General features: G+C 50.1%; 2 protein-coding genes across 2 annotated transcripts; one reads left to right on the top strand and one right to left on the bottom strand.

Annotated features, from left to right (window-relative positions):
- The first annotated feature begins 16,593 nt into the window (after nt 1-16,593).
- On the top strand, nt 16,594-44,814 carry PAIP2B (poly(A) binding protein interacting protein 2B). The gene is made up of 4 exons (XM_088128850.1): nt 16,594-16,711; nt 35,855-36,018; nt 40,680-40,865; nt 42,626-44,814. The coding sequence occupies exons 2-4, from the start codon at nt 35,866-35,868 to the stop codon at nt 42,680-42,682; spliced, it is 396 nt and encodes a 131-aa protein (XP_087984976.1). The 5' UTR covers nt 16,594-16,711; nt 35,855-35,865; the 3' UTR covers nt 42,683-44,814.
- Nucleotides 44,815-45,062: 248 nt separating this feature from the next.
- NAGK (N-acetylglucosamine kinase) lies at nt 45,063-60,484 on the bottom strand. The gene is made up of 10 exons (XM_007426888.4): nt 60,382-60,484; nt 56,179-56,263; nt 55,420-55,518; nt 54,613-54,754; nt 52,155-52,265; nt 51,053-51,165; nt 48,867-48,954; nt 46,905-47,002; nt 46,074-46,152; nt 45,063-45,772 (listed from the first exon to the last, which is right to left on the bottom strand). Exons 1-10 carry the CDS (start codon nt 60,408-60,410, stop codon nt 45,582-45,584), a joined length of 1,035 nt encoding a protein of 344 aa, XP_007426950.1. The 5' UTR covers nt 60,411-60,484; the 3' UTR covers nt 45,063-45,581.
- Between the last annotated feature and the right edge of the window lie 376 nt (nt 60,485-60,860).

The raw sequence follows: 60,860 nt of genomic DNA, 5'->3' as shown, positions 1-60,860 counted from the left end.
GCCCGAGCGTCTGGGCCCGGCCGGGAGCGCGGCTTCCCCCGCGCGCCGCGTTGTTCCGAGCCGCCGCCCGCAGCCGGGGCGATGGGCGTGATGGGCGCGGTGGCCCGGGCGGCCCCGCGGCGGGGGTCTCGGCCGGGCCCGCCGCGCCCAGAAGGCCCATCCGCGGGCCGCCCGGCCGTCCTAAGGGGCTGCGCCCGCGGAGCCCTGAGTCGGCGGCCGGGGGGACGGGCGGCCTGTTTCGCCCTGCGGGGGACCCTCCTCCAGGCCCGTTGCGGGGCGTTTCCAGGAGGCTCGCGGGGGATGCAGCAACGAGGCCGGGGCCCGGATCCTTTGGCCTCGTGGCGCAGAAGCCGAGGCCTTCGGAGGGAACGAAGATGGCTGGAAGAGCGAAGGCGACCCGAGGGCCGAGGGGGGCCCCAGCGGCGCCTGCGGGACTGGGCTCGAGCGCCGCAGAGAGCCAGAAACAGCCGAGCAACGACGGGATTATCGGGGCGTCCGTTCCGCTTCCGTCCTGGACGTGTGCGGAGCCCGGCCCGGTCCCTCTCCCGGCTGTTTCTCCCGAGACCCGGTTTCCGGTTTGGATGGGCTGGCCGTTGCCCCCCTGCGTACACCTCGCGAAATCGGAACGTTGATCCCTAAGGCCGAAACCCATCTGTGTCCACTTTCCTTGTATGCGCTTCCCCGTGCAAGAAATAGCCTTGTAAACGGACGCGTTTTGTCTCCTGGGTGGCAGAAGGTGCTGCCGGGCCCTCCTTCGCAGACCGTGGGGATGCTCTGGACGTGGCTCCGGCAAAGCACCGGACCCCGCGACATGGTGGTTTACAAGCCACTTAAGCGTGGGAAAGATGGCTTGACTACTAAGGGGGTGCATTAAACAGGTACGATTAAGAGGCTCCAAAGTCCTCCTCGAGCACATTAATCAGGGGTTTCTTATGAAATCAGAGAGGTATCGAGTCTTGGGCCCCCTGCACCAATACTTGCATTAATGACTTGGATGAAGAGGTAGAGGGAATGCTTTTTAAATTTGGACATGACACAGAATTTGGGGGAGGGGGGTTACATAATGCCTTAGAAGGCAGAAATAAAATCCCAAGTTGTCTTGATAGTTTAGAGAAATGGGCTGAATGAAAATTCAGAGAGAAACTGCAAATTCTTATCTTAGGAAACAACAGTCAAAAAAACATACCAGAGAGGGGTTATGTGACAATATCAGCCCTTTGAGGTAGGCCAGGTCAGGAAGCAGAGGCCACAAAGGCTACTGGACATCTACCTTTTGTTGTGAGGTACAACAACAGGATCTGGAGAACCGTGCCCCCACTTACACGAAACAGACTCAAGGTGGGGTTATTTTGAGTTTTTTCCTCCCCCCTCCCCTTTCTCAGGGCTGAGCGGACGTCCACTGAACTGCTGTCCCTCTCCTTCTCCGAGGGTATCTCCGTCGTCCTCTAGAGACAAAGACCTTGGAGCAGTGACTGATTGCCAGCTGAATACAGGCAGTGTGATGGGGCTGCCAACTAGTAAATGCTGTTTCCAGTTCCATCCGCAGATGTAGAATTTCTGAATTGTAGGAGTCGATTCTATTGGGTCAGATGTCCCTTCACGTCCGGGCTTCCGGTGTGAGTCATGGCTGTCTAAAGACGTCTCCGCGAATGAGCGGAGATGACAACTACGGTCCTTCGAAGGAGAGATCGGGAGATTGCCCACACATGCTCTGAATGGCAGCTCCTCGTGAGGAGGCCGTAAAACAGCAGTCTCCCGCGGGTTTGAGCGCCAGGAGCCGAGGGAGACGGTGTCTTTGCTCTCAGCGGCGGCAGAGCCTTTCATAAGGACACTGAGCCAGCCAAACTCACTTTCTAATCACATTTGGAAATGTTTGATTTATGGATATTAGAGACCTTCAAAACAGCGAGCATAATTTGACACCTGGTGAGATTTACCTTCTTTGCATTTAAGAAATTTTAAACAGAAACTTAAGAATTTAAAATAATATACAATTGGCAAAAAGAAAAAAAAAAGATTTTGATTTAAGAAAGTTTTAAACGGATTGGGAGACCAGAGAGATTTGGAACATTGGTTATTTTTGCTGTAAGATTTGAAAAACAAATATATAATGAAATAATATACCCATGGGAAACAACTGAAATGGAACTAAACCCATATTAGAAGCTGAAGCTTGACGAAGATTACAAGTGGACACTAGAGGGAACTAAAGGACCAGGCAGGAAAGAGTTAAAACGGCTAAGCCGCCTATAACTTTTTCTTATCTTAAAGAGTTTTTTGAAACATGGACTGAAATAAAAACTAATATCTCAGAAGAGAAACAGATTTCAATGGCTAAACTTTTAGAAGATGGTGAGAACGTTTTTAAAAAACGACTCTTACCTGACACAAACATGTCAGAATTTGAAGGCATGGAAGACGACAAAAATGAGATTACCAAAATGGGAACACAAAAGACCAATCAAGAAAAGGATCTGGACGTGGAACAGCCATGACAAGAAATCCTGGACGATAACTCTTTATGGGATTTACAAAGGAGGCCGGTGAAAGCTTTGAAGACTCCTTCTGAACGCCAAAGACTGATGAAAGATCAGATCCTGCGATGCCATAGGAAGGATTTAAAGGTCAAGATTGTGCAGAGCAAGAAGAAGGAATGTAAAGTTGGACTATCTGACTGGGGTAAACTATTTGTTTGATATATCGGGTAACTCCTAATGGACTTTTTGCTGAACCAGGACTGAAAAGATGACAATTTGTGGATTACGCATAGATAAAAGTTAGGGTATGGGAAGAAGAGGGTTTTTAAAAAAAAATTGTAATTTTAAAAGAGGGTGAAAAATTACTGTAATAACTTATGCTTGGTGTGATGAAGATTGGAAGCCATTTTATTATTGTCTTTGTTTCCTTCTTTCATTTCATTTTCTTTTTTTTCTTCTACTTTTTTTTCTGTTTTTCTTTTCCCTGCACCTTCTGAACTTTTCCTTTCCTTTTCTTTTTCCTTCTAGTTTAGTTTGTATTAGTTTTTACTATGTTTATTATTCAATAAAATTATTAGCAACTAAACAAAAAGGACGCCCCTTCGAGTCCGGAGCCCCGGCGTGTAAAGTTCCAGAAACAGAACGAGGGAGCGGATAACCGGGGCACGAGAAAGCAAGCCCTGTGCGGCTCAGCCTTCGGAAGGCTGACGCTCAGACTCTCTGCGGCTGAATCCCTACAGAGCGCTTGCAAAAAAAGCCTGGGATTTGTAAACAGCGGATGAGTCAGGACAGGGGGAGAAGGCGCCTGGGGAGCCCGCGAGAACGTCTGCCGGACGCTCTGGCAGGCAGAATGGAAAGTCTTAAACACTCCAGAAGAGAAGGGCGAAGCCCTCTGCAGTCGCATCTCTGAGGACAGATTTTGCAGCGGCTCTGTCGCCTTTCTCCCCAGTTTACTCACGGCAGCCTAAACTGCTGCTTTTTGACTCCTGGCGGAGGTGAACGCTGTTCCAAGCAGATGGAAGAGACCCAGCGGCCTAGGGGATGAACTGCATGGAAGATAAACCCCTGCATCGCCAAATAAAGATGACATTCTTCCCTGATGCAAATCCTACCTGTGCTAAGGAAACTTTTAGCTCCCTCGCTACACTCCTGTGCCAAAATTAGTCACTGTCTTCTGTTCCTCGTTGATACCCGCTCTCATCTGACTTCTGGCTAAGATTGACAAACTGTAGTTTGCACATGGATCACGTTCTGAAGAAGCAGGATTTTTCTGCAGAGTTGATTTACAAATTGCTTCTATCTTTCTTGTCATTAAAAATGATATATAAATGCTGTTAATAAATACCTGTGAATATGATAGTGCAAACAAGGCTCTCAGCTACCTTCTGTGTACTTCTGACAAGTTCAGAATTATGGTTTCTGGGGTTTAGCAGTTGCCATCTTGATTCTTCTGACCCCCACAGGGACACCTGAGAGTTGTATTTTAATCTAAATAGTATTTTATAACAATGCTCCATATGTATATGCTGCAAATTCCATTGAAACGTGTTAAAATAAGGATATTCTGCCCAATTTTATTTGTACAGCTTACAGTTATTCACCCTTTATATCCTCTGATCAAAAATCTAAACAGTCTACACAGGGAAAATGATCACAAATGGTAGCCAATTGTTAAGGATGAGGACGAGAGGGAGAAAGGGCTTTTTCAGTAGTTGTGCCTTCCCACATGGAACAACAGGCCGTCCGAAATCTCTGTGACCTTCTTGGGCTTCTGAAAAGCCGTAAAAATCTAGTCCTTTGGGGAGGTTCTGGGGTAGATGGAGGGACCTGCTTTCCGCTGGTAGTTTGGTGGGGAACATGTCTTCCCCTCCTGCGGGCCATGTAATGTTCCAGTGTTTTCTTTTGTCTCTAGGTGTTATTGGATTAAAGCATCACAAAGTTGTGAGAATAATTCATTATCAAGACGGAATGGTTAGAAAATCATTAAAAATGTGGAAGGGGAAGAGGAACATCAGCCCGGAGCAATGAAGTCTTTAAGGCAGGGTTTCTCAACCTCGGCAGCTTGAAGATGGGTGGACTTCAACTCCCAGGCTGGCTGGGGAATTCTGGGAGTTGAAGTCCACCCATCTTCAAGTCACCAAGGTTGAGAAACCCTGCTTTAAGGGCAGCCTGGATACACAGGACTGCTATTCAGCAGTGAAGGCACCCAGCCTACACTTTCCAGCTACCACCATGCACCCTTGCCTCGAGTGAAATCTAACAAAATATGTGATTCCTTTGTTCACCTGTGGAAGCATCAAGGTGCAGGTGCCATTGCAGGAAGGCACTGACTTTTCCGTCTCAGATGTTCCGCATCTCTCCCTTCTGGATGACATCCCTGTTTTGCAGGGCGGAGATGTTCCATCTGTGGCTTCTTATTGCTCTCCATCTAGGGCCCTTCCGCCTTCCATGGTGGCTGGCTGCACGTGACAGTCAGCTTGTCCCCCCCCCAGCCCAAATCCCTTTCGCCAACCCTCCCACCCCAGGCAAGCCTAGTCACCAGCATCAGACATACCAGAACATTAAGAGACTTCCTATTTGCCCCTTTTAGGCCCTCCAGATATCAGGCAGTTCAAACAGTGACTGAGGAAGGTCATACACATGTATGTTTTAATTTAAGTTGCTGGTTTTCCTCGTGTGCAGATCGGAGAGGGGCTCCAAAAGGCCCCTCAAGAGGTGCCAGTTGCCCTCACCTGCCCTACAGGAAGCAATCTACAGTGGGGGGGAGAGAAGAATCCACGCTCATAAACAGCTCTCCTTTCAGTTCAAAGAAAAAAACAATCTTCAGTTGACCTTCACACTTCACATGACATCAGGAATGAAACCTTGTAACTTGGGCTTCACAAAGTGAAACCCTGGGAGTCTCCAGACCAATACTTTGGTATCCAACATGTTATCGAATTGCCATCCATCTAATAGTACAGGTAGTCCTTGTTTAGTGACTGCCTCATTTAGTGACCATTCGCAGTTACAACAGTGATGAAAAAGTAACTTTGTGACCAATCCTTGCATTTACGACCTTTAGAGGTCGCTAAAGCAAAGAAAAGCTGAAGGAAGATCATAAGCACAGTCACAGTTTCCCTTAGTGACCGCTTTGCTTAATAACCAAGTTGCTGGTCCCAATTGTGGTCACTAAACGAGGACTCCCTGTACTCAGTTCCTTGGGAACTGCTCCTTTTTAATGAGCAATGGCTGTTTCCTTAGCAGCCACCGCTGACCATTCTTGCAGAAACCTGTTCCGTAAATTGAACGGGCAAGGGGCCAGCAGAACCGGCCAGTGCTAGGCTCAGAACTGCAGCCATCTGGAAGCTGGAGCAAAGGGCCACGTGCATCGAACGCAGCTTGGTGTTTTCTGACCAAGGAAGGGAGTCATTCTCTGTTCCTTCTGGGCACGCTCTCCTTCTGCTCCCCGCTCAGTGTTTGCAGCGATGGCAGCAAGCAGGATGCCGATGAACCTGTGACGGCTGTAACGGCAGGCCTGCTTTCAGGTGATCTTTGTTTGTTTACCTACCAACCTAGAAGCAGGAGCATTCATGCCAACAATTTTACCTCCCATATACTGCAAGGAAAACCCCGTTTTAATTTAAAACCCTGTTAGATCAGACAGAAGACCTAACTACTCCAGAAAGATAGTGATCTAGTGATCTGTGGAACACGCGAAAGCAACTTCCCCTTGTTATGACATCGACAAAATATAGCAATAAGTTATTCAAGCCGAGGCCAAACAGACATTGCTGTGATACGCAGTTCAGTGAGATGACCTTGGCCTCACCTGCCTCCCGCTTGCAATCTTCTGAATGCACAAAAACCTGTGCGCATCTGGGGGATGTTAGGCTGGAGGAGAGTGTGCTAAGTGCATCCCTGTAAGGTGATCCTACAGACAGACGGTCAGCTGACAATTCTGAACAGAAATCACTGGACACTTCCCACCCGCCCTGCTGGTTTTTTAAAAAAGTGCATGTGTCCTTGTCGCTGTAAGTTTTGTGAGATATCAGCCCGGGGAGATGTTGTCACCCAAATACTGGATAAAACTTTTCCTTTTTTAGCGATTATCTTTCACTCGATGTTGTGAATGATGGAAAATCCACTGTTTCTAGACATCCTGCCCCCCAAAACTAGGGTATAGCTATGGTGACCGTTCAAGGACCAGAAGCCACTGGCTACAATCACTGAAGCCCTTGTCACCTCACGAATGGACTACTGTAATGCACTCTATGTGGGACTGCCCTTGAAGACCACCCGGAAACTGCCACTAGTACAAAACGCAGCCCCTGCGTATTCACCAGGACAACCTGTTATTGTCGTATGACACCAATACTGTAGGAGCCGCAATGGTGGCCAGATTATTTCCAGGTAGAATTCAAGGTGCTGGTGGTCACGTTTGAAGTCCTACCTGGGCTGGGACCTCATGATCTTCAAGACCGCCTGCTTTAAGTCGCCTCTGCCTGGCCAAGGGGTGCTTGTGGGAGACGGTTGCTGAGGGTCCCCACCCAATGCCAGGTGCGAGGGGGGAGTCAGAGGCAGCCATTTGCTGCAGGGGCTCCCCTCCCATCCGATGGAAGAACCACATCTTCATTCCTCGTATCCAAGAAGCTTTTTAAAATGGGCCTTTCAAACGTGCCTTTGCAGACTGAGTCCAGGAGGAGAGCTGAGATAAACCTAGCTGCCTGGTGTTACGCTTTTATGAGATGATAATGATGATCATTTGAATTGAGGTTGATGGTATTGGTTGTCATGGATATGCCTAATGATTTTGTCATTGTTGATCTATTGTAGTGTATTACATACATAGTATGTTATGCTGCTTAGGGTTGTACAATTGAAGCAGCACAGAAGCAGTTGTAATAAATCAGTGTTTCTCAACCTTGGCCGCTTTAAGATGGGTGGACTTCAACTCCCAGAATTCCCCAGCCAGCCTTGCTGGCTAGGGATTTCTGGGAGTTGAAGTCCACCCATCTTAAAGCGGCCAAGGTTGAGAAACACTGTGATAAATAAATAGAAACGTGTGCTCTCTGGGGAGGATCCTATGTCAAGGGCAGGATCTTGTAGCGTCATCTCCCTCCTGGACCATCGCTGAGGACATGGCCTCCCGTTCCTACCCACTCTAGTTCTCTGTTGACCGCTGTCTCCTTTCCCCCAGCGTTCTCCTTCCAGTAAGAAACTGACCCCGTTGGCTATAACTCCAGATATAGCCGCCCCTTCATTCAATTCAGGGGGGGCTGCATCGGGGTTCGCTCTGCAGGCTTTGCACCTGATTCCGAGAAGTCAAGACGGGCTTCCACCTCCTTTCAGGGTTTCCCACAGCCCAAGCCCTTTCGAGCAACCCTTGCTTAGCCAAGCTGCCACAAGAATGAAGCCCCCAAATTGGCAACAAGGGAATGCAGAACGTTGTGCGTGCAGCATTAGGGCTTTTTTTTTTTCTGTAGACAAGAAACTTCTTTCTGATCAGCTATTGATGTTTGTACTTCAGCTACAGCAGGAAGGGAAATATCCAGCTTAAATTCCTGAGCACAGCATCAGGAGCTGTTGAGACAAAGGGACCAACTCTTGCCATTTGTCAGTTCCGGTCAGAGACCAACTTCCTTTCAGTTGAGCGCTGAGGATCCACAATTGCGATCCTCAAAGGCCCAGAATTACAGGATGCCTGGCTCGCTTTTCATCTGCATCAGGGAAAAGACAAAAGGCCTCCAGCAAGAAATGCACCTCTTGTCACCTAGTAACTCAGTTCTTCTTTACGGAATATGCCAGGAGCAAAACCGAAAGCCTGTTGCACCAAAGAGGAATTCACACAGAGCTGAACGTTTGGTTATAGCTAATGCCAAGGATACAAACTGGTCATCTAACACACCATCATGTTTCTTTGTTTTGGCTTGGAGCGGTATTTCTCAACCTTGGCAACTTGAAGATGGGTGGACTTCAACTCCCAGAATTCCCCAGCCAGCGTGGCTGTTGGGGAGTTCTGGGAGTTGAAGTCCACCCATCTTCAAGATGCCAAGGTTGAGAAACTCTGGCTTAGAGCGAGGGCTCAAATCTGGCTCTTATGGCTTAGCCTGTATTTCAGAAGCCTAAATACAGTAGCCTGACATCAAAACTAACTTGGAAGGTTACATGCCAGCAGTTCCCGTCTACAAATGCGGGTTGGACCCAAACTGAAGCAAACGGAGTGACCCTTCCTTTCGTCTCCACACCGTTTTCATTTGACCGTGGACCCCACCGCTTCCTACATTTCACACATAGATGCATTCCCACGTACAGAAGCCAGACGCGTCACGTCACCCCCTTTCACCCAGCGAAAGGGTAGCCTCCTCCAGCCCAGCGCCTCAGTGGCATCGCGAGCCCACGCGGCCACCGGGGTTGCCCTACAGACCAGGCATTTTTGGGCCCTGGAAGGTCAGGCAACGGGTGTTCGGGAGTTTCCATCCCAACCCAGCCTCGAAACCCAGATGGTTAGCCAAATGGAAGGGCAGCAAGACACACAGGGCGGACCCCGTCCTCCAGGGTAGACCCTTGGCAACTACTTACCGCTTGAGTGGATCGCAAGGCAGCTGGGCCTGGGCACCTTTTGCATGCGTTGATCCCTTGCCCGTTTGCATTTTCCCATCGGGGAGGCCAGCGGAGACCCGGCAGAGTTTCTTCTCCAGCTTTTGTGGGGAGGGTAATCGCTCACAGGGTTCCCATCCAAGTGGTTCTGTCCGCTGGTGGGAGAGGGAAACCCCCAAGAGAGGGGCTAGCTCGAGGATGAGGACCCTCCTTCTATGGTGCGGATGATGTTGGGGGGCAGAAATGCAAAAGGCCTCACTTGAAAAGGGCATGAGGAGGCCTCCCTTTCCCCCCCCATCTGGTTCAATTTCAGTCTCCCACCACCTTTGCCCACCTCTCGCTCTCTCCCAGCCTTGTGGTTATCCTGGGGGCTGGAACGGCTTCCCACACGCTTTTCCCGGGGGGGGGAGGGAGGGGGCAGAAGAGAAAATGACACCTCCGTGTTGTGGTCATGGGACTCCCACGCCCGGTGGCGGTGTCTCCTTAGCTTTCCCTGGGAGGCATGCTGCCAATGTCCAACAGCCGGTCATCCAAGTCCAGCTGGCTGGCTCAGAGGCGGCCAGGGATGGCTCAGGATCAGGTTTGTTTTCAAAGCCTATTCAGACAACAAGGTGCGCCCTTGACCCGGACGAGAGCTGCATTTAGATTTGCGCTTCCTGGCAACTTCATGAAACGTCTTCTCAACGCTCAAGGCACAACGGCAAAACAAATTTAGCAAGGCTGACTTTTCTATTTCAGGGGTGTCTGCAAGGTGGAGGTCAAAAAGGTCAAAATGGCAGCCACAACCACGTGATCAACACCATGCCTGCCTTCGTGACTTTTTTGACCCCTGCTGTTCACTGCAAAGCGCTCTAGCAACTTCATTCCAGCTAGAGCGCTTTGCAGGAATTTGACTCCACTGGCTTGATTTCCTGGTTTTCAAAGATCCGTCATCATCCTTAGTCCAAATCAAATCAAAATTTATTGCCGTCCTAGATCAGGCTACACCTTTAGAGCATTTATTTAGGCGCTAACAGAGAGAGGAAGCATACTTAAACCTTCCCTCAATGACACAGCGCTGATTTCACGCTCTCTCCTTTCAGCACAGGGAGGATGAACAACACAAGACATATGATAGCTCGTCCCAACGTTGGACACGGGCCAAAGGGGCGGCCGTGCGTCACTGGCCATTTGCTGCTGCACTTGGGTCCTGCCGCCTGGTGGCTCCCGGAGCACCTTGGCAGCCCTCAGTCCCCACCCGGCTGCCTCACAGCCCAGCTGGGCTAAGGGTGCCTGGCCCGTGTCTCCACCGACGCTCCCGTGACAAGATCTCTTCAGAGGAAGGGGGGAATCTCCCCGGGGAGAGGAATACAGACATTCCTGCTGGAATCCTGGGGGCTGAACGGGGGCTTCACAGGCCTCAGACGAAAAGAGGCAGCTTAGGGGGCAGGCAGTTCTCCCCATGGACCGGGAGGAGGGAGGGAGGAAGGGATCCTCCGGAGGGAGCAGAGGGTCCGGCAAGGAAGCCTCAGCAGACCTCAGCCGGGCCAGGATGACCCACAAGCAGGGCCATTTCCACAAGCAGTCCGCCTGCGCCTAGCGCCTGGCCCCAAGAGGGTGCTCCGGGAACCAGCTCGGGAAGCTCGAGTCCGGAGCTGGGTGGGACCGGACCCCTCCTCCGCCCCGTTCTCCCCTGGCATGATTTTCCGGGCGACGCCCTGGACTTCCTTGGGACCTGATCATGGACAAACGTCCCGGCTGGTGGCTCTTGCTCCTCCACTGCCAGATCCAACCCAGTTTGCAATTCCCAGAAGCCGGTCAGGACAAAGACTCAGACCGAGGCTGAGACCGCCAGCTCTGAAGACAGGGAGGCCCGGAGGCTCTGATCGTGGGTGGGGGGCTGCTCTTTGCCCCCCACGCCCCTGCCTCGAGGCATGCCCCGCTGCAATTCTCCACCCCCGAGTCTGCCGTCCTCCCTGAGCTACATAAAGGTCCCCTGCTCCTCTTCCGCCTGGCCGGCTGAGCAAACGAAGCCCAAGCTTTGAGACGGGTGGCCATCCTGGGCTTCTAGCCGGGGCCGATTCTGTCTCTGCCTAGGGAGTGGCTTTTCCTCACGTCCTCCTCTTAATCCTCCTCTTAAGTTAAGATCCCTCTTAAAGACAGGGATCGAAAACGGCTGAAAGGCCGAGGCGGAGCAGGGCGGCCCCTTCCCCCTTCCCTTGGGAGGGCCTGTCGATTCCTGCTCCGCCACCAAGGGCGAGGGCCCCTTTCGCACCGCCTCGGTCGGTCCGTGACCTCGAGGCCCCAAAGGGCTGGACAGAGCGAGGGGTTCAAGTCACCCGAAGGCCGTTCTGCGCTGCACAGGCAGGAGAAGAGTCTTCCCAGCCAGGGCAGTTTGACGGGGGGCCCGTTCCCACCCGTCGGGGACGCTCAGAGTCGGAGGGCCGCATCGGGAGTGGCCGAGCAACGGCCCTTCCGTCGCTTTTCCTGTCGGGAGGTCTCGGGGCACCGCGGGGTGCAGCCCCATGGAGGCCCAGCCCGCGCTACTAAGAACACGCGAAGAAATTCCAGCCGTTTCTCCCGCCGATCAGATTTTATGTATGTATGTATGTATGTATTGCATTTAAATATGTACGTACAGTATGTAGGTATCAATTTATACACGCATCGCGTTTATATATACAGCCGCCCATCTCACGGACGTGACTCTGAGCAGGAGTCACGCCTCTGGCTCGATGCCCAGCAGACCGTCCTGCGTCCTGGGTCTGTCGCTCCAATGTTGCGCGCTGCCCGGAGTCGCTTGGTGCGAGAGGGGCGGCCATGCACGTTCACCAAATAAGTCCGTAAATCATCCGCCGGGGTCTGCCGGGGCTCCGTGTTTCGATGCCTCCTTTCCGCCCGCGTCCCGACGCTGTCCCTTCGCGGGACGACGCCCAGGCGAGGCGAGGCGAGGCGAGGCGAGGCGAGGCGGGCGTCACCGGGGACGGCGGGGCCAGCGGAGCGCACGGCGGGCGGCGGGGTGGGCCGGACGGGCACCGGGGACCCAGGCTCAGGTCCACCGCCGTGGTGGTGACGAGGACCGAATGCGGTAAGAGCCCCCCCCCCCGTACTGTACGGAGCTCCCGAGGACACGATACGGATAAGATCGCAGGCTGGAAGGGGCCGCGGAGGTCACCCAGCCCAACCCCAGGCCATCGCGGGCAAGGCCCCCAGACTCGGTCCTGCCGACGGGGCTGCGGAAGAGGCGCCCGCCGCGTCCACACGACGCGCGGGGCCAGCGGCGTGGCCCCGCCCCTTCACTGACCCAGGCGCCCCAGTAAATTCACCCGGGTTCACCCGACAAGCGGGGGCGGGGGCGGTAGGAGAATTCCCGACCCACGCGCGTCAGGTCAAGGCGTCGCTCTTGCGCATTCACACGACACGCGTGCCCGGTGTTGGCGGATCCAGCGCTTCCCCGGTTCCTCCAATTCCCGGGAATCACAAATACGCCGAGTCACAACCCAGCCAGCCGCATTTCAACCCTCTGAATAAATAAAGGAGGAAGCTGCTTCTGCAAACGGGGATCCACGTCCACGTCGAACCCCGCCCTGACTGCCGCGCCGAGGGGCGTCGGAGCGCTCCACGCATGCGCCAGGTGTTGGAAGCGGATCGCGCAGGCGCAGAAGGGTCTTGGGGCAAAATCCGCGTACAGTACCGTACCGCGTCTCCCTGTCTTCCACAAAGCGCTTGCGCAAAGCCTGGAAAACGATTGGAAAGGCCGGGAAGACGGGCGGGTATCAATGGCCAATGGGGTGTATTCTTGGGCGCCAATTGCGCATGTCCCGCCGCCCCGGCCGAGCTTCGCGCGCATGCGCCATTTGCACAGCGGTAGTGTATTTGCCTGCGAGACGGCTGGTATCTGCGATGGCTAAATGGAGTCCAGGAGCAGTCTACCGTTAGCAATCCCACTGGCCAGTTGCCAGGGTGCGGGCGTCTCCCAGCGCGGCCGAGGATCCTGGAGGACGGAGGGGCTGCGAGCATCCTGGGAGTCTCGCAGTCTCCGCGCAGGTTGCTCCAGGGGCTGCCAGGAGCCGCAGGAGGCGGCTTCGGGGAGGCGTCGCCCTTGGGCCGGCCTGCGTCCAGCGCGGTCGCCGGGCGGGGATGATAACTGGCCGCGTCGTGCATCAGTGCAGCCTGCGCTCCCCGGTCTTCTGGTCGTTACAGCTTTTAAACTGTCCCCAGTGGGTCCCAGGGGCTGCCTTCCGTGATTGTGGGCCCGGGTGCGCCGCCCAGAGTCCCGTGCAGGTGAGGCGGGCGGCTGTATAAGCGCAGCCAGTCCTAAGATAAAATAAACCAGGGCGCCTCAACCTAGGCAACTTTAAGGTGGGTGGACTTCAACTCCCAGAATTCCCCAGCCAGCCATGCTGGCTGGGGAATTCTGGGAGTTGAAGTCCACCCACCTTAAAGTTGCCGAGGTTGAGGAGCCCTGAAATAAACGGCCTCCGCCTCTGCAGCTCAGCTCCACCTCAGACAAAAGGAGGACCAGGCGGCTCTTGAAAGGGGGGCTGCTGGTCCGCGCAGGCGGATGGGGAGGGCTATGTCCGGCTGCCCCGGCTTCAGTTGCAGCGAACGCGGATACTCCGGACCCCTCTCCCGTGGCCCTCAGCCGTGTTCCCACAGCCTCCCCATCCTTGCTTTTCCACCCGGGGTCGGACGACGTGCTGCGCTCCCTTCAGCGGACAGACTCGCGCAGGCCCAGGACAGAAGGACACGTCGGTTAAAGGGATGCATCATCCTCCGAGTGCCCTCTCTTCCTGCCCCTTCAACGCGCCCTCTTCAGAACCCTTCTTCCTCCGGCTGCCTCTTCCCCCACACCCTCGCTCCACCACCGTTCCTTTGGCGCAACCAGCGTCTCCATTATGTTCTCAGGGTGACTCCCGCCCCTACGCCTGCTGCTGAACGCTCAGTTTGGTGAAACGCAGCAGAAAGAAACTTGCTTGCCCAACAAACAAGCAGCAAAGACTGCTTTGGGGCAGCAGCTTGCCAAGAAAAACACCCCAAATCATTTTTGCCAGCAGATATCAGCTGAGAGCACCGTTTGGTTGCGCCTTTTCTGACTTAGGCTGTACAGCTGCAGCAATGGTGGCGCGGGGATCAAGCAGCCTTAGGCTCCCATCTGACTGATCCATGCTCGGATGCCTGTATACCTGCTTCATCAGATGCATGGTCAGCTGCAGCGCACGAAACCTGCTGCCTTTTAATAAACTTTGTTGGAAAAGGTACTACTGGACTCCTGATTTTTTGTTACCACAGACTAACATATCTCTCTTCCTACAGTACCATGAAATTAGGTATTCAAATGGTGTTAATATAACGCACCTTTTTCCCCTTCAAAATCAGGCAGGCAGGCTGGCCAGAATGGCCAATTAAAAAAATAAGAGTAAACATTTTAAAAAATTAATTTGCTGCTCACACTAAAAGGTTTGCGCTCTTGAAGAATAGGGGTGTAGCTGATGAACCTAACTTTGCAGTGGGTCTACTGGGAGGAAGGAAAGCGAAGAGAGAACCACTGCGACATTCCTTGTAAGAAGCGGGTGTAGCAGCACAAATCAGTCAGAGAGGAGCCTCAGGCTGCCTGTTCATAAGGCCGCACTTGATCATCATAGCCATATACGGGACTGAACACGTTCGCCTTCTTGGGTCAAAAATCAGAGAAGTTAACATCTTTTCCAACTCACAAATTTTATAAAAAGCAGAAGCTTTTGTGAGCTACAGGCAGAGAGTGGCTACCAGCTTTGTTCTGGTTTTTGGTGCTGCGGCTCGTGAAAGCTGCCTTTTAACAAACTTTGTGAGTTGGAAAAGGGGTTCCCAGACTCCTGACTTTTTGCTACCGGGGATTCACACGGCTCTTCTCCTGCAATGCATTCGTAGGACAAGCCTGGCCAGTTGACCAAGGGACTAGCACTAATTCTTTTCCTCCTGGAAGCACGTCCCTTTGCTTGCAGTGATGGAGACAGAGGCCATTCTGGGTGCCTACAAGGAACGGCGTCAAAAGGCTCCTTTCATCTGACACATCCACATTTTGGGAACGGTCTGGAAGCAGGTCGCCATTCCTGCCTTCCGAGGGCGAGTCCTTCCAGAGGCTTCTGCGCCTGGCCATCGCGTGGACGGGTGAGGGTGGCGAACAATGAAAGAGGGAGAGGAAGGCGGGCACCGAAGCGAACGAGGGAGAGCATCTCTTTGCTCCGAGGCATTTCAGCACTATTCCAGGGCGCTTTCTGGCATGGATTTTGTCCTTTGGGCCAAAGACATACTTTTTGACTGGAGCGTGAGACGCCTTTGCCTCTCCCTTGTTCAAGGGTGAGGCTAAACCTCAGGAGGAACTTTTGAGTGGGACAGCTGTCAGCTGGACTAGTCAGGGTTTCTCAAGCTTGGCCGCTTTTAAGACGTGTGGACTTCAACTCCCAGAATTCCCCAGCCAGCCATGCTGGCTGGGGAATTCTGGGAGTTGAAGTCCACACGGCCAAGCTTGAGAAACACTGGGCTAGATGTCCCCAACGGCATCTTTTATCTCTAGGATTCTACATCCATGGAGTTTTTTCCACAGCAGCGCAGAGGTGCTTTGCCCCAGTCTTTTTCCAGGGTGCTTTTTATTTTTTTTAAATTAACTAAATACAAAGCAGAAAGACAAAGAATACGTAACACTATAAAAGACGAAGAAAAAACATACAAGATGTGCATTTACAGATATACACACATCAATAAATTGAAGCCATGACTGATCACACTCATCCGGAACTGATCCTTGTTCATCAGTTCTGCCAACCACTGAATGGTTGGAGCCGACGGCTTGGGAGCAGTGAGCCTCTCCACTCTGAGTCCGTTTCTAAATGCTTTTGTAATACTTTTATATAATGTTGTACTGTAACTTTTCCTGGCTGGGTTTCCTGGTGGTCTCCCATCCGGCAGCGAGCCCTTTTGCCCCCGGGCTGGAACGCCTGGAAGCCTTGCCGCTCCACCGCGGAGCGGCGATCCGGCCGAGCCATCTCGCCAAGGGGGCGGCGGCAAGGCCTTTCGGCCAGGACAAAGGGCCGAGATGCGACGGACTCTCGTTTCTCCCCCTTCGCGTTCTTGGTTTAGTCCGCGAGCTTCCTTCGCGGATTGGCGCAGGCCTTTGTGGAAGCGGCAGCTCCTTCCTCCAATCAGCACCCGGATGGCGGCGGAGGGGCCTGCCGAGGGCCAATGGTTCTCCCGCGCAGGACTGCCACGTGGGAGACGCGGCCCCTCCGCGCTGTTTTGAAGCGGGAGGGGGCGAGTGCAGGGCCTCGACCAATCAGCGCTGAGAGGAGAGGCCCTCTGGCTTCGTCACGCGCGGCTGAGGCGCGAGCCCAACCGAGCGAGGAAAGGCGTCGGACGGGGCTCCCGGCCAATGGGGTGAGGGCGGCCCGCCAGGGAGCGGGGGCGGGCCTCGTCGGGGAGCGACCAACGGGTGGCGGGCCAGCAGGCGGCGGCGTGGCGGGCGCTTCGCCGCGAGCCAATGGGCAGGGTGGGAGGGGCGTGGCGCGGCGGGAGGCGGGGCCGGGTGAGTGGCAGGCGCGCGGGCCGGGGCTGAGGGAGCGCGAGCGAGTCGGGCTGAGGCGGCCCAGCGGGCAGGCGGGCATCGCGCAGCGGCGGCGGCCCCGCGGGGCCCACAGCAGGTACGGCGGGTTCAGGGCCTTCGGCGCGGCCGGCCTTGGTCGCGTCCGCCCGAGGCGGGGAGTGGGGGGAGGGGCTCGGGACACGCGTGTTCTCTCCCGGGGCCGTCGTGGGGACTGGCAGCTGCGGGTCGACGGCGGCAGACGGCCCTCTTCCCGCCTGGCCCCTGGGGACCCTCCTCCCGCCCGGGTCTGGAGGCGCCTCGGCCGTCCCGGGCCCGCTGCCTCGGCTCTTCGCCTGGCCCAGCGTCGAGCGAGGAGCCAGCGCTGGAAGGACGCGGCGGCCAGTCGTGCCCAGCCCACTGCCTGGACCAGAAGCTGCGCTTTTTCTTTGCTCTGGGTCAGTGTTTCTCAACCTCGGCGACTTTTAAGGCGTGTGGACTCCAACTCCCAGAATTCCCCAGCCAGCCGTGCTGGCTGGGGAATTCTGGGAGTTGGAGTCCACACGTCTTAAAAGTCGCCGAGGTTGAGAAACACTGCTTGGGTACTGGAGCACCTTTCTTTTCAGCCCTTGCAAAGCTAGAAGGCGAACCTCGCCGTTGCCTCTGTCAAAGTCTCATTCCGGAGTGCTGCGGAGAGCGGTGGGACCACCTTTTAATCTGAACCTGCGGAATGTGAGAGTGTATCCCGCGTCGCTTCGCCAGTTTTAAGAAGGGGGCACGTAATGAATGTCGAAGTATACTCATTTCCAAACTTCGGCGGTGCCATTCTTGGTTCGATTGGGGGAAAAAGGGATATAGCAAGAAAACGTGTATCTTTCAGTTTTGTCCAACCTTAATTAATGAACAGTGCGCTGCTGTTTTTTGGCGGGGAGGAGCAGGACTGGCATGAGTTGACTTCGACCTGTCTTGGTTTTTGCTTGGAGAATGGCTGTTCTGTAGCATTTGGGGCAATGGGGAGATTTTCTGCTAAGAACGGTTTGTGGGACACTCCTGAACTGTGTTACTCTCTGGCTTGTACCTGAAGGAAGAGGTTGGGCCTCTTTTGCAAACCACCCCATAAGACTGGTTCTACAAACCAAGGGTTCCAATGACTTTAAATAGTGAGGACTAGATCATGTAGGTTAGGGGTGGCGAAAGATTAGGTCTTTTAGTCATCCTCAGCTGGTTGCGTTTGCTGTTCTTTCAGGGAAGGACTTCTCCCGCTTCTTGCTCTTCCCGAGTCGGATGTATCAGTTCTTTTCCTTGAACCTGAGATGAATGGATTGGATAGGTTTTTCACAGATCATGCGTCCCTTTGAAGCCAATGTTAAATGTGAGTGGTTGGTGCGTCCTACAGGAAACTGTGGAAGAGAACTGTGTGTGCGGGCCTTTAACCTGCTGGATTTTAGCAGGAAACCCTGATCCAGAGAATGAGCTGAGGTGAAGTGGCATGTGCTGAGGAAAAGCGCTACATCTGGTGTGATGCCTGGTGCTAATTTGGATGCATCTTTTGGGAGGGGACCCTCATGTCCAATTAGGAATGGGTGCTGAAGGTCCTTTGAATGCCTGCCAAACCAGAAAAACTTGTATTTCGTTGAACTTGTGCAGGAGGGGCCCCTGAGCAAAGTTAGTGTGTTGGACAGGTTTGCAAATCAGAACAGCATGGGAGTGCCAGCTATTCCTGAGCTTATCCTGAAAAAAAGGTTTGGAGAAAGTGTAGTGAATTCTGGCTTTTGAAAGGTGAAGAAACATTGCACATCGTTAAAATATGCTGTGCACATTAGGCTAACTGATACTTATTGTTTTTCAGCCTCCTTTTGGCATCTGGTGAGAGATCTTGTGCAAATAATTTTGTTGGATCACAGATTAATTCAATCTAGTTAATTCTTTGTGCTCTTGTTCATATCAGGTTTATGCAAGAGGACTTCCCAGTAGGTATGAAAAACCTTGCTCTAATTATTTTCAAGTTTTATTAGGTGAACCATAGAGAGCACCGTTATGCATCCTTTTGTTCAGTTTTCTGTCAATTCAGCAAAAGCTGTTCTCTCTTAGTGATAAGGAATGCCATTCTAATAAGAAAAAATGTTCTGGGTTTTTTTCTTGAAGAAATAAATGCCTTGTTAGGAGGGAGATGGATTATAATAAAACAGCCATCCACAGTTTGATACTCTCCAGAGGAGATGGACCAGACATCTCATCCCTTTTAGCTGTCCTGGCTATTAGTAAGGCACCAGATTAGGGAAAGAGTTTAACAAAGAACTTGTGGCAATATAATATGACTGTTATTTTAAGGTACAACCCTTTTGTACTCCAAGAAATATGCTTGGCTTATTGTTTGGAATCAGGTTCCATTGGAAGCTGTGTTTCGGATCATAGCCTGAGTGGGTAATCTTCTGCATAGTGGCCTGGGAGCTGGTTGTCTTGTGTGTGGTTTTGCTTCAATTTGCATATGTATAAAACTGAACTGGAAGCCTGTGAGCTCAACAAAGGTTGCGTGTGCTGGATCTGTGTCTGAAAAACTGCTTGTGATTTTGCTGAATCAGTGGGGTCTTAATGCAGCATTTGAAAGAGGAGAGGAAAGTAGAATGAGTAAGAGAAAAGGAGGTTGTTAGAAGCAGAGAGCACAATTTCACAGAAGCCTCTAAACAAGCATCACAAGCCACAGCATGCTTTGGCCTTCAGTGCATTGCACCTCCCTTCTCTCCTTGTCTGCTGAATGAGCAGAACCACAGGGAATTTGTATGTCTGAACCCTATACTGTAGTGTGCCTGAAGTAAGACAGCTTCATGACTGATTTGAGGTTTGGCTTGTTTCAAACTAACCATAGTTAAAATTAGGGGGCTTAGAGAAAACAAGCTAGAATTATTTTTTTAAATGGAAGTTCAAGTTTCTAAGCTCTTCGTAGTCATACTAGAAAGAAGAGGGGGTAGGTGGAACCATTCAATCATGGTTTATTTTGACATTTAAACTAGCCCTGGTGACAAGGCAGCCTTAAAAACCAAATAAATAAATAGCCCATTAAGATGTCCATTGAAAAGGGAGATAAATGGGGTGGGACTGTGTAAGAAATGCTCTCAAGGAGTGTGATGAAGTGGGGAAAATTAAAGCTTATTAATCTACCCAGAATAAAAGTGTCAGAGGAGATCTGCAGTTAACTATCAAGTCAAACCTGTGAGAACAGGCCAAGGACATGGAAAGACTGTTGTCCTGGCAGACTCCCATCCCAAACAGGAAGGCTTTATAATACATCCGGTGAGGAAAGCAAGTGGCCAGCTTGGAGGCATTCCAGAACTTGGGAATCTGTTGTCCTGAGGCTTTGGTGTCTCACTTCAAGTTATGGAGTTATGGAGGTTCCAGCTTGAGCTTCAGCATATTTTAATGGAGCAAGAAGTTAATGGAGCCAGAAAAGGTTTAAAGGGATGGTGAGCAGAATGGAGAGAGCTTCCCATTATAACTTTGTCTCCTGCAGCCATTCTCCTTTCATTTTTATATAATCTTTAACTTCCAGATTTTGGCCATAGGTAGAAGCTGAATCATTTTTGTTAGTTTCAGGAGGCATTGAATGGTGACAGCAGTAGAGAACCTGGCTTATAGCTTTGGGTAGCACAGCTCACACTTTTAAGATGTCTGCCCCTTGCCTCTTCTTCTTTCAATCCTGTTGTTGTGTACAACTAAGAAAGGAGTGTTGCAAAACCAGAGCAGCAGCACGTGCATGGGCCAAACTGACCCTTGTGGAGAATGCAGCCTGTCCCAAGGCCAGTATGGAACTGGCTCAGGTTACGTGCCACAGCTTCTCATGAGTAGCATAGAGAGGCTGCTGACTCCCTATGTAGTTTTGCAAATCATTGACTAAGTCCCTAACAGACGACTTGCTCCTCCCAATCTCTGGAGAATACTGAGTTTCCTGAAGTTGTGTTCCAGTTGTTTCTCTTTTTACAAGGTGCTTGAGTTCCTGCAATTCACACCCTTCTCTGAGCATGCTTCCCAAGCTCTGGTGAATCTGACATTATTCAAACACTTAACAGTGCAGCTTGGTGAGCAGATTGGAGGGTAAACAGTGGTGTGTTTAGTTCAACCTTCCTCTACCTGGCATCCTGTGGCTGCACTGCAACCTGACTTCAGCCACATGAGCTAATCTTCCCCAAAGCTGTTTTTAATATTCTGCTTGATGCTTGCAAAAGGCCTTGTGACCTTTGGCAAAGGGAGTTTCTGTTCACACACATTGTTTCCAGAAAAATGTCTTTTTTGGTCTAGCAGCTATAAAATTAGATATTCGAATGTTGCAGGAAAATTCTGGTGGCATACTGTAGAAAATGTGTTTTGTTGCAGTAGAAAGTGTAAGGCATACTGATGATGCTATTGATGATAGTATGAATGACTGATGATAAGTAGGTGATGGCTTCATGTGGGGAGACTTCAAATTCAATACAGCTAAAGCATTGAAAGCTCTTTTACTTTTCTGCTCTGGTTTGGGTGCTAGTGCCTTAGTCTAATAAAATGGGCTGTATACACATGGTATATTTTATTATTAATACTTTTAAAGCCACGGCAGTTCTTATGAGCATTCATAATTATTTACATGAGGCAGATGTAAAATTTGCATAATGAATGTGTTGAGAAATGTGGTGACAGGGAAAACAGGTAAGGGTGTGAGCCTGGCCTGCCTGTCAGTTGACGATAGTAACACTCCCATGACTGACAAGTCTAGGCCATGTTCCCTCTAATGGTGTCGCGACTCTGTGTAGCTGAGCCTGTTCCATGGCTTTGCATGTCCGCAAGACATATTCCCCACCTGCAAAACATGCAATAGGATGCCTGGATATTGTTATGGTAAGCAGCTGCTTCTCTCCTTGATTGAAGTCAGTGAATTCCGTCTCCTAGGCTGAGGAAAGTGATGGAGGCAGCACCTGGCTCTGTTATTCCTGGCATGGGATTACCGTTGGCAGATACCATTCTCTGCATGCATTATGTAGTGTGTCTTTGAATTCTATATATTTTAGAGTCACTCTGTATTTTATAGAGTCACACTATATTTCTCCCTCCCCAAGTCCTGCCGTGCTGCCTCATCGTGGCAGGGGATATCTGTGTTCCTGGGAGGGACGAACAAAGAACGTCATGCGTGTATGCCAAGACGATACACTCCCAGCAGGGTCATCCAAGGCGTGAAGGTCATCCCAGCTTCCCAGCTAAAGCAAGCAGGCACCTCTCTTGGGCAGCAGCGATAGAGGAAGATGCCGGAGGCAGAGGATCACTTTAGTGACAATGGCAAAGGCATCCATTCATACTGTGCAGGAGAAGGCCATGGAAACCACAGGGATAGAAAGTGATTAGAAAATCTGTCTATGTGGTAGCTAGGGGTCGAAAACGACTTGGCACATAATCAATTGGTCTATATTTCTCCAAGCTTTTACTGAGAAACAGCTCCATCATTTTTATGCAGAAAAGTTCATTGTTGTTTTACTCCCACTTCAGGCACCAGTGTCCTGTATTAGTGCCATGAGAAAGATCACAGAACTCCTCTCCAGCGATTGCTGGCAGGGTTGGCTCGCTGTTCCTCAAGTTGAATATTGTGCCCTGAACAGAAGGAGGATACATGACTTGCATTCCGTGACCCTTGGGACTGACTTCATCCACTTCCTTGGGGTATCAGTACATAGTTCTCCCTGCTTGAGATGCGCTGAAAGAAGGGTCTCACGAGAATTCTTTGCTACGGGATACTTGGAGATGCTGTGACAAAGGAACGTGGCTTTCCCACCAGCATTTCTGCTCAGTTCTAGTTTGGTTGCTCTGAATTTGGCCTCACGTCAGCTTTCCTAGATAGTGGTTTCCTATGAAGCGGTCTGGTAGCTTGCCTCGTCTCAGGAGGTTAGATAGGCATATTGCTGGGCAAGGGAGTTTCCTTTGAGATGCATTCTAGCATAGTCTCTTGTGTGAAAGAAGTATGTCAGCTAGATTTCTCTGGTATTGGGTATAGTTGTCTACTTGGCATAGTAATCGTTGTAGTATTAATACAGTACTGATGGCAGATTTCCTTCCCGAAGATTCTGTGGGATTAGTAGCAGTGAAATAGAAATGTGTGAGTTTGTATATTTCAGCCACATCAAATAGACGCCAGGCTCCTAATACTATAGGAGAGAAGGGTTGGCTTGTGTAAGTGACTTGGACTGCTGGAGGCTGAGATGGCATTGTGTATTTTGCAGAAGACGTTTGCCTTCTACAGAGAGTTGAGCAAGAAGGGGGAAGGGTGGGGGTTCTCTGGAGTTGTCTTGACTTAGTCTGTTGCCAAAAAGGTAGGGTGAGAATCTGGACTGCCGTACAGCCAGTTTTCTGCAGAATGGAAGTGGTCCATAGCAGAATGAAATCTAAGCAGACTGAACTTTTCTTCTTCTTTAAACAAGGTGTTAAAATTGAGATAGATTCGTCTACGTTTTCATCCCTGGTGCATACCAAGGACGCATTTGTGTTCTTTGATTACATTCTCTGGCAGAAACAGCAATAATTCTTGAGGCTTCTTAAAGGCTAACGTATTTATTGTAGCACAAGCTTTCATGAATCAGAGCTACATGAAAAGTTATCTTGAGACGGGTGTTAAGTGGACCCTCGGTGCAGGGTGGATTAAGGGGAGCTCAGACAGGAGTGAAGTGAAATACAGTGGAGGGGAAATTCGGTGATGGTAATCTTGGCTGGCCATTCTTGTGAGTTAGGGATCTTTACAGTGGTAAATCGATTAAAGGAATAAGAAACCTTGAATTATGTTTTAGGTTTTTATACCCCACTTTCTACTTAGCACATTACTAAGTGAACATAAGCACTACTAAAATCAGTAAGTTTAAATAATCAGGAAATACACTGAACGTTTTAATGAACTCTAGATCACCCAAAGAGAGCTACAGTTCAGAGGCAAGAGAGCAAGTTCCTGATGTAAAGCTTGCTTCTCCCATCGTCTCTCTCTCTCTGTCTTTTAACTTTGTTTTTGTAAGTATTTTACTGTTTTTATGGTTTTTATTTGTGAGCTGCCTAGGGTCACCTATGTAGTGAGATGGGGAGTGTATAAACTTGATTTATAGATAAATAAAGATTTGTGAGAAATTGCACTACCTCCATTTTCCTTTTATAGATGGGACTACATAATGCTGGGATGCGTTACTATCTTATAAGGGCTTGGATGTAGGTGGTGTTTCTCAATCATGCAACCTAGAGATGGCTGGGATTGAATCTAAGAAGTAGAGTGCCTTCCACCCTATCTGATGCCTTCTCCTTGGCTGTTACATCACATTATTATGACTGTTGCTGCTTTTTATCTGTCTTGCGTGTGGATTATACATGAGCCCCTTCCTTTCCAATAATTGGCCTTTCAGAGAATTTTTAAATGGCTGCCATGCATTCCCTTTCTTTTCTCTACAGTATGCGATTCCTCGTTCTCTCTTTCTTCAGCCTCAGACATATGGAGGTGCTCCACCCTTTTCTCATGTGTTTTAAACAATTTGTATTTTGTAACTTGCCTTGAATAATATCCAGCTTCTCACAATTGTTTCTTAAATAATGGTGTCCACAATTTAACACTGCAATGTGCTGTGATGATTGGGTGGATACAGAAACTCAGCCTCTTAGATGCATTTACTGACCTGGATTTTTGCAGCTGAGATATGGTAACCTGTGTGTATCCTCCTCTTCTCCTCCAAGGGTCAAGCCTTGTCTCTGAATAGGACACTCCAAAAAAACCCCCTGTAACTCCTGAGGCATCTTCCAGGACTCCATCAGATTGCAATCCTTTCCCCTGCAAACATGTTGTGGCTCAACCTTGGCTTATTAACCCTTTTTTCTTTGAAAGTTATCCTTGTTACCTGGCCAGCAGAGCTTTATCCTTCATGTAACATGAACATTGTAGTACAAGTCTTTTTGGTCAAGGGAAATAGTTGGAACATCGAGGCTAATATTTAAGAAGCTTATAATTAGAGAATGTCATAAGCTTTCTTAGATGACAGCCTATTCACCTTTCACCACCCTGGTGGCCTCCAGGGTTTTGATCCTACCTCCCATCATTGAGAGGATATCAGATCAGAGAAGACTGACCTGCTTCCTCAGTACCTGAATGTATCCACTTTTCATAACTCATTTCTCCTTTTTGAAATGTGAACCCAACAGATTCACGTTTTCCTTCGTTCAGCTGTTTTTCAGCCTCCCCTATTTATATGTTTGTCATATCCTTTTAGTGGGATGCCCACCTCACCGCTTATGTTGGAGTGATGCATACATTCTCTCAGTTCTTCATCTATATAGCTGCCTTTCTTTTGTGCACATAAGGGTAAGCTAACAGTAAGCAGTGCAGCTTTCCAACATATGCAGCCTACTTTGCGGCCTGTGTCTGGGAAGAAGTGAAGGTGGCAGCACTGATCTCTGAAACAACATTGCTAAATCCAACTGATTTTACCTCCACTGGCAATTTCAACAGTGTTGTGGGAGTTAAGTAACCCCGGGCCTTGGGGAAGAATGGTGGTGAGCCCCTGTAAGATTTGGTTTTGTTTTTGATTGTTCTTTTTTTCCGGATGCACATCTCTTTGGTCTTTCATTGTATTGTTTCTGCTATTTTTATAGTGTTAAAGCACTCAAAGTTGTTTGGAGTTGGGTGCTTTTAAATCTGGGTAAATGAATGAATAAAGAGAGAGGTAGAGTTTCTCAGGGCGAAGATATCAGTTATTGTGCAATGTTCAGGAAGAGTTGGGTAGTACTTCTTCCTACTAACAAATTTTATTCAAAAGTGTAAACTCACTAGTTTTATGCAGCTAAAATTTGTTAGTTGGAAAAGGTCCTGACTCCACATGATTTTTGCCACCATAGACTAACAGGTCTCTCTTCCTGAAATGTACAATGCTCAGAGTTAGTTGTAACTGGAGCAGCCTGTAGTCCTTTAAATAAATAAATTAAACCAGAAGTCATCCAGCCTCAAGGCCCAGAAATGCAGGGTAAAAATGTGGGAAGGATCTGAGAAAGAAGCACCGGAATTAATCTGTAGGAGATGTGAAGAGGAGATTGCGCCTTCATGTTGAGACAAGGCAGTCATCTTTAGTGACTCTTTCCTAGGGTGTAATAAAGATTCTTTGCTGTGTGTCAGAGAGACTCAAGCTAAGTAAGAGTAAGTAAGACCTAGTCAAGCCAGATCTAGTCAAGTGTCTGGGAAATTCTTCAGAAGTCTTCCCAGGGTGCTGACAGATGTTGTGTGAACTAAGTCTGGCTCAAAATACTTCTGTTGCTTGATCTGAGATCTGGTTCTATTGCACCAGACACACCCACACATAGTTTTTTGTGAAACTAAGAAATGAAGTTTCTTTTCTTAGAAGAACATTTGAATAAATGGGCCTATTTCATCCATACCTCCTCAGAAGCAAATCCCCTTCTGTAAATTACTGTACACTTAATTTGTCATGGTTGTGTGTTAGAATAACATAGTTCTGTCAGAAGAGAGTGTAAAACAGCAGTTGTTAGTTTAAACCTTTTATGGCAATGTTGTCAAGCTTGCCTTTGAAACTTAAACAAGGTTTGAGGGTTTGCAGGTTTTCATGGGGAAGATTTAAATAAGTACAACTTTCAATGCTACATTTATGTTTCAGTGCACCTTAGGTACCCATGCGTGCAGTGGTAGCTGGGATTCAAGGTCTGGGTTCAAACTTTCTGCAGAAAGTGCAAACTTTTAGCCCAAGGCTTGCTCCTGGTTCTACTCTGCTTGATTGAAGCTGCTCAGTTGATTTGTTGGCTAAGGCAATAAGCAGCTACCCCTGCCTCCAGGTGGATTTAATATTCAGTTCTGAGCAGGACATCTTAAAGTAGGTTCTTGTCTAATGTTCTTAAAGGGTAGCTGACTAGCCACATCGTTTTTGGATTACTGGATTCTGCTTCAAAAACATACTGGGCTCAGGAAACATTTTACAGTATATTTATTGAGATTCCCCTGGGTTTGCAGTCATGCTTTGCAGGCTTGCAGATACAGTAGGTGTTTCTCAACCTTGGCAACTTTAAGATGAGTGGACTTCAACTCTCAGAATTCCCCAGCCAGCTTGTTGAAGTCCACTCATCTTAAAGTTGCCAAGGTTGAGAAACATTGCAGTAGACACTCTCTGCTTCCCTGTGGCAAGGAAAAAGCATTGTTTTTTGGCAGACAAGCTTAGCATTATTTTTCTTAAAATATAAAAGAAGTGACACCTTTGAGTTATTTTTATGGATTTATTTATCAACTGTTGCATTCTCCTTAGGCTGTGTTTATTTTGAAAGCCCTGTATTGTTGTTCATGAGATATTTGATTAAACTCCCAATTTTTGGGGTACCTGTTGCAACTTGTATTCCATTGCTGGCATGTCTGAGATGAGGATTAGGCTGCTGCTGCTGATGATAATCCTGCAGCAGATGAAGAACCCGCGTAGGCCCTGCACATTTACACCCCTTGCTTCGTTACCTCCTGCATGTTAGCAGGGTGTTTTTGTTTCTCTGACAAGGGCATATAAGGAGCATGCAACCAACCATTCTCCCGCTTCTCAAAAATATTGTTTGTCCTCCCACTGATTCTCCTAGTCATGACCTGCATTTTCAAGCCGATTTCCAGCATTTAATATGAGAGAGTAGGATTTTTTTTTTCTTAACAGAAGCAGCCATCTTTAGGGTGCACCATTTGGAGTCCACAACCAAATTCTGTAGTTGAACGATAAAATTGCTGTGCAAAATCTTACATATCTTATTAAGTTCATATATTGTATTAAGGGATGGTTTGTTTGTCCACAGTTCGTTAAGTAAGAAATAGTGTCTAGGTTCAAACAACTCACCAGTCCCAAACCAAACAAATCACACTATGGCTTAGCATAAAGTAGGAAGCTAGACTGTATCTGTACCCAGTTATCCAAGACCCAAGAGATGAGGGTGGAAGGTGGCTCCCTCTGCTCTGCGCTGGTTTGTCGCTTTCCAAAGCCAAGGCCTTGCCCCCTTCACTTTTTAAATAGGGAATGTCGAGGGAGAGGTGAGGGACAGGGACACCTGTGATTGGGGTCCAGCTTCAGCACCTATAAATAGCTCAGCTGATCACTTACAAAAGGAACCTCAGGTTGCCCCTTCCAAAGGGCGGCTCTTTCTCTGCCACCAAAGCCATTGCCTGATCCTGGTCTCTCTGCACCACTCAGTCCATTTTGCTGCTTGCCCCAACCTGGTACAACAGTGCCAGAATCATGGGGTGTGAGAAATACTGCAAGGCGTGCATTGGTTCTTGCATGGCCTCCTTCAAAGTGATGGAAAATCCCGTTTTTGTTTGTGATAAGAGACAGGAAGGTCCAGTTGAAGAAGGCTTGTTGGAAAAAGTGTCTTGTCTGTGGCAAACTCAGAATATTCCCAGGCAATTAGCAGATAAGCACTAAGCGGCTCTTGTTTCTCTTCTGACTCTTGAAATAGTATACCTGATTTGCATAGTTCTGAGCAGAGTGGTCATTTTAAATCTATTCGTAAGGCCCTAGAAGAAGACGCCTGTACAGGACAGGCCAAGGGGATGCCTTAATCGCCGAGCTTCATAGGGCCCATTCAGAGCTTCCGCACAGCATTTCTTGCGCCATTGTCCCCTTGTACTTTTTGGGGAGGAAAAGGGCTAACTTTGCTGTCGGTCCCTGGAAGCTGCTTTTGGTGTCCGCTCTCTGACTTGTCCTGGCCATAGGGCAGCTTCATGCCTTCCAGGTCTCTAAAGTTGTTGCACCCTGAAGATTCTGCTGTTAGCTGAACAGCCCCAGAGTGCTTTCTTTAATTAGAAGGTTCCCTGTTGGCTGCATTTCACTCAAGGAGGAGTTTGCTGGCTCTCAGACCATTTAGGCCCCTTCTAAAAACCCGCCCTGTTCAACAATGAGCTTCTTTTTAAAGGCTCTTCTGGGGAGCCTGGGAAACCATCCATCCCTGTGTTGTGAATCTGGTACCTAGATTTCTAAAACGGTCTCTTGATTTGGGCTCTCTTCAAAGCAAGTCTGTATGGCCATTGTGGGGAGACCTTGTGCCATGGAAGCCTGAAATCTGTGGCCTGTAACAAGAATGGGGTCCGTTCAAATTTAATGTTTCTGATCAGGTAAGCTCTGGAGCGCTCAGTCCTTACCGTCTGGATGGGTGTTTTTATTCAGTCCTGACTCTGAAACTGATAAGGGTGAATTTAAGAGTTTGCCTAGATACACAACAAGACTTGTGTACAGATAAGTGAGTGGGCTGTGGGATGAGAGTTGGATTACTCTAACAGACTTAATTTCTGAACCAGCCATAAAAATCTTCCATCCTGTCATTCGGCTTGGCAGGAGAAAGGGTTTTGTACTAGCACCATCACACGTTGGTAACCTCCATTTCTAGTCAGACTGTTTAGAAAACATTCAGCATTGGAGGCTGCCTGGTAACATCTTTCAAGTTATTTACAGGCTATTAGAGATCTTGTCTGTAAGATTTATTTATTTTTTAAAATCAGAACAAAGATGTTTCAAGTGCTGAATTCTGTCCCCAGCAATATTAGGACATTGTTGGTATGAAAGGGGAAGCGGAGAATTTTGTTTCTCATTGGGAGCCTTTTGGTCCCAGTTAATCTTAGTAGCAAATGCTTCATTTTTCATAAGGTAAGGCTCAAAGCAGAGGATAAATCCAGAGTGGGATTTTATGAGCACAGCTGAGGGGTCAGTTGTGGGCAGGGTTAAAGATTATTATTGCTTCTTTCCTAAAGCCTACTGGGTGCCTGTGTGGCCAAGATTTGGGCATTGATCCATTCTAGTACTTGCAAGTAAAATAAGAGCCTCTCCAGCAAGCCCCCCTGCCCCATGAGACAGAACAGATTCCCCCCACACACACACACTTTCTGCACAATTCTGCAGAGCACTTGGGCAGTTCAGACTAATAGGGAGCAGAGAGCCTGCCCCAGCTCTCTTACACAAAAAGCTGGGTTGGGCACAGCTCTGAGTAAGTGTTTTGTTTTTAAATGTGGCTCAGGGAGCTTGAATTGAGGTTTAGAAGTAATCCAGATCCGAATTCTGCTGAATCTATGTTGGTGATTTGGAGAGTTGTAAAAAGGCAACAGCAAACCACCTCCATGCTGTTGCCAACAAAACTGTGTGGTGGGACCTGGAATCTCCATGAATGAATTGGGTTCAAGGGAGGCGTTGCTTTTTACTTAGGTGCACAGGGCCACAACACAAATGAAGATTATTCCCCCACACACAACTTCTTTTTTTAAGGTTGGGGAGAGGTGTTGCAGGACTGACTTAGAGTTCAGCCTCCTCTCCAGCAAAAGAACCTTGATGGGGTCTGGGAGGATATGATCGGAAACGCTTGCTTCCAAAAACTCAGGTACACAAATCCTGCCTCCTTCTTTGGCTTCACGTCCATCTCCCACACCTGGATTTTCACACTCCCTGTGACCATTGCCAGTTGGAAACAACAAATGAATTTTACTTCATTTTGCAACTCCCTAGCTTCTGTACCTGTCCTGAAACTGAACAGATTTCAGCCCTGTAGTGCAATCTGTAGTTTCTGCCTTATAATGCAAACTGCCCTCCCCTCCCCAAAAAGAAAAGAAAAGAACCCTGGAGAGGATGGGAAAGCAAAGAGATTTCAAATGATCTGAAAACTCCTTTTCTGCAAGAACCACAGCTGCCATTCTTCTGAAACTTTGCAAGCTTTTTAAGTCAGGGCTATTTCTTTCCAGATTCATAACATTTACCCACTAAAACAGGTGTCTGAAACTCAGATTTTCAAAACTCACATGAGGACTAGTTCATTGGCCAAGGGCCATAACATTAAATCCTTTCTGTTGATAGAAAAGTCTCTAGCAGGTCAAAACGAAGAGTATTGTAGTTTACCATGAAGCATAAATGTATTTTTAAAATTTTGGGAAAAAAACCTTAGGTATTTCAGTTTGGTCACTTAGCTGGCAACATTTTTCATAACCATAACTCCATTATTTGGTTTTATGAATGGGCTGATATATAATACTGTTTTTCAAGAACATACCTAGGATGATACAATCTGGGAAACCAATCCCACTAAGAACACCCAAATCCTGCTATCTTTTTTTTTTGCCTCTGTCTCCTTGCTGAGCAGAAAGATCTTTTTTTTCCTTCAGTCTTTTTCTCATCCACTTTCCCTTCTCTTCTCTTTCCTGCCAGAACCCTTCCTCCTTCAAGCGGGGAGATCTTGCTGGCTTGTTTGCCGCTTTTCCCATTCCTTGCCTGGCAGAGAGGCCTTCTCAGCAAGGCCTGCAGGCCTGCCCCCCCTCTTCCCTCTCTCTCTCTCTCAGGCACCCTAGCCTCATGGCCTACTTTCCTTGACCAAGTCTGGCATCTTTGCTGTCCCTACCCGGAGAACCCAGCCTCACCTCAGAAGCAGGACGTACCATGGAGCGTAAGAGAGGGCAAGGCTCTGCCACTCAGCACAAGACATTTTAGGATGCTGACTGCAGTCCCAGCAAATTCAAGCCCTGCTCATGCAGGGAGACATGTGTGGGTCAGGCTAAGGAAAGTTGTTAAACCACCCCCAGGCTGCTTCTCTTCCTTGAAGTACTTCTGGTGGCCCAGATTATGCATCCTTGTGGCATTCAGTGCCCTGGCCTTGCTGGACAGTGTCGTCAGTGCCTAAAAAATCTTATTGCAGGCCCCAAAAAATGTTTTGGAGTTGTGGGTCTGAAAGTTTGCACAGAAAAAAGAAAGATGCACCCTACTTTTTTGTAAACCCCCCTAAAAGGGTTATTTGTCCATAAATCTCTGAACTTAATAATTTGAAGTTTGTAGGCTTCTTTCTCCAGAATTTGCTTGTAAATTCCATCCAGTTTTTATGTTAGCAGTCTGTTTATTAAATAGATACATTAAAATTTAAAAGCACTTAGGGAAATCTTGAAATGTGGCACACTTTTTCTCTTAGTGAAGGGCAACTATTCCTGCAGATTTCATCTACGTATGTCAGCAGAAAGGGGATGTGGGTGCTGGCTTATTTCCGTGGCCAGTTAGATTTCCTAAATAGGAATCGTCCCAGATTGAATTAGAGCAACTTCACATCGGCCGTGGGTCAGTGAAGCAGTTTTCCAAACTAGCATCCCACCTAAATCTAGTAGCTGGCACACACCTATTTTGGATGACTGAAGTGAAAAAGCCAAACTTTGTCTAAAGGGGAAGTGTATTTTGAGTCAGAAAAAGGGCAGTGTCTCTGAAGGACATAGTCTTCAGGTCCTCCTTCCTGTCCTTGATCTCCAAATCCTTTCTTTCCTCCTTGGTTGGTTGAGATGTGCCATGGTGGGTATCTCCCAATCATTATCATGCTTTGCAAAACACTTTGCTGGGCATACTCCAATTTTTTTGCCAGAGTATCTAGCCGCTTGTTGACCAGGAACATTTCGTAAACTCTTCTCAGTTAAAAGTCCATGCTTAGTTGTTCTGTCAGAGACTACAGCCAGGACACAGCAAGTTCAGTTGCTGCTTTCTCCAGCTCAGGCCCCTATTCCCCCTTGCTTGTTCCTCAAGGCCAGGAAAACTTCCTGCGCCCCAGTTTCTTACAGCCCAGCAGGGAACTTGTTCCTAGATGTCTGCTCCAAGGCCTCCTTTGAGGGGGCGGGGTGTCGAGTGAAGACTTTTAGCCCATGTGCCACTGTCCATTTCTGGCCAATAGAGGAACGAAGAGAAGAGGCGAGGCAGGTGACTTCTCTGCAGCCACAGGCCAGGCCAGGCCAGCTGATTTCTCTGTGAGCTAGGCCAGTCTGAGCAGCTGGCTACAGATATTCTTTGCCTTCCTCCTTTCCATCATCATAGAAGGACAGTCTCTTATCCATGAATGACCACTGTCTGGAAACACCCACCCCCCACTCCTGGTTGATCCTTGCCAGCTGCCACCCTCCAGGTCTCGCCAGATGTCATAGTGGATTTGAGAGCTGAGCTGGCTGTGGATGGACCACACTTGCCCCCAGAAGACTGTTTTCTTAAAAACTTCATTTCTTTGCCACCATATGCTTTTCGATAATGACTGCCTCAGTGAGTTCTGATGGCCTCTTCCTCTAAGCGAGGCTTGTTGAGCTCTGCTGCAAGGCTTCCGTAGGAGACGGTTCCACGCACCCCTCCCCACTAGAGTGCTTTCCTCTCTCTGGCTCTGGCTGCAGCCCAGCCAGCTCCCTTTTGGGGTTTCTCTCGCTAGCCCTCCCCTCAGCATGTGGGGTTTCCATGATCTCTCTGGTGATGTGGTTCCCTTTCTCCTGCCAGTTCCCGCTCTGCAAAGACTCTCCTCTCCAGGGCCTCGTCACAGACAAGCCTGATTTATGGGCCATATGGCAGGAGCTACCGCCAGCTCACAGCTTTTGTTGCTCAAACCTGGCAAAAGGCTGGGAAAGCCTGTGGGCTGCTCCAGAAATGGCTGCAAAATCCCACCATGGGTGGAGCCACAAGGAGGAGAAGGCGTCTGGGCTGGGCTGGTTCTTTCTTTAGAGGAATGCATTGTAATCATCCCCAACCAGCCAGGAAAAGCCGACTTGACATTAGTCACTGAAGAAATGGGGCCGGGACCAAGGAGTCGCTTTGTACTTTGCTGGCAGCAGGACTGTCTTGAGATTCAGGGGCACTATTTTTCTTCACAGATTCCAAAGCTGAACTCTGACATTTAAAACAGCTTTTCTTTGCTATGTGCTTTCTACGTTCAGGGGATCCTTTCCCACATAGATTAGCTGAGGGAGGAATTCCTTGGTATATGTATGTGTTGCAAAGGACGTAGATGTGTGGATGGAGACTCCTTCCACACAGGCATTATGGCCCAATTTATCTTAATCTTCCCTGTCTCCCAGGAGCAGAAATAGGTCAAGCTCAACTCCTGATAACTTCATTGACACGTTCATACAGTTTTCTTGGCAATATTATGGAAGTGGTTTGCCATTATATCTTCTGGAAAGTCTTTTCAACCTCCCAGTCTCATCTGTAACCCTTGGAGTTCCTGAAGATCTCCTGTTTGAGTACTAACTTGGCCATTTTTCAAGCTCAGCCAAGACTAGAGATGTTGCCACCTGCTCTAGACATCGGCTTAGGTACCCGTTGGTTACATGGACACGTGTGTAGTTTTCTTGGCAACATTATGGAAGTGGTTTCCCACTGTTTTCTTCTGGGGTATTTTTCAGCTTCCCGTTCTGGTCCACATTTCTGAGATTTCCTGAGATCTCTCACCTGAATACTAACAAGGTTGGATCTTGCTCAGCTTTTTCAAGATTAGCAAGGCCAGTTAGGTTTGTTGGCTGCTTGTTCCTTATGTACATAGGCAGAGTAGATCAATCCAAGAAATGGTATTCTAGCTGTTGCTCGAGTACAAAATTTGTATGTGAAGAAGTCTAAAATCTACATCTGCTTATTAGAACAGAACTTTGTGTGTACTGATTCAGCAAGGTGCACAGAAAAGAGGTGCAAATTTGGTTGGTTTTTACTCAGATCAGGTAGGGGGGATTGTTTTTTAAAACAATTATAGATGAGAAGCCATCCTAGTTATTCATAGCCCAACAGGGGTCTCTGTTGACAGTATTCAGGTGCTGAGTTTCATGCAGGTTCCATTCTGCATTGGGGTTGGGGTTACTGTACCATCTCCTTGCCAGACCTTGGAGTTCATTAGCCCCACCGTCCCTGAATTTTGCAGCTTTGGTGGGTAAGCTGTTTGTGTGCTTGGGGGAGCAGGAGAAATAAGTGGTGTGCAAGACAGATTCTTCCCATGACAAGCAGTGAGCCACAGGGTCTTTAAAACCTCCCCCACTCCCCCAGTCTTGCTATTTCTTTTTCCACTGGCCCAGGTACTCTCATTTGACTAGATGAAAATTCAGCTCAGCTGGGAGTTCTATGTGCATCTACTTGCTGTTTGAGTCCCATCGACTTGCAGAGACTACAAGACAGTCATTCAGCTGTTTAGTTGGTAGCTCTGCAGCACCTAGCCTTCCTAGGAAGGTAAGGGCTGCCACCTCTCCAAGGACCGCAAATTTGTAACGCATTGCTCTAGAGAATAGATAAATTTTGTTATGTCAGGCAGTGGTTTTTGGGGAAGAAAGTTTCTCTGTTGGATCTGTATGTTCTCCTTGTGGTATTTTGTGTGGCTTTCACTTCTAAACCTCTAGCTCTTGCTTCACTCAAACAGCTTGCTGGAGTGTAGCCTTTCCTGAATAAATAGTAATAAAGTGCTGTTTCATTTGCAGAATACCATATCTCCCCCCCACCCCCAAGAGAACCCCCTACAAAATCTAGGCCAGGTGCTGCTTTGCATAATCTATTCCATAACTGTCAGCCTTCGCTGCACAGAGTTGTGTGTAGGGAGAAGTAAGGGGAGGGAACATTAGTGGCCTGAACTCATAACATCAGTTGACCACCTTGCTGAGATGCTTTATGACTGGGGTAGGGTTCTAGCTACTTGGGGTAGTATAGACTAGAGCAGTATTTTTCAACCTTCTGACTGGGGAATTCTGGGAGTTGAAGTCCACACATCTTAAAGTTGCCAAGGTTGAGAAACACTGGACCAGAGGCCTACAGTTGCTCTCCAACATCACCCTAGCTCCACCGGACCCTCTGGCTGTGGCCTGTTCTTTCCCCTCCCTTCTTCCTGTATTCAAAGTCAAAAGCAACACAGGCTCAGACTTCAGGGAAGAAATGGCAAACTCATGTGTGGGCCCTGCTCTCTGGGAAGCCACCCTTCATGGTGCTGTTGTGGCAACAACACAGTGCCCATGGTATTCTCTGGATGTGGACTTAAGTGTTGCTTCTTGCCTTTAAAGCCTGTATTAATGTGGAATATTGGGCTACCTGAAAAAACTTGGCTATCTCTCTCTGTGTCTTCTTTGTTGAAATCTCCACCAGAGAATCTGCAGACATGAGAGATGGTAGCCAGGAAAAAAAGTCTTCTGTCTGTAGGCTCTGTAGTGTTGAATTATTTTCCTAGAGAGCCTTTTATAGTGTGTCATTTTGGTGCAGGTTTTTTTCCCAAGCATTTTAAATTGAGCTCCTTGCACAGTATGGGTTTTATGGAGCTTGTTTGCCCTACTGGCTTCTGGGAGTGGTGAGGCTCCGTGTCTGGTTGGGGAAGTCAGAGCTAAAACATAGATCTGAAAGGCAGTATTTGGGAAGCTGTATCAGTTGTGTAGCCAGGAGAATGGGGAGGAAGAATCCTTTTTTCTTAGCCCAGAGTTTTGGTGGCACTGCATCTGTTCTGTTAGTTAATCTCTTCTTTCCTGTGCCTTTCTTAGACTCTCTAAGGATGAATGGTTCCAATGTGGCCAACACAGCCCCCCCTGCAGCCCCCCCTGCAAAGTCCAAGGAGGACCAAGTAGTGAATGGCCATGATGAGAAGGAGAGCAACCCCTTTGCAGAATACATGTGGATGGAGAACGAGGAGGACTTCAACCGCCAGGTGATGCAGCAAAGGGGCCGAAGCTAAGCGTTATCTTGCTTTTGAAGAGCATTTCTACATACAAACACAATTTTTCTGGCTTAGGGGGATAAAAATGAAACAAATGGAGGAGATTGGGCCATTACGTGTCACAAACAATAGGGTAAAATGAGTCTTTCAGCAACAGAAGCATCATTGCTCTGTGGCGTGGTCTGTTGCCTTGTGTGTGGTCTCAAACCGTTGGGCCTCTGGGCCTTCTCTTTGCTCAGCACTCGGGTGAAAGCTGTCCCCTGGGCTTCGTGGTTAGGCAGGTGGGTGCTGCCAGTTTGGATGCCCTTCCACGAGTGTAGAGTCAAGCGAGAAATTCCAGCTCTGAGTCTGTGAAGTGAGAATATGAGGCAGGAAGCCGAGGCTTGGAATCTCATCTTGGCTAGAACTCTGTTCAACAGTCTTGGACAAACTGTACACACTTTCCTCCTCCCTTCCCCTTACAATAGATTTCCCAGCCTTATGAGACTGAGCATATGCAAATCCCCTGTAGATAATTCAACGGATAACTTAGGCTTGTGACAGCAACTGGACTGACAGATTTGGGAGGGAGAGAGGCCCTGGAGGAGCAGAAGAAGCATCACTGGGGAAAATGAAGAAGATGCGTGCAGTGGAATTGCTCAGACTAGTCACTTGTGAACTGCATCCAGCCCTACCATCTTTTGAGGTGTTCTAGGCCTGAGACAGCTAGCAAAATAGTCTCTGAACCTCTTAATCTATTTTAAATAATTTAGTAACCCACTTTTCATGCGCTCCAGGCAGCTTACAGCACCCAAGTTTGAAAATAGGATAACACTACAGAATCCTCAAAGTAGAAGCTATAAGAATAGATCAGAATTCAAATGCTTTGCGAAATCAGAAACAAACGAGAGAGGAGCAGCTGTCCCACTGCCAGGGCACCACGCAAGAGTTTTAGGGCGGCTGCTCTTAATAGTGGAATGCTAAGATGCCTGGAACAGGGAAACTGCAGAAAGCTTTGACCCGCTAATTACAGGAAGCAACAGATCCAAAAGGCCGTGGGACTGCAACTTTGGGAATCTTTAATTGCGAGCAGCAGGGCCTTGAACTCCGCCCACAAAAAAACCAGTTGTTGTCAAACCGGCTGGTATGCTCTCCCTCTCCGCAGACAGCAGACTTGCCTTCAGCGCATGCTGCAGCTTTGGAGTCACCTTAAGGGCCAGGCCTAGGCTGGGCTGCCGCAACACTAGCATTCAGAGGAACCACGAGATTCTGCATCTGACCGGTGGACTGCAGCCTTTGGATGCAGGTCTCCAGTGGCAATTTCAAAGCAGAGTCTGAACGCTGTTCGCTCTCGCCTGTACTCCTGACTTTCGAGGCCCTTAGACTGTTGTTGCTGTTGTTGTTTTTGGAAGGAGCCAGTATCTCCCAGATTCAGGGACCAGGATTTCCTAGCAGGGCTGGACTAGCCTAATCCTGGAAAACCCTGTGGCTGAGTTTACACAGTGCCCTAAGCTGGGTTGAAATGGGTTTGGCTAGTATGTGATTCAGCGTGTTGTGGAAGCCAGGCCTTCACACTGAGCCATAATGCTTGTTTGAGCGTGCTACGCCTTCTGAACTCAGCAACAGTACTTTTTTAATCCAGCTTTAGGATCTTCTGTCTTGTATGAATTCAGACGTATAGACAGTATGTAGCTGGATGTGCCATTATTCTGAATGGCAGAGGGTGGTTTCCACTGTTCATAGCTTCTGTACTTCTCCCCTCACCCAGCTTTCATTTCTCACTGACCTCTCTCTGTTCTAGTCCTAATCTTCCTGCCGCTTCTTTTAGCCAGGGCCTGCTGGCTCCTTGGATTCCCCGCTGTGGGGTGGAGTATTTCTTGCAAACTGAAAGCATAGCAGGAATCCCCTGGAAGGCGAGGGGAGCCCCTCCTTCGCAATCGGGGACTATGGAGAGATGCTGTGAGGTGGGTTGGAGGCTGGCCCGCAGTATGATCCTCCATGTCCATGGCTGCCTGGGCTCCTCCTCTCTGGCTCCTCGTCCACAGTGCTGCCATCAACAAGATGAGAAGGGCTTGAAAACTCTGAAGCTGTTAAAATCCCACAGAATGATCCTGGGATGAATAAAAACATGTTCCAGGAGGGTATTTTCTGTGACTACTGGTTGTGAAAGCCAATGTTTAGTGTCACTCAGAAAGAGATGAGTGGATGTGGGTATTTTAGTGTTCATGTAAGCCCAGAACTGCAAACCACAGTGAATTCCCCAGCAGGAGAGGCAGAGAGATGCTTTTTGTCTGGGGGAGGGGTTTGCCTTATGCTTCCAAGGGGTGCTTGGTGGAAAACTGATGGACATATTTTTTTCACTTGATGTCGAGCTTTGCTTTTTGCCCACAGTCTCCTCTACGGCCTGAGGCAGGATGAGGGAAACCAATCCATTCCCTTTGTTGCTGCTTCATTTATGCTTTGGGCCGCTTGCAAAATGACTTTCTGAGCATGTTTTTGGAATGGCAGGTGAAGTCTGTAGAAAGTTCAGCCCCTGTGGATTATGAGAAGAAGAGAAGATGAGAGTCTTCCAAGAGGCCCTGTAGCTAGAATGAGAACATGTGGTGGGGGTGGGGGGGGCAAACTTGTGCCACTAGCTGTATATGAAGAGCTTATTGGTACAGCTTCTCTCCCAAGTCCATTCCCCAGGAGCAGAGACCCTTGAAGGATCTGCAGAAGCCCAGAAGCAACCGTCTTGAGGAACTTGGACCTAAGTGGGCAGGGCCTGTGCTAATCTCAGGGGAGCAGCAGCTGGAGAGGACTGCTGTTTCTGGGCTCCCCAGGGCCTCTTAGCTATTGGTTATTAGTGGACCATTGGTCTTTTCCAACAAGGCAGCTCTTGCCCTTGAGCTAAACAGCTAGAGATCACCTGAATCCTGGTTGGTCCCTTAGGGGCAAGGAAGGTGTTTGGTGCTGGTGTTAATTGTTGGTGTTACATCAGCATTGGCCCACAGAATGGACACAACTTTGCCTTTTTCATCCTCTGGAAGTTGGCTCTGCAGATAAGGGTGGCTGCCCCTCTGAGCTGCACTCATCTCTGCTTTGGCCAGAGAGGAATAAAACCTGGACTTCTTCCTGGATTTACAGCTTAGAAGTTTAAGATCAGGTCGTGGAGAGTCAGGCTTGGTTTGCCTTCAGTTCTGCTGGAAAGTTGTCACTCATCCTCCAAGACGTGGTGCAAGTGCAACTCATAATTCATCCCTAGCTAGCCAGCAAGCAGGAAAAGATGCCTTGTTCAGTATTCTCCGGTGTTACCATCAGCATTACTGGATGGAAATTGAGTCCCTGGGCACTCCAGTGTGAGGTGGCTGTCTCCCCCAATCTTTTGAAAATCTATGTGAAGTTGCTAGTGGAAGTTGTTAATGTTGATATTAATGGTGATCAGCTTTACATCTTTACCCCAGGCTGAGCAGAAGATAGGGTGGAAGTCTTAGCCTGGTGTCTGTGAGGTGGGTGGAATGGAACAGACTCAGGCTGAATCCCAGTAAGATGGAGTTACTGTTGGTAGAGAGACCTCCTGGATCAATCTCTCTTGATGAGGCAGCACTGTTCCTAAAGGAGTAGGAATGCAGCTGATGGCTTCTCGTGGACTCACAGTTTCTCCTAGAACAGTTAGTTGAAGTCAAGACAATCTTTGACCATCTCCTGCTGGGTCTGCCCTGGTAGATGACCCAGAATCTACAGCTGGTACAGAATGTAGTAGCCTGTCTCCTGATTGCTACTAATTGATTTAATGGAATAACTCCTATTTTAGGGAAGCTACATTCTAGTAGGCCTCTGGCCAAATTGAAGATGGTTCTAATTATCTGTAAAGCCCTGTATGACTTGGGACTTTGTTATGTTGGGAACAATTTGGTCCAGATGTAATCAGGCTAACCAAGGTGGTCTAGTTGGGAGGGGTGCCACAGTTACCCTACCCCTGAGAGGTCAGGGGGTAGAGACCTATAGGATGGCCTTCTCAGTAGCTGTCCCCTCATTTAGAATACCTAGCTCCCCAAGATCTGAATGGTCCCACCTTTTTGTCAGACTGTAAGGGGGTGAAGATTGTCCTCTTTTGCAGGATCTTTGGATTGGAGGGTCTTCGGTAGTGGACATATATAGATGTGGTCTGTTTTTGAGTCTTTGTTAGATGCACTGTGTTTTTATGTATTTTCATATTTTTATAATTGTAAATTGCATTACACTACATAAACTTCTTAAGGAGTGATTAAGTACAGTATGAAAATAATTCAGATTCTTATTTTTAAGAAACAGCTGCATGAGAAAAGTTTAATAAACTTGCCACGTGTTGTCAGACATCAGCTTGTGTCAGACAAGTTCCCAACACTTTTACTGACCTCCTCTTGGATATCTTAACTCTTAACTACAGCCCCCTTCTGTCATTGGTCTTGAGACATGCATTCATGTTCCCTCCCCTCCCTAGTGTGGACATATTGGGGCCTATTTGCAGAGGGGAAGTTCTCTGCAGGCCACGTATGGTTTGAGATCCTGCTTGCCAGGGTGAAGACTTGCGGGGGATGGTGCTGAGATGCACTTCTTGAAACTGGCTAGCTGGTTGCCAGAGGAGACTGCCCTGTGTGTAGTCCCAGCCCTGCCTGTAATAAACCTCTTTTCTGTCTCCTCTTCCCCACCAGGTGGAGGAAGAACTTCAGGAGCAGGAGTTCCTTGACCGCTGCTTCCAGGAGATGCTGGACGAAGAAGACCAGGACTGGTTCATTCCATCCCGTGACCTGCCTCAAGGCATTGGGCAGCTTCAGCAGCAGCTGAATGGACTCTCAGTCAGCGATAACACCCACAGCCACATCTCAGAAGACATTTTGGTAAGGAGGGATGTGAGAGGAAGCCAAGTTATAAGCTGCACTTCAACATTAAAAAAAAAACAAAAAACAGCACCTTAATAGTGTTCAGAAACACATACGGTGATCCAGTCCTGACAAAATCAGTGTTATTTGACTTGTGGCAGTTAAACCAGTGACTTTAAGGTCGGCTGCCTTCTGTTTGATCCTGCACACTTGCCAGAGCCCACCTCCCTTGGGCTGAAAATAGATGAACCTTGCTGTATCTTAGCTATGTGGCTTTCTCTTTAATGTGGAGTACTACACCTCAAGTTACATGAAAGAGAACCAGCCTGGACACCACTGGCCTAGCAGCCATCACTCTTAAACTCTTGGTCATCTGCTGTGATGAGTTGACTTGCCCTTTGGGAAGGAAATCACATCTGTGCAGGAGTTAATGCCACAGTGGGAGCTGTATTGGGGAGAGAGGTTTTTCAGTTTCTGAGGAGACAGGCGGGATGTTTGGATTCTAAATTTGAATTCGGATTTGGCCTGTAGTCTTAATCCTTGCCCTACCTGGCCAGTAAGCTTAGTGGAGGAGGCCTGAAGGTGTGGGTCCAAGGTGGGGTCAGTGCCTTGTTACATCAGGGAGTGGTTCCTCTTGCCCTGAAAAGACACACAGGGATGATTCCTCCTACCTAAGGGAATGTCCCTGGGCCCAGAGGTACTTGAGAACGACTACCCCAGGGCAGATCCTTCCTTCTCAGGCAAAGGACTTGAAGTGGGACGGTCAGTGAGATGCTTGTGTTCTGCAGCACCTCAATTCTTCTGGCTGTGTGACCGGAGGCTTACTGCCCTTCCGGATGGGCTGCTCCAGGGATGGATAGGAAGCCCATCCTCCTGCTGGCTTTTCACGCCATTGATCACAGGCGCCTGCTCAGGTAGTTGGCTGTCCTTCAGTGGTTCTCCTTCTACCGCTGGGAGGCCTTTCAAGCAGCTCCAAAACTGCACCTGGTGCACAAGGGGGCAGCGAGGCTGTTCCTGGAACACCCTCGAGAGGTCACACAGGACCGCCCTGAAGCGATTTCTGTAATTGCTTGTGCAGTACCAGTTCGGATGACATTTGATAGCCATAGCAGCGTAACACCCAATGCTTGAGAGAGCACCTCTCTCAGTGTGGGCCTCCCAAATGTTACGGTCTCAAGGGGGTGCTCCGTGGTACAGTTCTCCTGTGTGTGGAAGCCGGGCTGACCTGGCTTCAGCTGCTGGATCAGGAAGTTTGAAGCAGAGTTCGAGGCAGCTGCATAGGACTTGACTTCCTGGACGAGAAACAGGTCGAGGACAGAGATGCTGGTGCTGCTCAGTCTGTTTTTCCTGCATATGAAAGTAGGGCAGGAGAGCCCATGTCCCAAGGTAGCTGCGAGGTCAGAGCGTGAAATGTTAGCCCAGAGTGTTTTGTAGAGCAAACAGACGGGAATTTTAAAAAGCTGTATGGGCTTGAGAGGAAGAAGCTGAGATTTTGAGACGCAGGATAAAACACGAGTGCCTTGAATACATACATCCCTGGAAGTAAGGAATCGGGTGGGCGGAGGCAGAGCGGTGAATGATGCCCTCACCCCAGTTTAAATCTGACATCAGCCCAGCCCCTCCACGCATCGGATGGAGCGCTGCAGCTCATGGAAGCTTCTGCCTTTTAAGGAAATTGGTTGGCCAGAAAAGGTGTTCCTGGACGCCTCCTGATATTTACCCTCTGTGACTCTGACCTTTCTTCTCCCCCCCCCCCCACACCCCTTTTCTGTTTTCAGAGCAAAAGCACCTTAAACCCGGACGCCAAGGAGTTTGTTCCTGGAGTGAAGTACTGAGCCTTCAGGCAAACTTCATAAAGACTTTTTTTGCCCTGGATGGATGGGGAAATGGGGTGGGGGGAGCGGGACCCACAAGCAGTGGTGGGAAAGAGGCTCTTTGTTGGCGAATTGGGGGCCTCTTAAGCTACTTAATCCCTCTTGTCTTGCTGCGTTGGGATATTTTGCAACAAACTGAAGAAAAATAATGCTCTCCGTGGGATGGGACAAAGGGATGGGCATCCTAACCCCCGTTTCCTGTTAAACAGAGACAAGCCTAGCCTGACCACCAGCAGCATTTTCTGCCCATCCCCCCATCCCCACCGCCCCTTGGTTAGCTGCTTCCCCAAGCGTGATTTGGGACCTTGCTGCAGGGTGGGCAAAGGTGCCCCCGCAGCCTCTTCTCGGTGGAAGTTCTCAAGCACAGCAGGCAGGCCAGACCCTGCGCCTCATGCTTCTCCCAGCTTTGGAGCAGCCCCTTCCTCTCTTTGCTTTTGCCAAGGCCGATTCTTCTTCCAGCAAGGGAGGCTGCCTCTGGGTGGGCCGGGGGCTTCCGCGCGAACTGGGCCCAGCCCCTTTGGCGTTTCAGGACAAGCAGCCTGAGCACGTGTGAGCTCGCTTGAATGTTCCCTCCGTCCGGTTGCCAACTCCTGGGGTTCTCCTTCAGAGGAGAGAGGGGGGTCCTGGATTTTCTGGAGAGGTTAACCTATAAGCGGTGCTGAGCGTTGGAGCAAGGTCTTGGGCATAGCACTTGCCATAATTTTCTGTCCTCGTGTCTCTTCTCCCATCCTCTCAACCTCCCTCTTCCCCAAAAAAGCAGCAAACCCTGAAACATGGCTGGGAGCTGGCTGATCATTTCCCCTCAAGAGACCACACTCTTTCACGCTGGGCATCTTGGTTTGAAGGCAGAAGCCGCATCCTTTTCCTGCCTTCCCAGAGGGAGGCTGCCAGCTCTCTTCCTGCTCTTGCCGCCGCCTCCAGTGAAAAGGACGGTCTGGTGCTCAGCTGATGGGCACAAGGCTCCCCAGGGCCTGGACCCGGAGGGTGAAGGAAGCAGGTGGCAGCTGCCTTTCTTACCATTGGAACAAAGCCCAGCCCATGATCTCCTACCCAAGCTGTAAAGAATATTCTATCCTCCTTGAGCTACCTTTTACAGAGAGCGCTCCTGCAGGTTGGAGGTGCTGTGGGGAAAAAGTAGGCCACACGAGGCGAGCCATGCCAGCTCAGCGAGACCTTTTATGGGCCTGTTGGACAAGCAGAAGGGCTTCCCCAACCCAGAGCCCTCCAAAGGGGTTGGGGCAACCCCGAGAATCTCTGCCTCTAGTCCAGGTTGCGTGCACCTAAAGCAGAGATTTCCCTCCCGCTTGTTCACCAAAAAAAAAAAAAATTGGCTTTCTCTTTGGGATGATCCAAACTTCCATTTGTGCAGCCACACCAACTTGATTCCCAGAACCTCTTTCTGGAAACAAGCTTGTTAGGAGGGCAGGTGAGACCTCAGCTTCCTCCTCTGCTTAATAATGTGGTTCCTCCTCCTCCCTCACCCCCCCCAAATCTTTGCTGAAGCCAGCCTTCCTCAGTCTGGCCTCTCCCTACCAGCATGGCCCCTGGCAGGGCAGGGCAGGGCTTGGCTTGTAGCTCAGCTGCCATAGAAAGTGCTGGCAGGGGACAGGTACCCGAGGCTCCTTTCACACAGCTCCCGTGCTGTGAGCGTGAGCTTGGAGCTGCTCTGAGGGGATCCGACTGCCTCTGCCTTCTTTCCAGGGAAAGGGACCCGGCAACTTGTGCAGGGCTGAGGCAACATTGGGATCTCTTTCCCCAGTTCCTTCCAGGAAACATTGACATAGGAAGCCTCAGTGCCGCAGGCAGGAGCAGAAAAGCCGCCCCATTTCCCCCTCGGTGCCTGGTGGTTTGGGGAGAACAGGCATGGGTCCGGATTCTGCTTTGGAAAAGATGTGTGGGGCAGCGGGGCTTATTTTTTTAGCCTTGTGACAGGCTTGTTGGATGAGTGATCTGTGGAACAATTAGAGCAGATGTGCAAGGCCCTTCCCTCCTCCACTCTGCAAGCTCTGGTTTCTTTCTGAGGAAGTCTTTGCAATTATGTGCTGCCCATTTTTACAATAATGCATTCTTCAATAAATGGATTTTGAGCTGGGTGTGGTGCCAAGGGCCTTTTTGGATCTTCAAATTGTGCAGCAAATTTGGGCCTGCCGGGCTGCTGCTGCTGAGGGAGAATCAGCCTGGACCAGGGTACAGCAGACGCTTCCTTTAGCCAAGGCCCCCATTTCAGAGCAAGGGGACAGCTGGCTGGGCAGCATGATGGCAGTTACAGGTGGTCTGGGAAGCTAGGCAAAAACAGCAAGCCAGTGGAGGGGAGGGGAGGGGAGAGCAAGTGACACAAGACTGTTTTGAAACATCTTTTAATCTAAAAATGTTGATCCCAGCTTTACTCAGTGGGGTGTCTAATGCCTTTGCTTTTGTCAAGAAACAAAACAGTGGAGAGCAGCCAGGCCTGCACTGATGAACTTGTTGACTCTCCAGCTGGCGGCAACCCCACAGCTCTGGGACTGTTGTTTGCTGAGCTCCTCTTTCAGTCTGATCTGCCCAAGAGAAGCATGGCCTTTCTCAGCTGGCTCAGGCCAGGGATGGGGGGTAGGAACCATCTGTCTCAGGTTGGCAAGAGGTGGCCAGGCATCGTCCCCCTTGCTTGGACTCCTTGGGAGCAGGAGTAAAAGCTTGCCAGCCAAGTTTGCGTTGCCCAGGCACAGTGCTGTGCGACGTGGCCACCGGGACCACACTGAGCTTTTTGTTAAAGGACATTATGTGAGCTGCTCATACGAACTGGGCTCCTTGCAAAGCAGAGAAGACAGTCCACGCACTGAAACACCAAAAAGGATAACCTGGAATGGCATAGCGCCTGGTTCTAGGCAAAGGAGTGGGTGTAGAAGATGTCCACGTTGGCTGTGTAGTCCAGAGGGACAGCCTGGCCGATGTGCTTGGCCCCCAGGCTGGCCCCTCCCAGTGCTGAGGACTGCTTCAGCTTCAGGAGGCTGAACTTGGAGAAGGCGCTGCTGAGGTGCTCGCTGTGGGCCTGGTCAAGGACCCGGATGAACCCTACAAGAGAAGAGAGCCGGTGGATCCTTCCCATCAGACGACCTGCCAGGCTCTCACTGTCTGACAGCTCGAGAGGGGGGCTGGCTCCATCTTCTGCCTCAAGCCACCTCCACAGCAGCAGGGAAGACCCCACCCCCTCTGTTGCACTGCCTACTTCGCTGGGCAGGTCTAGATTTTTAAGCAGCTGCTAACCCTCCTCCTAATCTGAGTCCTCTGGGGAGACCCAGCAGCAGCAGCAGCAGCAGCAGCAGCTTTGGCTTGCTGGCATAGCTGCAGTTGGGGCCCCCCTGCTCTTCCTCACCTTCCTTCATCATCTCCCAGCTGTTCCACACTGATCCAACGCACACAATGGGCAGTCCCGGGTCACCTTGCAGGAGGGCCTGGAGGAAGACACGAACACCGGAGGCTTTGAGGATCTGCTGGTTACGCCTGATTCCCCCCTCCCCCACCCCCAGGGTGTCACTGGGCTTGGCTTCAGCAGAAGGGCTGCATTATGCACCTTCAAGGCACACCAAAAGGTACAGGGCAGATGCGGTCAAAGCAGCCCCATGGAGAATGGCCTCCCTCGGCATTCGTGCTCCTTTTTCAGAGGGTTTGATCGGCTAAGCCAGGGCAGGCGCACTTAAGAAAGACTCCCAGGTAAGATTTGCCAGGGCTGCAACATTGTGAAGGGTGAGGCAAGAAGCAGGCGGCTTTCGTGCCAAGGAGCGAGATAATTCCCTCTGCACCACGGCTGTATGTCTTATGTAAGTTACTGCCCTGGTCAAGACAGAACGGGTGCCCTTTTTCTTGGATCCTAAGTCAGGGTCTGTTAAATAAGCCACAATTGGCTGGATTCATACAAGATGCTAAGCCACATGGCTCAGGGTGATGGGTGAGTCCAGGCCCAGGAGAAGGAGGCACTTCCCTCTAGAAGCCAGCAAGGGCCCTCAGCTGTCCTCATTCTTTTCTAAAGAAACTGGGGGAGCCTTGAAACTCGCTCTTCCTCCCCCCAGTTATGTTCCAGGATCGGTATCAATGTGGCTCCTTCTTGGGCCACACTTAAGTTTGGGATGGCGTGCTAGGGAAGAGAAGCAGCAACTGCCCTCAGTCCAGGCCTTTTCTTGCCACCTTCCAACCTGGCCTGAGTTACCTTGTCAATTTTTGGCAGCACAGCTACAATATGTCGTGCCAGGACTTCTCCAGCCTTGCTGAAAATGTAACAGCACAGGGGGTCCCCAGCCTTGGCTCCTACAGAGGGACGGAGAACCTGTTTTATCCTTTATTTCACCTATCCAGTCAGCTCCCCCTCCAGCCCGGGGTGGTCCAGTGTCCTAACACAGTCCCGATTCAATCTGGATTACAGGAATTTTGCTGCAAAGAGATCAAGATGGCACATGCTGCGCTCCCGCCTCGTCACCACAACGAGCCCCGCCTCGCCCCATGAGCTTCACTGACACAGGTTCTGTGTCCTGCTCTCAGTCCCATCAGATTCCACATGGCTCTTGAAAGAAAAGTATTTTCTTCAGATCTTTGCAATGGCAAAGCACAATTAGAGGAAAAGCTAGCAGGGCTCACTGGCAACCCGGGTGCTTTGCTACTCGGGTGCCCAGCCCGCAAAACTTTCCTGGCGAGGACTGAGACACCATCCCCAACGTCTGGGGCACTGGGTGCTCTCTGGTGGCAACTTCAGGTTTCTGTACCTCTGGTGTCCTTCAGGGGTGATGACTCTCCCCCACTTTTGGCTGAGGACACTTGCGCGTCTCCCAAGCAAGAGCTGACCTGTTGACTTGGGTTTAACGATGGAGCTATACTGCACGGCTGGCTTTCTTTCAGTGAAATGTATTGCTCTTTGAAGGTCCATCCAGAAAATAACAAATTTATAGGTGTGTCTGTGTGTGTACACACAACGTATTTTTGTTGTTCCCAAGTAGTTTCAAACAATCAACATTACTGCAGTTTGGACAGAACTAAACAATCAACTTAGAAATTATTTGAAAATGTACATGCACATGAGCTTAAACGTACCTCCCAGAAGCTTCTTTCTCACTCACACATGTGATTCGGATAAATCCAAAATAAAAAATCTAGGTGTAGTCTTCACTGGGACTGCGTCAGAATATCTGGGAGCCAGCCAAACTAACAAGACTTTTGAAGCTGAACAGCATCACAAGGGGGTCTCCAGCATTGGGGGTGCCCTGTCACTTTCACAACAGAAGTATGATTTTCCTTCTTGACAGCCTAGATCAGTGTGTCTCAACCTTGGCAACTTTAAGAGGTGTGGACTTCAACTCCCAGAATTCCCCAGCCAGCAGGCTGGGGAATTCTGGGAGCTGAAGTCCACACCTCTTAAAGTTGCCAAGGTTGAGAGACTCTAGCCTAGACTACGGTTCACTGACATGTACGTCTCACTGTTCAAGCCCTGAGGGCTTCTAGGCACAGTCTTGCTTGTGTGCACCCCCCACTGCTGCTCCTAACACCGAAAAGGGCACAGCAGAGCTAAGAGTGTGGTAACCAGGACCCCCTGGAGGGGGACATATTTCAAGCTGAGCTGGAAGCCAACAGATTGCAATGTTCAAGCCCTGCCAAAGCTGAACCAGTGCTTGCATGCCAGCGTCTCAAGTGCAACGCAGCTGGCTCCCTCCTGTCCAATGCCAGGGAAACGGTGTGACGTTCCTGCTCCCTCCTCTTCAGGAGCTCCAGAAATCTTAACCTCCAGGTTGAATTCCCAAAGCCAGCCGTGTAGCAAGCCATGCCCCGCAAGCATGTGGGTCTTGTTCACGCACTGTGCTAAGTCAAAGCTGATCTACCCATGCTTTCTTGAAAGGGGAAAAAAAACCCCCAAAATTTTGCTTTTCTAAATATTTGGCTCCTCTTTGTAATGTTTTAATCTGACTGATGGCTGTGTTTATTCAATAAACAAAGCAAAAACCAGAGTTGCCTGGGTTTGCATAATTAAACCATGCTTGCAAATCGCCATCAGCTGCAACCACCCCACACTTAAAGCCAAAGCTTAGCACGGCACCAGAGCTTGACTCGGGATCTGCCTGGGAAGGGCGCCCGCGGTTTTCCTGACTTCCCACAGCAATCCACCGCCTCTACCTGCGGGCCCTACCTTCGGCCAGCCTCTGGCAGAACCCTGCGAACTTTGACTTCTCAAAGGTCCTGTAGAGGTGAGTCAGGAGCCCCATTCTGTCGGAAACCTGTCGAAATAAGGAACACCTAAAATTACCGGAGTCATTTGGTCAGCCCTGCCCTGCCCTGCCCTGCCTTTGGCCCCGAGGACTTCCGCAAGATACTCTGTCTTCCTAGCTCTTGGCGAGTATTTGTGTTGCGGGCTGAGGGCCAGGCTAGAGGCTCTTGATCCTCTTCCCCGCAGATGGCAGGCAGAGAAAGAGCTGCATCCTTGCTGTTCCTCTAGTACATGAAAGCATTTTTAATGCTGCGCATCCATGAGCACAGTTGCGGCCTGGTACTTTTGTTTTTCATCAGCAGTGATCTCCTGTCTGGTCATGAAAATGTAAAGGAAGGAGGAAAATGCTCTTTTCTTTCTTTGCTTTTTCCAGAGCCAACCCAAACCCCAAACACAGTGTAATAATAAGAATAAGAATAATAACTGGCATGGACAAAATCACCATCAGTCCGTTGCAAAAGGCAGCTTTACTTGGAACAGCTCACATCCTGTGACAAATACCTTTAACCCCGTCAAACAACGACACCTGCCTCTCCCAGGTCCTTGGGAAGGACCCAACAGGGGGACAAAATGGCCAAACCCAATCTAAACATCTGACTGACTGTGCGACCCACAACAATAACGATAGTAATAATTGGTTTCAGCAAAAACCAAAGCCTTGCCCAAAGTAGCTCAGACTGTAGAGGCAGAGGTCTACTTCAAATCGGACAAACTGTCAAAGAAGAAAAGCATGCATTGGCTGATTATGTAGAAGACAGTCAAGAACAAGCCCTGATGCAAGTTAAAATTGGAATTTACTGAATGTACAGGAAACAAAATGTGAATATCGAAATAATGTAATAAAAACACGAACACAATGCTGCCAAGCAAAGGCATTACGAGGTCAATTTCTATAAAAGATCAAGTGTAAAGTGGATAAAGGTAGAACCTGGCAATGGCTTATAACTGGAACATTAAAAAAGTAACCGAAGGCTTGATTTTGGCTGCTCAAGAGCAAACTATTCAAACTAATGCAATCAAGGCCAGAACCGAAAAATCATCAAATGATTCAAAGTACAGGTTGTGCAAAGAAGTAGAAGAAACAGTAGATCATGTACTCAGCTCATGCAAGAAGATTGCACAAACTTACTATAAACAACGACATAACACAGTCACTAAAATGATTCACTGGAACATCTGTAAAAATGATCATCTGCCAGAAATGAAAATTGGTGGAACATACAGTTGAAAAAGTAGTCAGAAATAAGCAAGTTAAAATACTGTGGGATTTCCAAATACAAACTGATAAAGTGTTGGCGCATGACACACCAGATTTAACTCTGGTTGAAAAGAAGAAAGTGTGGATAATTGATGTGGCAACACCAGGGGAGAGTAGACTGGAGAAGATCGTAAAGCAGGAAGAGCTGAAAACCGAAGTGGAGAGATCAGGGCATAAACCACACTGGATGCCATACCAAAAAGCCTTGGACAGCACTTAGAAAATCTGCCATTGACAAAATTTCCATCTGTCAATTACAAAAGGCCACACTGCTTGGATCTGCGCATATACTACACTGATATATTACGACATCTGGTTCTTGGGTAGAACTTGATGCGAATGAAGGCCAACACCAGCTAAAGAACTGGCAGCTGTGATTTCACGTTGTTGTGTATACAAAATACTACTACTACTACTACTACTACTACTAATAATAATGATGATGATGATGAATTGTGTATTGAGATGCAAACCAATTAGATATCACTCTCCAGAGATGCTCAGAAGCTTTGAAGTCTTTCCTTGAAGCACAGAAACCCTACAGATGTCCTCCAGAATGGCCTCATGCACGTCTCCTCTGGAGTCAGAAGCAGAGTGAAAGGCAGATCCAGCCATTCCTTGGGCACCACGTAGCAGGAATGCCTCCTGCACAAGCCCCACAGCATAGCATCACCCTTGGGGCATTTACAGCATTCCAGCACGGGAGACTTCACGTGCAATAGCGTCCATTCTTTCTTTCCCACTTCAGCCAACCTATGACCTCAGTCTGTCCCTCCCCTCCCACAGACACGAGTCACACATCAGAAGAGTGTGAAGCTAAGGTCTGGTTTGTGATGGACCAGCCACCTACCTGGAAGTAGTCAAACATAGCCTGCTTGACATAGCTGATGTCATGTGGGGGGACCTCCAGGTTGTCCAAGCCATCAAATACAATCTTCACAGCCTGGTGGGCAATCCAATAAGCTGCCAGACACCAAAAGAGGTGGTCAATCTGGGGGCTGGAGTTTGCCTTGGTCCCCCTCCACACAACGCACAAAACCCAGCACACTGATTTCCCAAGGAAGCTACTGTCCCACATGCCTAGATAGAACAGATGATGATTGGTGGCCACTCCCTTAATCTCAAAGGCACTTTTCCTCTGCCCTGGGGGATCGCTGTATTACCGTTTCAGCATGTGGCAATTCAATAAAATTGACCCAGATTCTATTAGGGGATAAATCTGGAGCATGTGTCAGCCCAGACACGCAACCAGACTTCTCCATCATGATACCCAAAGTCCTGTGCAACCCTATAGAAAGTTAGCTTGGACTGGGCTCTCCCACTGATCGATGTCTCCAGTGGTGCACATTGTGAGGAATCTCCCTAAAACCATCCTGCTGGAATTACGACTCATCCAGCAAGAGTGGCAAAGCTTAGCTTGGCAGCCAGCAGGTTGTCCAGCAGACTGATTTCCTTGCTATTTTTACCCATAGCTATAGGAACTATTCAAATTTACTGACACAGGAAAAGGGAAAATGGCAAAATTAGCTGCCACTCTATCTATATTTTGAACAAAATAGCCAATAGATCCCAAAGTTCTCTGGGGATCTCCAGAGCATGGGCTCTAGGTGTTGGCCACATCCCCAGGCACTGTGGGTCCTTGTTCCACCTACACAGAAAGCCCAAGTGTCATGCAAGGGAGACCTGGAGGGAGATCAAAAGAAGTCTCTGGACCTCACGTGTCACCATCAAGTGATATGGCAAGGATTACAGGATCTGGCCCAAAGGCTGTGCAGTAAGCTGGGTATTGGGGAAGGTCTGTATCTCTCAGAAGTCCTCTGTGGATCCAAGAGGTTTTGCTGCCCCAGCAAATCTGACCATGTCAGGAGAGCAGATGACTGGACTTGCAATCTCAGAAGCCAACTGCAAGCTTATATGTTAGGAAGATTCTGGTCCACAGACTATTTCCTCACCTGACCCTTCATCGCCCATCATGTGGCCCCATCCTCCACAGCTGATCTGAGAGCCATCAGGATTGATGAGCTTGCAGTTGGAGCCAGTTCCCGAGATGAGCACCACACCACCTGAAGAGGAAGGAAATGGCCTTTATAATGGATGGCGGTGTGTCCCTGGCCAAATGCTTGGTCTCTGTTTAGCCCACTTCACTCCATCAAGAGACAAGCCAGGACTTAGGTCTTCCCCTCATTTCTCCAGGCTTGCAGCTTTTGCAATCATCTGTCTCTGGTGCCGTGCAGAGTCAGGGGACAGAAATGAGTTTCTCCCAAATAAGAGTGGTGGGCACCGGTGCAGAACCTCCCAGACAACAGATATCAGCCACACAAGACTCCCTTTTTGCAGTTTCCATGGTGGCATTCAAGATATCTGTTCTCTGCAGGCCCAGATCAAACCTGAGGGAAACCTGCAAGCCTTGCTCACACGTTATTGGGGACAAGTAATTTTTGCCCCATCAAGGAAGAGGGAAACCAGCATGCTGACCCTGAAGACTGGCCAAAAGGCAGTCCCTGGAACTGTACACAGAGGCTCTTGATGTGAAGAAAGGGTTTGCAAAGTCAGCAAAATTTTGCTGGGACTCTGTTTCCAAGCACGAAGCTTAACATTAAACAAGGCTGTGTTGGCCAAAGATGATGGACAAACAAGGAGCCTTTGGTTTAGGGTTTATTCCATGAGGAAAACCAGCTGCACAGAACATCAGGTGATGCAGCCTGCAAGACATAATTCCAGAAAACAGGAATCTATCCATATCGCTAGGCTGAACGATGAAAGTTCCTCTAACATCTCTAGCAAGTTTACTGTGAGGTGTCTGGATCTAGTAAGAAACTTGAGCTGCTGCATAGACTGTGCAAGAGCAGGTTTTGCAAAGCAGCCTTTAACTGAAACAGAGCAACCTACCTGGGGCTTCCTGCAGGATCTCTGTTTCCAGTGAACTGCCAACCACTCTCTCTAAGAAGCATCAGCTGAACAAAGATTCCAATAAAAGAGAATATATGTATAGCTCATGGCTTGAACTGTGGAGTCCTTGGTGCTCTCTGAGCTGGGTGGTTTGCTCGCAGACGTTTCATTACCCAACTAGGTCACAACATTAGTGCGAGGGAGGGAAGGTGGGGTTTGCTCCCTGTTTATGTACAGTCGCTTGCCCTGCCAGTTTCATAGCAGAGATTGTAATGCAATGCCTAAGAACCATAGCACTGCCACGCACACAACCCAAAGTATGGATCCGGTGTGTAGATGACCCCTTCATCATAATAGAAAAGGAACAACTAGAGAAGACACATGAAACCATCAACAACATCTTCCAAGGAATAAAATTCACCAGAGAGGAAGAAAACAGCAACACGCTCCCCTTCCTGGATATCCTCATCAGCAGAGGAAAGAACAGCAAATTAGAAACCCAAGTTCATCAGAAGACAACCCACACCAATCAAGTACTCCCTTACCACAGTAACAACCCATCCTCCCACAAGAGGAGCTGTGTAATTATTCAGACAAGCACAAACACAGTGCAACAACCCAGAACAGCAGAAAAAGGAAACAGACCGCCTACACAACACCTTCCATCAAAATGGATATCCACGCAATTTTATCAAAAAGTGCCTGGCCACTCAACCCACTACAACACAACCCACACAAGCTATGAAAAGGATAACACTACCCCACATCAGAAGCAACCAACAGACTGTTACAACCACATGGCATCTCCGTAGCGCACAAACCAACTAAAGCCCTCCAAAACATCAAAAGACCCAGGAGCCCAAGAAGAAAAAACAGGAGTCATGTACAACATGCAGTGTAAGGACCGCAACAACCACTACGTAGGGCAGACAGGCAGAAGGCTGGCAGGCCGCATCCACGAACACCAACTAGCAGTCAGAAGACACGATGAAAACTCCTTAATCTCACAGCACATGGACAGACTCAACCATAGTTTCATCTGGGAAACTCTGAGCATCCTAGACCAAGCTAAATCCAAAAACGCAAATCAGCCATCAACAGACACGTAGAGATAAGCCACATTTACACATCATTCAAAAGAGACAACGAAAAGCTAAGAAGGAAGCAAAAAGACCAGAACGCGCATCCTCTCCAGCAGCCAACACCCAGAGAAGCAGGGATTAACAGCAGACAAACCATCAAGCAGAAAACAACGCCCTAATCAGGGAACCACCAAGGAGAAGACAACACCCCCACCAACTACATACGGGGCAAGCTACTGTAGGTAAGCAGGGAGCAAACTCCACCCTCCCTCGCCCTGATGATGTGACCTCGTTGGGCGATGAAAGATTTGCAAGCGAACAACTAAGGTCAGAGACCACCAAAGACTCCGCTGAACAAAGATTTACCGAAGAAGGGGAAAGTTGGAAGATGAGCCTTAAGACAAAAGGAAAGGCAAACAGATGCCCTAGTAACTCTTACCAGTGTTGGTGGCAGTGGCCATGGCCCCAGTGGCATCAGTAGTGATAAAGTAATTCTCACTCAGGTGTGGGAAGCGGGTCTTCATGTCCTCAGTGAGCTTCTTGATGGCCTCCTTCTGCTCCCCTCCGCTCAGGGAGAGACCCTGCAGTCATACACAGCTGCACTGTGAGCCCCCACCCACAACTCACCAGAGCACCACCTCTGACCCAGAGGCTGAGTAAGACATCCGCAAAGCGTACGAGCGCCCGGGGAAATCATTCACGGGGGAGGCTGTCAGGAGGAGACCCCCCACCCTTCCCCATCCTGGGGCCCTTCAGATGTCGTGGGCTGCCTGGGTGGATGTCTGGGGGGTGGAGTCCCACCACGTCTGGTTGGGGGAGTCTCTGCAGGCTCCTGAGCCTTTTCTAATAAAGCCATTTTATGGCTTCATCAGAAGAAGTCATGGCTGGATGCTCAGGGGAAAGTCAGACCGCAGCGGGGAAGCTCTTTCTCCAGTGTTGATCTTTTCACTGTGGCCACAAACGGGTTGAGCTCCACTCTGGCAAACGTGGCCAGCTTCTTTCACCACCTGGGCCAGCGGCACCCACAGCACACCGTGGTGATGCCAAAATGCTGACCGGCTCATGACATCATCACAAAAATACTGCCGCTGGGGACCTGCATCCCAATGTCACGTCCCAGCACATGCCCATGATGCCAGCATGCCTGCATCCTCATTCCCCCACGTGCCCCGGGCACTTCCTAAAGCCCATGACCGGCTCCAAAGTGGCAACGGGAGGCTTTCGTGGAGAGAGGGCAGAGACTCACCAGAGAGCGAAGAGGAGTGTGTGGGTCACCCCCTGCCTTCTTTTTGGCTTCCTGGACCATGGCGTCAATCCGCTCCAGGCACTTGTCTGAGCCAACCAGCTTCTCGCCCGGAGGAGAAAAGAGACACCTCTTCAATCTGCACCCTTACGGCACTCGCGCCCACATTGCAAAGACACTTGGCCCTCCCTTTGCCCGTTTTCTGGATCCTCTTGTTATCTTAACTGAGCTTTGCTTCTTCGCAGCAGCTTTCCCCAATTGAGTGCCCTCTACCTCAGTTGGGTGTTTCCCTCTCGTAGCCTCCCACCCAGCAGAGGCTGGCATCTGGCAATAAAAACCCAGCACTGCCAAGAGCAGCCATCTACCTGCAGCTGCCAGCTCCTATGTGGACTGGTGGCAGGTCACGTGGAGGAGGCCAGCTTCCCCAACTCCCCCCCCCCACACTGATGACCATGCTGGCGGGGTGGTGGTGGTGAGGATCCAGTCCCTGCAGAGCCATCACGCCTGCAGCTACGCTCGTGTCCTCCTGGACACTGGCCAAGGGTGCTTGAGTTTACTGGGGTGCAGAGAATCACAGCTGTCGTCCTCCGCATTTAGATTTTGTTTTCCAGAGCATTCTCTCGGTTCCCGCAAGCAAGAGGGTCACGGAGGAAACACAAGCTGTTTTTTTAGACGTGCATGAAAACCAAGCAAAATTGAGCAACTCCCCCTACTCCCGTTTTCCCTTCACCCACTTGGTGGCGAGGAGGACCACATCCTTACCCAGTGGTTGGTGCAGGGCCCCTCTGTCTCCGCCAGAATCTTGCCATCTTCGGAAAGCAGCACCACCTTGGAGTGGGTTCCCCCCCTGCAGGGGGAGGAAAAATGCCGCTTTAGGGGCTACAGAAGAAGATTCTGCTTTCCACCGCCCCACTCAGCCCCCTCCCTCCTTCCACCTCAGCAGGGTCACTGAAGCACAGCTTGCTCATGCAAAAAATCCAGGAAAAAGTAAAAAACTCAGGACACACCACGGGTTACCACCATCTTTCAGGATCCATCCTGGGCAAATCTCCAGCTGCAGGACTTCTGGGCAGGCGCCTAGCAACTCACTCCAGCAGGCCCATTTCTGGTCACGGAAAAATATCCATGCACCATTCTCATTTGAACTAGGCCCCCTCCCCACTTTTAGCCTTCCGGAAGGCCATGAAGACCCAGCTCTTCCCCCCAGCATTGGGCTAAGGTGGCCTTGAGTCAGGAGGCTAATAGCTGGGTTGCTCCAGTGCCTGGTGGGCAAGGTGGTTCTGCTTCATTCCTGCCTTTGTGGCTGCTGTGTGCCACCTAAGATCACCAGGTGAGGGAGGTGGCCATATGAGGTCTTATTTAAGTTCTGGGTTGGGGAGGGGGGAGACGAAAGAACGATGGTCTTGAGGGCGGCGTGGGTTCACGCTTCTGAGTGCTGTGCAGATTACGCAATGAGCCCCTCGCACACAGCCCAAAGATCACTGATTCTATGGGAAGCCCCACTGTGGACCCCCAAGTGAAAACCCCAAACTGGAGGTGGGCAACTGAGTGCCTCAAAATCCTTCCTGACACAGCTGCTGAAAGTCAGAGCTGCCATTTCTTACCATTTTCAGGTGTGGAAAAACACACAACCCCTTTGCTTTAAGGGTTAGACTTGAGACGGTCCCTGCTCTTCCGGCAAGAGATTCGGCCGTCGAAAGATCGCCCTTCTCTGCCAGAGATCACTTCTCCCACCCCCGCTGCTGAACTCCCCCCCTCCAATAAATAAGACAACTTTGGAGCACCCACAGGAGACGGTGGGACCAAAGCAGAGCCTCGAACGCAAGATGGGCCTTCTCAGTGACCCCCCCCCGGACTTGCTCTTTGCCCTCACAGGTACGGGCCAAAGGGAGAACCTCGTGCAATGCACGCCCCAGACCGCACACGTTCGGGATAACCTGTTGCACGACGGAGATACTTAGCTCACACGTGCCGTTTCCATCTGCAGTTGTGCGGGGCATGTCTAAAATCAACTCGCGTTTCAACGGGAAGGCCCATTTCCTCCTCCTTCCCTCTGGCATTCACAGCATTGCAGCTTCAGTGGCATCACGTTTACCAGGGCAACCTCAAGCAGCAACCAGGGAGTAGGGCCTGGGGCTAGAAACTGGCACCCATCGGTATTCTCAAGGGTGGGCCTGCTTGTGCCAAGATGCTGCCAAGAGCTGCGCCCCCAGACCCACCATCTTCCAATCGCTCCTGCTCTGGGCCCACACGCGGCTCTGCCCCCCACGAGAGGACCCAGAATGTCGTAGCGGCCATGCTCCACAGCAATTTGCAATCTTACAAGGGACTCTGGGCCACGGGGGAACAGGGCCAGTGGCCACCACCAGGGAGCATTTTAAAAAGGCCCGGGAAGGAAGCGCAGAAGCAGTGAACACGGTGGGATTCTTCAAGCTGCTCCAGCACGTCCTCTCCCGTCTTCCGGGGACCTTCCGAGCACCGTCCAGAGTCCCAAGATGTGATGGACTGGAACGGAGGAAGGGGGGTGAAAATGGCGCTCTCGTCTCCAGAGCAATGCTCTGGAGATAAGCGGAGAAAGCTGGCGCATCCCTAAACATAGTAGAGACTTGTGCCTGGGAACTGCTGGTCAGTCTGAGAAGATTTCTGTAAACAGGTGCTGGCAAATAAACCTTGCTGATTGAACCTGCACGGTCTCCAGGAGTTCCTTGGGCTAGGCCTGACACAAGCTGACTGTCAAAGCCTGGATAAGCCTTTGGCCACTTGCACATTCGGAGCAGCGGGAAAAGGAGGTAACTACAGCTTTGCACACTCTGCCACTCCGGGATCCCATCAGCCTCCTTTAAGGCCATCAGGAAGGAGGACAAGCTAAACCAAGGGGGCATTAGGTGTGGAACTTGTGTGCAACAAACGCAAACCCTGGCTACAGCGGAGAAGGGTCTGAACGGAGATGCCCCCAAGTCCAAGGAACAGCGGCTGCGCCTCTAAAGCAGCAGGTCTCACTGGGGGGCGACACGCGGCCCAAGAATTCCGGCCACCTTCAACCTTCAACCCCCCTGTGCTGGTTCCTGTCGGGCTTTTCCCTCTGGATTGTCGCGACAAAAAGGTGAACTTGGTGCAAGAGCTTTCCGGCCACAGAGAGGCCTTAACGCATGTTGGGCAAGAGGTTCTTCCCAGCTGCAGACTGGAATGGAGCAGTTCTGGGTATTTCCTGATGCGTGCAGTTGCGCAAACCGCACTGCAGTTGCGCAATCGTTGCTTTCTGGGCGCAATTCAAGGTGCTGGTTATCACTTTAAAGCTCTGCACGGCACGGAGCCTGGCTATTTGCAGAATTGCCTCTCCCGGAGGGCATCTGCCCGTCCCACCAGGTCAGATAGGGTGGACACGCTCCAGATCCCTTCTCTTAACTGTTGGCATCAGGTGGGACCTCAGAGGCGCGCCTTCTCGGTGGCTGCCCTGGCCCGTCGCAACTGCCCGCCCCGCCAAGATCGGAGGACCCCCACCCTCTCAGCCATGCAGAGGGCTGGGAAGGCTGGCTCTTCACCCAGGCGTTGGGCTCGCAGGGAAGCAGGCCTGGCAAGTGTAGAGTTGGGGGGATGTGATGGCGCTGGGGCGGGAAGTGTGATACCTTTTGTGGGCTTATATTTCTTGTTGTTCTTACGGGCTGTTGCCGTGAGCTGCCTAGAATCAGCAGGCATCAGCGGGCAATATACCTAACTTGCCTAAATGAATAGATAAGCAAACCGCCTTCTGCTGGGCTGGCACGTCCCTGCCAGCCGCAGCCTGAGTTGAGGCCTGGTGAGGTTCACTTTGCAGGGGGTGCTATTTCTGGAAGTCAGTGTTCCTCAACCGCAGGGACTTTAAGCTGGGTGGGCTCCAACTCCCAGAATTCCCCAGCCAGCCATGCTGGCTGGGGAATTCTGGGAGTTGGAGCCCACCCAGCTTAAAGTCCCTGCGGTTGAGGAACACTGTTTTAAGTCCACACGGTCCGCCAAGCCGCAATCTGCAACCAGTTCTGCGGTTCCGGCTGCCCCTCCGAGGGCAGCGGGCCAGCCAAAGGCTACCCAAAAAAGCGAAAGCGAAACTGGAGCGGAAGGAGCGGCGCCCTCGGCCGACCAGACTCCAGCCTTCCGATGCTTTTCCCGCAGACCGGCTTCCTCTCTGCATCGCAGCCTGCCCAGCCGCAGGCAGGCTCTGCAGCTGGGAATGCCCCTCTCTGCTCCCCGCCTAACCCGACATCCGCCCCAGCGGTATTGCAGGAAGGCTATTTTTTAGGGAAGCCGCGGAAGAAATCTCTTTTTTAAAAATGCAAGAGGAACAGAAGGCCCCCGAAACGGCTCCTTTTCCTAATTTCTGGGAAGTCACCGGAGTCTGGTAGATGCTCCGATGACGTCACTTGTCATGACATCATCACGCAAACGACATGGATTCTGCCGTCGTTTCCCACCTCCGCCCAGACGCCCGCGGGCGCCACGCTGGGGAAGGCTGCCCCACCCAGGTTGCTAAACGGGCCCAGAGCGCAGCAGCGCGGGCAGAGGGCGCAGCCCCCCCGCCCCCGCGGAGCCCCTTCTGCAAATCTGCGCGCGCAACAAGTCGCGAAGCTTCCTGAGGATGCCCAGCCGCCGCGGCCACCCAAAGGCCCTCGGCGCTCTTCCCGGGGCTCCCTCTTGGCCGGCCGAGCCGCTCCAAAGCGGGTCCCGGAGCGGAGCGGAGCAGAGCGCCCCTCCCCCGCGGAGGGCCCCCAGCCGGCGGGGAGGGGAGGGCGGGGCCCGGCACGTCTCCGGTTCGGGGCTGCCCCCCGCCGCCCCCCGGGCTGGGGCTCGCCGGCGCCCACCTGCCATCTTGGAGCGCCCAGGTGCGCCCGGCGGGGCTCCCTCCAAGTGCCCGCGGGCGGGGCGCGGCGCGGCGCGGCGCCTCCCCCGGCCCTCCCCGGCCGCCCACCCGCCCGGCGGGGCCGCCTCACTCACCCCTCCACGCCGCCGTAGACCGCAGCCATGGAGCCTCCGCAGCGGCGCGCCGATCTTCCCCGTCCGCGCTGCCCGGCAGGACCGCCCCTGCCCTCCGCGCCCCGCCCCTGCCCGCCCGCCTCCCGGGCGGGGCCCGAGCAGGTCCCGGAGCGCCGCGGCGGGGGTCGCGGGGAGGCGGCGGAGGAAGAGCGCGCGTTGCTGCGGGCCTAGCCCCGCTGCTCGGGCCGCCGTCGATTCTTGCATGTTCTTGCCAATTCTCTAAACCTGTCAAAATCACGTTGAATTTCACTTCCGTTTTTGAGATGTGCCCCCTCCCAAGTTTGTGTCATCTGCGGATTTAGTAAACTTTCCTTCCACCACCATCTCCTTGCTTCCTTCCTGAGAATAAAACTGAAGAGTAGAGGACCACAACCGACCCTTGCAGGATCCCCCTTGATACTTCCCTCCAGTTTTTTGAAGAACCTTTGAGACTCTTCAAA

This window comes from Python bivittatus, unplaced genomic scaffold (genome assembly GCF_059951505.1).
Source record: "Python bivittatus isolate LINGU-HERP-01145 unplaced genomic scaffold, Pbiv_v1 ctg000740_np1212, whole genome shotgun sequence".
In the NCBI taxonomy this organism is placed as follows: Eukaryota; Metazoa; Chordata; class Lepidosauria; order Squamata; family Pythonidae; genus Python; species Python bivittatus.
The sequence above is the reverse complement of the archived record's forward strand: the minus strand, read 5'-3'. Positions and strand labels throughout refer to the sequence as shown.

Excerpts from the sequence above, each read along its gene's own strand:
- PAIP2B (XM_088128850.1), top strand. The coding sequence starts at position 35,866 with ATGAATGGTTCCAATGTGGCCAACACAGCCCCCCCTGCAGCCCCCCCT. Across the intron at positions 36,019-40,679 it reads AGGAGGACTTCAACCGCCAG|GTGGAGGAAGAACTTCAGGA; the intron begins GTGATGCAGCAA and ends CTTCCCCACCAG. Across the intron at positions 40,866-42,625 it reads ACATCTCAGAAGACATTTTG|AGCAAAAGCACCTTAAACCC; the intron begins GTAAGGAGGGAT and ends TTCTGTTTTCAG.
- NAGK (XM_007426888.4), bottom strand. The coding sequence starts at position 60,410 with ATGGCTGCGGTCTACGGCGGCGTGGAGGG. Across the intron at positions 55,519-56,178 it reads GGCCCTGCACCAACCACTGG|CTGGTTGGCTCAGACAAGTG; the intron begins GTAAGGATGTGG and ends CCGGGCGAGAAG. Across the intron at positions 51,166-52,154 it reads GATGGGCGATGAAGGGTCAG|CTTATTGGATTGCCCACCAG; the intron begins GTGAGGAAATAG and ends GGTGTCTGGCAG.